Source organism: Argentina silus, assembly GCF_951799395.1.
Source record: "Argentina silus genome assembly, chromosome: 2".
Classification (NCBI taxonomy): Eukaryota; Metazoa; Chordata; class Actinopteri; order Argentiniformes; family Argentinidae; genus Argentina; species Argentina silus.
The window spans coordinates 6,985,982-7,056,517 of record NC_139656.1 but is presented as its reverse complement, the minus strand read 5'-3'; the positions used below and the strand labels follow the sequence as shown (position 1 = coordinate 7,056,517).

Genomic DNA, 70,536 nt, shown 5'->3' with positions numbered 1-70,536 from the left:
ATTCTCATTCCACAAGAGAGACACAGGCAGTCCATTGGCTGGTTGATGACTCAACAGAGGGGTAATTGCAGACAAGAAGTTAACTGTGTCGACCTTGACTGGAGAATGTGGTGCTTTGGTGTTTCTGTGCTAACATACTTCTCATGGCATTACTAACATACTGCCTGGAATGTCTACACTGGGTACGTGTCGGCATGTGAGAGGTTGCAGCCTCACGAAGCATTGGCTTGCTGGTGTGCGTGTGTGTGTGTGTGTGCATACCTGGCCAAGAGTATGCCCTGGTACTCCTCTAGCTGTCTCATGAAGGAGGGGTTGGGTTTGGTGACAGCACGTCGTTCTTTGACGTAGTCAAAGGCCCTCTCCAGATCCCAGCCGTACTCCTTCATAGCGTAGGCTATCACTGTAGACGCGGAGCGGCTAACACCCATCTTGCAGTGCACCAGACACTTAGCCCCTGCTTTCCTAGGAGGGAGAAAGAATAACATAAAAATCATACACACGTCTTTACTGAGAGAGAACTGTTATGAACTCCACTAGCCAGCCACCTGTTAATGCTATGCTCGTATAGTCTAGAGGGCTACGGCTACTTAGTGGGTTGGGTAAACTAGCCTACGTGTACGTTTTGAATTGAGTCGTAAGAATATGCGGACCGTGTTGGATGTAATGTGACCTGGGGAGGCGATCGGCTCCTACGAGACTCGTCATGGCCACTTCCGCCCTGGGTCCGAGCATCAACTGCCCACTTCCCCAGATGTGGAGTGTGAAACGTGATAAATGTACTGTCTTACCTGCACCCTATACCCATCTAACCTAGCTATTCCTAACAGAACAGAGAGCAGAGGAACACACCATGGTGCACTGTCATGTCACATGTGACTGGAAGGCCTACTGGAGGAGACACGAGAGACCAGCACAGAGAAAGAGGGAGGAAGAGAGACCGATAAGACAGACGGTGATTTGTTTGTTTGTGTGTGTGTGTGTGTGTTAGTGTGGAGAGAAAGAAGACAAAAAAGGTGGGAGAGTCTTTCACACAGAAACACAGATAGACAGCGGTCACTCACTTGGCTCTGGAGATGAATTTGTAAGTGTCGTTCCAGTAAGCCAGCAGGTCTGTGGCCTCCTCATCATACACACGGATGTTATGGTACTCAAACAGACCGGGGAAGAAATTATCTATCTCCCTCGTCACATTCAGGATGTACTGCACCCTGGGGAGGGAGGAAGAGAGAGAGAGAGAGAGAGAGAGAGAGAAGTGTGTCATTGCAGAATCCATGTCGACAGCATACAGAAATTAAATTCGATATTGCATTATTTTGAGCAGAGCCGCATGGGAGTTATCATACGGAGGGGGCCTTACCCACTGTTCTGCAGCTCTTCCAGATTGGAAGCGTTCCATTCTGAGCCCTGAAAGGAAACAACACACACCGATTAGTTCCACTCCAGCTGAGCCCCACAGCAGCCTTCTTTACAACGCTCTTCTGCAGGAGCTCGGCAAGACCGACACACTCTCTACACTCTGAGACTAACTTTGGAGATGCATTTTGCAATGAAAACTGCTGTCTAAAATTGAAGTTGTTATCAGGATCGTTATTATCCAACCAGGCACAGAGAGACGCTCTGCCACTAGCGCATCTGCTTCTAATAAAGATTCTGTGCTTCGGCGATTCAATTGAAAGTCTCCCATTCAAAAAGCCCCACTAACAGGGAGAGCGAGGTCAGAGGTGTCACTAGCCACTGTAATTCATTTCAGCCGTGTGAACTGGCTGCATACAGTAAAAACAGCCGGTGTGATACGACAGCAGGGTTGAACTCTTCACACTTCCACAACACTAGAATCAATGAGAAAGCATGGGCCTACTCGGGCAAACCTACCAGGTAGACGTGGTCAAATATCTCAGTGGGACTGTCCATCTGACCCAGGATCACGATCATCTCTTTATCAATGAACTCTTTAAACTCACGCAGGTTACACACCATGTGCTCCTCCAGCTCTGTACGGATCTAGGAATGAACACACATAAAAAGGGGGTTATTTTCTTACACACACACACACACACACACACACACAGTAGAAGAGAAAATACCCACTGAGCTTATGCCATGCATGTAAACACAAAAGTTTAGACAGACAAACACACCTCTTTGCAGGTGACATTTTCCAGGTCCTTCTGCATCATAATCTCTCTGAGACGAGTCTTGATCAGTCGCTCTGTCCTCTCTCTCTCCGTCGGCCTGCAAACAAAGACCACAAAAAGGCAGGGTGTGAGTGTGTGTTTGTTGGATCTTCAGTGGGTCTCGTACCTGTGTGTTTGGTAGAGCATGTGTGTGAGTGTGTGTGTGAGTGTGAGTGTGTGTGAGTGCGCCTGCGTGCAGAGAAAGACTGAGATGCCTCACGTCTGTGTAGAATCACCCTCCTTCCCTCCCTCATCCTTTCTTCTCCCCTGACCCGGACCCCTCTACCCTTTTTTGAGGCCATAAACCGGAATGTGAGAGTAGTTATAGAATACTGAGATGTCTACGCTACATGTAGAGAACACGCGTGTTGTAAAATGACTCAGGGAATGTGACAGCGGCGATGTGCTAGATTGTTAACTTTCTAGCACCACCGTGTGAGATTTCAAAAACTACTTCTAAACTGTGAAGTTTTGGTACACAAAAACATATGTAGCATCTGTCCAGACACTCACACGTCGGAGAAGAGCACAGGCGAGTCGGCGCGGTGTGATTGGACGTCCTGCATGGCATTCCATTCGTTGATGCGTGATTGGTCAGAGGAGACACGGCTCTGATAGTAGCTGACCCAGGTCAGGAACAGGCTACCTGGGAAGTAGTTATGGCAACGGGCCACCTCACATGCCTTGTGGAGAGACTGGAGAGCCGACCTGAGAGACAGACAGAGAAAAAGAGAGAGAGGGGGGGGGGGGGTTAAAAAAAAAAGAGAAAAAAAAGACATTATTGAAAGATATCATTTAAAAATAGAAAAAAGGATACTCACCACATGGCCTGCACTGAAACAGGTTTGAAGACATGGATCCTGCTGTCAGTGGACACACTAAAACCCCTGAGAGAGAGAAGGTAGAGGAGGGAGGGAGGGAGGGGAAAGAGGTCAAAGAAGCACTCATAGGAATTTACACTCTCTAAATCATGCACCTGCCAGATCTGCCACTCCACGTTAACCAGGTCAGGTGTATGTTGTTGAGGGTGTGTGTATGTGTGTGTCTGTCTGAGAGACTTTCTTACCCATCTCCATCCAGATGTATCAGAGTGTCACTCCATAGAGGTAGAACTAGCCCCACTGAGCAGGAGCTGTAGGACACACACAGACAATGGTGTCAGATATGGTGCACATATCATTCCATACACTTGTATTATGAGCATCGTATTACTTTATCCATATATCCACACATGATGTTCTACAATAAGAACACACAATCATATTGTGTGTACACACACACACACACACCTGTCTGTGAGGCTAAAGTCCATGCCCAGTACCACGCTCTCCTCTGTGTCCTGTCGCCCGTTGGTGGAGACCACCACCATGTAGCGTGTGCCCTGGTGGAAGGCACTCTCCAGCCGCACCGCCTGTAGGGGGCAGAGAGGAAATGAATACCAGGAGGGAGAGAGCAGGGAGAACAGGGAGAGAAGGAGAGATCAACGGGGCCATGGAGAGGGACTTGGATAGGTCACCAGTAGTGTAAAGACAAGATCATGACGGTGTTCAGGTGTCATACATTGTAACCCATTCTCACATTCTAAAGTGCTGAGTTGACTCTTGTTTTGTGTGTGTGTGTGTGTGTGTGTGTGTGTGCCAACTCACCAGTTTGATGTTGTCTTCGGGTCTGAGGAGAGTGAACATGGTTTGCAGGTGCTGCTGGAGGTCTCCTGGCCAGGTGAGAATGGGGGACAGACATGTCAACATACACAACTTCTCATAATGCCTTGTGTTCATAGCTGGAGGTAGAAGTTGCCCCAAACTAACATTACAGACCTAGGATCAGATTACTTTGCCTCCTATCCTATAATTAAGCAGAAGGTAGTTCAAAGAAAATCTGTCCCAGGACCAGTGGTTCGGGGGAAACTTCTACTGACTCAATGTCTAACATACCTGCATGCTTGCTGCGCAGCTGTGAGAAGCGAGAGGCGGTAGAAGTGGAAGAGCCATTTCCTCGAGGGAGAAAGAGTGCCGCGCCTTTAACTGTCAGGAAGCTCTCACTGATACTGAGGGAGAGAGGAGAAGTGGTGTCAAAAACACATCAAACTGAATTGATAAGTTTGCTGAGCAATGTCCGTTTCCCCGAGTGGCCTAAAAGGGCAGTGTAACTGTTGGAAGAGAGAAGAGAGTGTGAGAAAATCGGCCAGACAGACAGAGGGAACCCTCCAAGTGGAACAAAAACAAAAACAAAAACGTGCCGTGCTCCCGCCCCTCTACGTGTATGCTATTGATTTCAAAGTCTGCACGTGCAGTAAGACAGATGTGCTCCTGAATGTCAGTGTTGTGTTCTAGAATGACCATGTGAGTGTGTTTATCTTCACCTTGTCTGTCAAACTTGAGCCAAATACAAGCCTATGAAATGTAATTTCTTAGCCAACATGAAACAAGATGCAAAAAGGAGGCCTTGGCTTTTCAGTGTGCTGTTTATGCTACATCAAAACCCCCGACACTGAGCACCAGGAATGATGACATTTTCCTCTCTGTGAGTGATGACCAGCATTATTTCTACCATACTGAAAACACCTCTTTGCTGAGGTTGGTTTTAGCATGTCAGGGCAAAACTGCTGCCCTCAGAGGGAATATGGGAACAGGTAGTGTACAGAGTACAGTACTGTCATTGTGCAGTAGTACAGTGTGGGCCTAGGCTACTGTAGAAGAGGTCAACCATAACCACCGTACCATAGCCACCAATAAACACTACAAACATATGGACACACACACACACAATGCCTGCACACACACACACAGCTGGTTACAATAATGCGGTGGCTTAACTGTACTGGACACGCTAATAAAACGACAAGAGGAGGAGGAGACGGGGGCTCGGCTCAAAGCCGCAGGGTTTCAAGAAAACACGATGACCACAGACGTTTGGCCATCCCAAAACCCCCTCGCCTCCCTCCCTAAACCTTACCCTCTTCCAGGCCTGACCCAACTGTGCTTCAGTTAGGAGCTTCATTAGCTTTGGCCAAGCCTGGCAACATTACAGTGCAGTGAACTAACTCACCAACTAGTGTTGACTATACATCCTACTACACACTCATTAAACTATGAGCTAATAGAGACATAATCAAGTGAACCTGAGCAAGTACCAAAACATGCCAATTACGATATGAACAGAATATTCTTAACCTGGCGGAGGAGGGGGTGAGAACCCCGGCAAATTGTATGTAGTGTTACGTAAAGGGGAGGTGGGAACATCAAGACCACCCCTCACTCACCACTGACCCTTCACTGCCCCTGCCCATATTTGTCACACTGAGCTGGGGGAGAAGATAAATATAGGCCCAGGCTGAGGAAGGCCTTATGAAAGCACAGGGCTGGGAGAAGGGAGGGGAACACATTCTGACACCTCCACAGATATTGAAAAGAGGGTGGGGGGGAGAGAGAGAAATAGAGAGGGGCGGGCAGGAGAAGAGATGGCCAGAGCTGACAGATAAGTAGTCATGGAGTGCAAAACAGAGGGAGACAGATTCAGAGAGTGTGCCCTGATGACACCCTACACATGGAAGAGACAAGCCACCAAGTTCCAGCCAGTATGACTGTCTGTGTCGGGGGGAGGGGTGCTGTACTAACGACACACACACCTTGCTAGTATATTGATACAACAACCAGAGCCTCTATACTTCCTTGTTAAACAAAACACTGCGTGCCCTGCCCAGCCAGCCCCTGTTACCATAGTACCTTAGAGCGCTGGCAGATGACAGGGAGGGGAGGTGGTGTTAAAAGTAGACTCTGGACTCTTTCCCTGGCACAGACAGAAGGAGGTGTGTTTAAACTCAACACAGAAAGAGGGGGGGGTGGGGGGGGGTAGTGCTGAGTTGACAGGGCAGAAACAACCCCAGCTAAACACATTAGGACTGTACTGTACAAGGAGAGCAGCGGTGGGAGAGGTCGTGGGCTACAGGCTACACCAGGACTAATAAAATGTCTCCAGTAGTGCAAAGAACACTTTCACTCTTACTGGAGACACCACTTCCTCTATGACTAATATTCATTAATGTTTCAGGTACAGGATGTTGCCGTACTGCCCTCAGGTAGTCCTAAAGTAGCTCAGAGGCGAGTCATGGAGAGACAGCGGAACAGGTAGCTGAGTCATGAACCTGACAACTGCCAAGGGTATTTCACAAGCAGCAGGGGAAGGCAAAACCCCTGAAGACAAGTGGTACTGCTGCTATCCTTCCAGCTACATCATCATGGGGAACACACACAGCGCACACACTCACATATCATGCTGAAACTAAGGTAGAACAAAATGTACAATCTTCCATATCCTTCCTGATACATTGGGGACAGACATCACATCTTACAATTACTCTCAATCTCTGTAATAATGAAGATGTAATGATAACTTCAGCAAAAGGATAGTTCTTCATCATATCATTAAGTCATATCTCTAAGCATCAGACCTTGACATGATACAAGCTCAAAACTGTTGAGGCCAGGAATATTTATAGCCAAAGTAAAGCCCAACATAGACATATCTTTCGAGCAGTAACAGGTAGGCAGGTGCTCAACCGGACGGGACCCGGTATAGGTAAACTTACAGCTGATTGATCTTTCTCTGAGAGATCACGGAGTTCTCGGTAAAGTATGGTTTCATCTTCACCCCGCAGCAGACGCAGAAGCAGCTGGCTGGAGAGCCCGGCGGCGGAGCTACAACGCCCAGAGTCATCGCAACAGAGGAGGAAAATGCAGCAGGTCGAACCGGTGGCACTGAGGCGCGGCTTGATTCACTCAGCACCGGCCATGTGGTTATCTATACGGCGGTGACCGTAAACTACCGCAGTGACCAAAGCGACGTCCCGAAAAACACACTACAGACTGAACCACACCTGTTCACTTAGAATGACCACAGTCACACAAAAAATAACATTCGCAAGCAATCAAACGCGATTCCCTTCTGTTTGGTCCAAAGTCCATTTATCAAACATGTTTCATTTAAAAACATGAGACCAACATCAAAACTAACAAACTGACTAAGAAAAAACTGTCGTGGCTCCCTCTTTAGATGATAAATTAACAGTTGATTGGATCCAGTCGTGGTTCGCTTTGCTACTGATGAATTCCTAACCTGCAGTCAGACTGCTCTAAAGTCGACAACTGGAGGAGGGGGAGGAGACTGCGCACATGTGGGGTGGAGCAGCCATTAGACAGACTGATTCAAGGTCGGTTTTGCGTTTCTTCCTCTGATGGTAAGGAAGGGTAAACTGACCCAGATCGGTGCCCGAGATCAGCTTCTACCCGGAGCCAGCAACAGTCCCGACACATGACACCGGTGTGTATTAGCTTCCAGTAAAGACGCGGCGGCAGCAACAACACAAACACGGAACAAATGTTGTGAAACCAACGGGAAATGGACGACCTCTGAGAAGAAACATGATCTTAGACTGTTGATCTGGAGCAGTGGATCTCTCATTTCATGTTTTGGAAAATAGTCATGTTCACCCAACATACTTCCATATTCTCAGCTGATACTGTCATAACAACAACCACCACCCTTGACCCTCTCTCCTTGGTGATGTGCAGTGGCCAAATTGATCACAGTTGAGTGTGTGAGGGGATACTGCCTTGGTGCCCTTGATTAACCTGAGTTGACCTAGGTTTCCTTTTAGCGTCAGTAAATCTAAGGACTCCCACACAGGATTGCATGTGATCATGAAAGCATGCAATCCATTTATCTTGACGCCACTCAATCACAGAAACACATTTCCATTTTAATGTATGTAATACTGGATGAGTATAGACACAGCTAATGGGATATTTCCTGGTTTTGAGATAAAACGGTAGAGAGCACATAGATAGTGAATGAGCCCAGTAAACTATGCTTATGCCTACTGCTTTATTTGAGGAACACTCAAGACCCCATCATCACCTTCCCCTTTCATCTCCCTCCATGGGTCCCTCTCATTCCCTCTTTCACACACTCCACAGAAGGGAGAATTTCTAACAACTCTATCGATGAACACAAATCCCATCAGCCATTGAAGGTTATCTGTATCATTTACTAGCAGGAAGTCAATCTGTTTATTTACAATCCAAATCAAATCAGCCCTGTGACAGACAATCTGACGGGATTAGATTAGAGAGAGAGTGTGAGTGTGTGTGTGAGAGAGAGAGAGAGAAAACAAGAGCCGCTCTCTGCAGCACCTCTGATGACGTCACTACTCACTGCAGCTTTGCTGATGTCACTGATTTAAGCAGCTCCGCAGAGCTGCACTTGCTTACGCACCGGCGGAGCTGCTTAAATCAGTGACATCAGCAAAGCTGCAGTGTGTAGTGACATTATTATTACTGCATCACAGACAAGTAAATGACATTAGCTGCATCACTGATCTGTTTTGCTGGTGTCATTAATCTCTATGGCACTGCTACTGTTCACTGACCCTGTAAGGGTAGATTCATCTACTGCTGCTGGCTTACAGTATCTACTACTCACTCATTATTCGGATTCCTGAATGAAACTAATGTTGAAGGACATTCATTATCTCCTGGAATGAGTTTGGTCCGGGTTGGCAACCACCCTATTCACAAAAAGGAGGCTGGCACATTAAGACACTTCCTGGGAACATGAAGGTCAATTAAAAGGTAACACAGGGGGAAGTTCTTAACAGGCCCACTAATGGCTTAAGTTATCCTCTCTATCTTTTCAAGATTGTACAAATGAGAACACCCTGTCATTACAAAAACCTTATACAGCGAAGGGAGGGACTGATTGGCTGTGTCCCATCAATGTTAAAACCTTTGCTTAGTTTCCTTATTGCTTTTCTTTGTTCCTTCATGTCATGTGACCTGATCTGAGGCAGGCTATGAGCAATATAGTGAATTTGAATGTTTACTCTTCTCAAATCAGTGGTCACGTTGAATATTACTAGGGTAAAGTTACCCAGTTGTCAGTATCAAGCCATAGAGATTGTCACAGAGAAGACAAGGTGAGCACTGTAAAAGGAGTATTTGAAGGTGGCCCTGGCTGAATGTGTTGGTCAGGGAGGTAAGAGGTGTCTGTCTCCTGTGGAGGATGTGTTGTACTGTATACGAGTGATAGTCTGCTAAACTACACCCATGTGACGAGTAAACCTGTCTTATCAATCATGACATGGTCCCAGAACGCACACACATTCTTCGGTCCATTGCATATCTATAAATCAGTTCACACAGCTCCCAATTGACAAATACTTTCTGGTTGCACATACAGTACAGTAACAACAACAACAACATTATCTGCTCTGCCACACCTTACCAGTACCTGTGCTGATTATGCTTAACAGAGGGATCACAGTAGTGTGAGTAAGCCAAGCCTACCATGTGATAGTGGTGTGATTACAGTTGATATCAGTCTTTTATGACCTGACCCAAACAAACATGACTGTTCATTCAACATGACTATGAAAGGTTAGCTTTATAATGATGAGGGAACGGCCTATTGAATGACACAGCCTGTTCACTAAATATGCAACTGTTATTCACTCAAAGACATACCAATGGCCTATTCTGAAGTGACCCTAAGACCCAAACTGACCCCAACACATAATAAACTGCAATAATCCTTTCAGATCTTTAAGAAGTACAATTCATATTGATTTGAATTCCTTGTATTTGATACTGGTTCACAAAGCAGATAATTACCAATAGCTAATTGTTCACACATAGCCAATGGTGCATCAACAGTGCATACTAGTGGTCATGGTGTGTGTGTGTGTGTGTGTTAGTGATCATGGCACAGGACTAGATCATGACATGACATTTATCTGCCCCTCTCTAGGAACCCCAGGAACAGCTTCTCCAATAACTGGATGTCTGTCTGTGTTCTTCACATTCCATCCAGTCACATGTCTCTCTCTGACATATACGCCTGGTGAACCCTCCAGCTAGCCTTGCCCAATATCACTAACTACTATCACATCTGCTGATAAAATGTCTATGATCTAGACTTGTACAGGTGTTACTAGTTACTACATGAAATCAGATAATTCAATCTACTACCCAACCCATATTAAAAGATATGTATTCTGTTCTATGGAATTGCCCCCTTTTGTGTGTGTGTTCTCTGTAGTTCCTTGTTTTGCAATGTCTGTGCAGTGGCCTTGCAAAAGTCCCTATGTAAGAAGAAACAGTGGACCTGAGTGCCCCTCTCAGTACCCCCTACGGACCCCCCTCACTGTTGTGCACTCTGTAGTCAGCTGTCTCCCATGTGACTGATGTGACCATGTCCAACTGAAAGAGAGCACGGACGAATGTCACCGCTGTGTGGGTGTGTGTGTGTGTGTCGTAAATGTTATCTTGTGACAGAATAACCTGTTGGTTGGGACACACTGAGAACCAGACAAAAAACAAGACAAGCGTCAAGAAAGGGGAAACACTGAGTTCTCCTCAAAAGGTTAACGTGTGGATGTTAATGAAAACGTTCCATTGTATGATCAGCTTCCGTGTTATATACAGGTGAAAGACAAGGATAGAGTAGAAGGCAGATAGGCCTATAGCGTGGAATTGATAAGTAGAAAATAAATTACTCCTTTAAAATGCATCCCACAGAAAGATAACAATATTCAGCATGATATAAATAAGTGATCTATTTCAATATATCTATTCAATCCCCACTTAATAAAATGCATACAACTGAACACACACACAGTGAAAATAAATTTCACTCCCAGCTGCACAAATACAGACTGCTCTCTCTGTATGATAACAGAGGCCCGGTGACCATGGACAGACAGAGACATACTGAGATCAGAGACAAAACTGACCCTAGATCAGCTTCTAACTCCCCTGACCTACATTCTCTACTGACTCAGACGGCCCTACTGCTCTCTATTGGACAGCTGGTGAAATGCAGCCCTGATACACAGTGGCCAAGATTGACTTTGTCCCCAATTCAATCAATTGCTGAAAGTGAGTTTTCACAAAAAACACAAAAAACATGATTCTTCTTGCACTGCAATAATGAATGTGCAGATTCATGTATGTCTACAGTGTGAAACTGATCGCTGCATTTACAATTGAACATGCTTTCTAGCTGCAGAGGAATCATGGTTTGGGTTCATCCTTGATGCCCGCTATCTGCAATTGATTGAATTGGCGCCTCTATCAAAAAGCGCCACATAAAGCAAGGAAAAAATTATTAACTATTACTGCAGCTAGAGTTCACTAGATTCTCATGCATCTAAAACAAACAAACACAGACACGGATACATTCAGTAGTAGGAAAAACATATGTGATAGCTGTTCAGTTGGAACCTGTGGTAGACTGGGACAGAAATCAGGATAAAACCTCATTTACAACATACAGCTAGGTCTCTTGACTCCTCCAGGCCAGGAGAGCACCGCACTTTGATGTCATAATAGCACAAGAGCGCTTTGTGATGCAACAATAGCACAGGACATGACTCACACAGAGCTCTTTCTGATCTGATGTCATAATTATAGTTGTGTTTTTTTGTGTCACAATAGCACAGGAGTTCTTTGTGATGTCACAAGAGCCCAAGAAGAGCTATTTGGATGTCACAGTCACATAGGAGAGAGAGAGAGACGTTTATGACAGAAGATATTGGTGATGTCATAGAGATCTATCTTACCTCCTTGGCTGAGAACGGCGGTCATCCTCCCCACTGCCGGACTCCTGAGGAGAAAAAACACAACCATTACACACACACAACTTTTACAAATGCAGTACAAAAATGTACTGGCACGAGCACACACAAACCAAACACCTAGCCTGTGATAACTGTGGATTGCTAGTCCAGTGAACAGCCAACTCTAACAAACAGAATGATTACTGGTATGTGAACTTCAGAATCCAACCACATGAGTACAGAAAAGAAGTAAAGGGGATCAGGAGAGGGAAGAGCATAGTTAAGCCTGGATTCAATTTGCTCACTCTCTCCAGGAAAATGACATCAGTCTGTTTTAAGGCGCGGTCTGAGAGAAACACACACACAAAATATTATGAGAATACTAAAATTAGATGCATCAAGTGTGTTTATTTACTGGTTTCAACTCAACACCAAGTTACTATGAAAGGGAGGGAGAGAGAGTGACTGGTCAAGGGCACTACAAGGACAGTCAATGGAAATGGGTATGGGCAGATTCCTAGGAAGTGTCACGGTCATCATTTTTGCCAGGAAAGGAAGTGAGGTAGCACAGCCACAGACAGAGAGGCGGAGGTAGAGCAGTCAATAAATACAAAATCTTGGGCACGGATTCATCAGGTGGAACAATTTGCATAAATGCAAACGCCTGTTGGAGTGTATGGAAATGTGCCTGATGTGCCTGTGCTGTGAGGGCACAGCAGGATTGGACAGCCAGGAGAAACCTTCCTGCTTTTAATGTAGCCTAAAGCTTTTTGAGAACTTAGAAAGAGGAAAAACTAATTGTATTATCATCATCATAAGTCAAAACCAATGACACATTATGGATTGTGTGGATACTAGGTCTTAGCTAAGTTTCTCCTCTCCCCCTATGATCCATTGGCTTCTTATGACACAGAGGCCTGTGTGTGTGAGGGTGTGTGTGTGTGTGTGTGTGTGTTGCTCTAAAAGGATCCCATTGTAATCCCATTGCTGCTGACACACACCAGTGGAACTGGACAGGTTCACCACAGGGTTACAGAGAAGTTGAGGGAAAAACACCCAGCAGGCATTTCACGAGACAGCTCACACAGTACATCGCATATACTGTTTGTCACAAGACATCAAGGCCCAGGCTTCAGACGGTGTAAGTGTGTGTGTGTGTGTGTGACATCGGGGAGCACAAGGTAACCATCTGAACACAATCACAGAACCTGTTTGACTTTGGGAACGAAGAGATGTCAAAGGCAGGTCACGTACAAGACCATAACAACACCACAACAGCACTGCGGAATGTTCCATGTTCCAGAATGAACCATTCTGATTCCTGTTCATTGCAACATTCAATTGATGTATGCATCACTACCCCAGAACTGAAACTCAACATAATCTTTACTCTAAACAGGCTACACAGGCCACGAGGATGGTGTTGGTGGAGGTGTGGATGAGTGGGTAAGTGTAGGCAGTAGTACATGTTTGTGATGCCTTTGAAAGGCCACTGGCTGCAACTAAAATATTTGGCAAGACAGGAGGTTTCTTCCCTGACTGACTGACTCACCCAAGCACAAACGCTCATGGCTTCTGCCCACTTTGAAGTGTTTGTCTAGCCTGTTTAGAGTAAAAAATGGTGTTGAGTTTTAGTTCTGGGATAGTAATGCATCCAATCAATTGAACAAAAGGTGCTATTGAGAATATGGGTCTACGACATCTAAACTCTAAAGTCAGTCACACTACCTCACTAAAACAGATGGCTACAATAAAACCTCAGACAATGCTATAAAATTAGGTGAATATTACGTGATGTCTTTTGTTAAAAATCTGGAGGAAGTGTGTGTGTGTGTTTTTCTTTGCACATCTCATCCAGATGTGCAAAAACACACACACACACACACACGGCACTCACTATTACGCAAGCGGCCCTAGGTCTGAATGTAGCCTAACTAGAACACTATATGACAAAATATAAACTCTCTTCCGGATTGTCGGACGCGGGCTGCCAAGCTCTGCTACTCTACAGAGCGCGCATAGACGGTGTAAATACCACCATCAGTTCTGCTTCTTCTGCTTTGCACATATGCAAAGGACACACAACAATCCATACAATAATGCGCGAGTAAATACCCGCATTCACGTGCCACGAGCAGCACAAGGCACTCATTACAAGCTGAAGAGCAGGAAATGTTGCTTTTGTCAGATGGTCCGGAGAGAAACAGTTACAGATTAATCCGAGAGACAAAGAAAATGCTCCATGCAGGAGCTGGTTGGATGTAATTAATAATAGTATTGACTATTATGATCGAACTTGCATTTACAGTAGCTAGTACCATTGGTGATAGTCGATCTACCACATTTCCACCGGTGTAGTACAGTAAGCTACGTGTTTCTACGACCTAATGTCAAGCAAGAAGGGAAGCCTAACAAACAGAATTACAAAAATCTTCCTGATTCTCAATCTGTAAAATATGGTCAATGTAACATGTATCTTATGCACACTCCCAACTGTATGTAAAGGTCGGAACCATGGCAGTGAGTAACAATATTGTGCTACTGTATTTCAAAACGAATATGATTAGATAAAGGATGCGCATGCGCATAGTTACAAAGGCTAGGCACCACTTTATGGACAGTCGGCAAAAACAGCGGAAATAAACCCAAACCTTCGAGCTACATTATTTGGGGTTGGGGGAGAACGGCGGTTCCTTACCGAAACGCAGGGACTGGAGCTGGTGCTGGGGGTCGGCGAGCGCTGCACAGTAACAAGCGCCATTCAGCGACCGGGAAACGGATACCTGAGAGAAAGCGACAACGGCGAGACGGTCATAATTGTTTCGGGAGAAACCAGCTGTACCCGGGGTGTTCGTTCACTCGTTCGCAGGCAGGCAGCTACTCCCCGGCTGCTTCCTCTATATTGACTGTAAGCGCATGCGCTTCAACCACCAGCTGTCAATTCCGATTAACCCTTTGTGTGCAGTGAAACTAAGCAGATTTCTGCACACAACTCAGTCACCTCATTCAAATACTGTAGTTGGATGATTCTGCAGCTACGGGCACTACTAAGCTGTTAAAATGTCTAGAAACTAAACTGAACATTAAACAGCTTTTTATATATTTGAAAATTGTATTCACTCTGTCTGGAAACATTATCTGTTAGTGGCTGAGACCGTACTATTTAAGAATTCTAGATGTGTATATAGATTGGTCAAAGGGCAAATGTCATTACCATCACATCATAAAACAATACATTTTAGTTGAAAATTAAATTAGAGAAATTGTGTTTAAGTATATGAAATATCAAATTGCATATGAATTTGTTTGTGTATTTTAGACCATTCTTAAGCATATGTATTGAGCATTTTCATGCCTAAATGTGATGGGAATGACGTGATGGGAATGACATTTTCACATTTGTTGGTCACAAATGGCAGAACTTCTAGCATGCTAAGTCCAGTTGAACAGCTAGCATATAATGATATAATGTGAGACAAGTGCATTTTGTATTAAAAAAGCAACAAAACCAGCAAATTTTATTTTGTGTCAACTTAATATATGTAAAAGAAAAAAATCATAAAGATCATTTTTTTCTTTCAAATCTACCCCGGAGACACACAAAAAAGCCTGTAGTTGCAAAATCACCCACTTACGGTAGTAACAAACTGATTGAAATGGCAACCCCAGACAGGCTACACACAATGGGTCCCCAAGACTATGGATCACTGCATATCCAGTAGGATGCGTAGGCTTCCATTATCCAGTTCACCCTTTCATGCAGTAACTGGGGATAGAGGGATAACGAGAGTATGTCAGGACTGATGTGGGACAAACTGCCTGTCTGAGCCTGTGTAACCAAGTTGAGATGGTAAACTCACTCCTCAAGTTCAAATACCCACTAACTTAAAAATTGCTCTTTAAGCCTAATCATTATGGAGAAAATCAAAAATAGACAGGCAGACCAGCATCTGTAGGAGCAACTCCATCCAACTCCAAACCTCACACAACTGTTATGTCAGCAGGAAGTGTGTCATCACCTCCGCCAACCTCCATTTCCTCTTCCTGTGTGGCCTCTTACCCATAACCAAAGCCGCTTAAATATACCATCTCTGCCCGAACCCTGGATGCATCTGAATAGTGGCTCCCTCTCCTTGTCTCCTCTCCTTCACCTGCACTAATATTAGAGTTTAGGCTTAGAAGAAGGGAAAGCATAGGTTACTTACCTTTCTTTCTTTCAAATATTCAATTTTAACTTTTTTTTTTAATTGAACATTGACCTTTTTTATCTGTCATCTATGTCAGGTAAAGCAATCCCTTTTCTACTAGACACAGCCCCAGTCTTGTCCCACAGTAAACAGTACATTGTAGTGGGTCCTGTATGTCTTGCTTTATAGAAATGTGTGTTTTGTGTTTTGTGTTTTCGCTTTGAATAAAGGCGTCTGCTAAATGCCATAAATAAATGTTTTGTGTCTATTTATGATTCTGTAGCAAAATACAAACAGGTTTTCTCTTAGACATAATTAGGTTTCAGACTACTAATACAAACACTGACAGAGGCAAACACTGACAGAGGCAACCATGTAACGTTATATCAACACGCATGAACAAATATCTCAGAAACAAGAAGACAAATTATGTTTTTTCACTGTGATTGTTTTTTCTTCTTCATCTGTAATGACAGATGGAGAGTACAAATATTTGATAATTAATTCTAACACCCATACAAAACTGTTATTGTACACAGCCCCAACACAACAGCCACCCAGCGTCTTCATTTTGTTGTTGTATTGTTTCGTACAATATGTATTATGCATATTGCATTGGGTCAAAAGTATTGCTTCCTTATTGTGTCACGCACAGACTAAGACAATGTGACAACATGTAAATTAATAGTTAGACAAGCATGCACGCACGCACACACACATACACACACACACACACACACACACACACACACACACACACACACACACACACACACACACACACACACACACACACACACACACACACACACACACAATCATCTCAACCCACAGGCTCATGTTTAAGTAATGACTAGCCCCGCCCTCTTACCCTCTGTCTCTCTCTCTCTTTCTCTCATACACACACACTATTTGTTTACATGGACTCACTTTCTTGTTTCCCACGGTTACACACACACACACACACACACACACACACACACACACACACAGCACTGCCAGGAGACTAGTGCTCCAGTCGGTAGTATATACTGTATATCTGTCTGTCTGCCTATCTATAACTATGTGTCTGTCCGTCTGTCCATCCATCCATGACAGAGAGTGTGCTTGATAGACATTAGTGTTTGTTTCTGCAGTCTCTGTGTGAGGGGATTAGCAGTGAGAGCAGCGGAGATGAAATTGAGATTATGACAAGGATAATGCTGGTGCTTGGATTTAGAGTCACTCAGGGTTAACAACCGGAGAAATCCAAAGCTACAACTTTAATCATAGGTGAACTCTCTGATCCGAGACAGAGTGACACCTCAGGAGGGAGAGAGAGCCCAGGATTATTAATTAAAGATATAGAATGGTGGAAAGCCAAACATTACAATGCACAGGAGGAATATTGAGACATAAACCAAGCAACCTATTATATTTTATTATATTTTTATTTGTAAGGATGGAATATTTAGTGTGCTTTCGAAGCGTTCTTCGTTTTACTTAATTAGTGGGCTTGCTTCAGCAAAAAGATCAGTTTTTGGAACAATGCTGTTCTTACACCGTTTAAGGGACACACTCCAAACCAACTTTAAAATGTGCTGAAAGCTCCAAATGAAGTAAACAAACAAACAAAAAAATCATTCTGTTACCTATTGTACTTTTAAAAGTATTTAACTTTTTGTAACTCCAAAAAGTCCCATAAGTTAACATGGTGTTAAAAACTAAACTTAACTTAAAACCGGAACGTAGCCATTTATTGGAGGTTAATGGCGGTCATTACATAGCAACTAGTTTTAGATTAACAAGTTCGTTTCATAAGATGAATTACGCGAATGTTGTCAAAATGTTCAACACCTCATGTTGCCAATAGTCCTACAACTGCTTTGTAATGGATAAAAACATCCATTGGAAGATAGCTAATATCACTATTGCTAGTGAACAATTTGCTAATTAATTGACTAGCAAGTTTCTTATGTTCCTCTGTCTTAGAGACCACTAACCCCCAGGGTCTTTGCAATATATAGAACCCTACTGTTCATACTTTTGAAAATAGGAACACTAAACCAACTTCATAATGTTCAGAAAACTGTAAATTAAGAACCCTGAAGACATCTTTTTGATTCTGTTCATATTGTACAATTCAACATGGATTTCAATAGTCACCAAAAGCTTATTGTCCCCCATGTTGAAATCGGGGAGAGGTCTATGATTCGATCTCTGTTCGTTCGTATGTCACAAAATTCTGTCCGTACGTATGTCACACACTTTATCTCCGACAACACAAGGACAATTTTGATTAAACTGTGGTGAAATATGTGTCTTGCCATAGAGATTGTTTAGGCGTTTCGAGGTGATGCCGATTCATCATTAAAAACGTCATGATAGCATGCAAAGTGAAGAGCTAGGAGTGTAGCCTTAATGCCTATAGCCTATAGCCTAACGAATTTGAGAATAATATTTTTTGTAAGAAGCAAGACTGACAATGAATCAAATAAGCACTACATGTTCCAGTAACTTTTCAGTCTGGCTACGAATGCAGCTGTAGAAGTATAGCCTAATGCAGTAGGTCTAGCCTAACGAATTTGGGAATAATATTTAAAGTGAAGTCTGTTATTCAGCATAATTTAATACCGACACTTGGCCTATAGGGCTGTCAATATGGAAACCAGTGTTGTGTAAGTTAGGTTTATAGGTTTATAGCCAGATCATTTGTCTGTGCAAATATTTTGTCTAAGTCAGTACATTTAGGAATAATATTTTGAGAAATCAACGCAGACCTGTAAGAAGCAAGACTGATGGAAATATTGGCTGTGCAATATTTTGTCTTCGCCGATTGGTGAAATTTGTGTTTGAAGTAAGGGCGTCTTATATCAATACAGAGTTAGTGTGATAGTAGCCTAATGGCGTCCAAATTAATTTTCTCTTTGGTCACAGAAGGTGATCGCACAAAGAGAAAAGAGAAAAGCCCTCTCTGTGCACAACAGGGACACAGTACTGTAAAACACAGACAACCAGAGTGTCAAAGTAAAACGTTTATGGATAAACGTCTTGCTTCATTCACAGGTTTCTCCATCACTTTCCTTTTATAGAGGGGCGCTACATCATTCATGAAGGGCAACGCGTTTACTGTACACATGTTGATATTATAACTATAGATATTTCATAACTATCTCATTATGTAAACTTGTCCACTATCATACTTTTAGCCAGCTGAGCAAGCACAGAAAGTTCCTTTTCTAATTGTATCTAGTCTGGTGGATCATGATTCAAGGATTTAGGTCTGTGACTGCATCAGTGGTTTTTGAGTTCATGCTTTTCCCCATTTCGTTTACTTTATGACCCTGCACTAGCCAAGGTCAAAAGCATAGGAAGAGACGAGGAGATAAAACGGATTTAGATCGATTTAGATTGGAACACAGAATCTGTCATCAGTGTTGGACACTTGCTGAATTCTAAATCACCCCCTACTACACCATACTGTAAATCTGAAAGGATTGGATAGGCATAAACAATAAAGTGATAATTCCACCTGGACTATCAGAAAACAAAGTGGAGAAATTACCATATTGCTTATACCTTTCCACCTAACAGAGGAGTGGCTAGGGTAGTGATGTAATGGAAAAATATTGCAATGTCGCCATCTATTGGAAGACAGCGTAACCTGTCAATGCAATTTAGACTTCGTGAAGTTCATCTGTACTTTCGCCAAACAGCGATAGGTCTTATTCAGAATGGAAATGGCCTATGTAATCAAACAGAGGCTTCTATATGATGTAACTATGTACGCTCTGATTTTGTAAAACCATACGATAATGTGTGGGTTTTCTCAATATTACTATACCAGCGAATCTGCCGTGACTGGTAGCAGTTGGCTCACGATTGAGCAAGATGGCGGTCCCTGGTAAACAGTGAGTAGTTAGTATTTGACAGTGATATTTGTATGCAATATGCTTATCTATCGATCCAACTCATACAATTATTTACAATTAGATCCAGCTGTTGTTGTTTCTCCTCGTCATTTCCATTTCTCTGGTTTGTCTATCCTACAAACCTACCATTTGAGGCTAGTCATATCAGGGCTAGGTGACATGATGTCGCCAATGCATGTACGTTCGCTAGCCATGCAACCACTTCTGGGTCAGTGACAAAAATGTTGAGAACAGTTATACTGTCTCGGAGTCTTACAACTTTAAAGTCAACCTGTCATAGTTGAATGGATGAGTAGACCTGTCACCTGCATTCAATGTCTGTCATGCTCAGAAATCCACTTTGCATCAACCCTCCTCCGGCCACACACACGTTTGCATAGATATCTTTTTAGATACAAGCTACAATCAAGTGAACCAAAAATGAAGAGCTCTATTCTACATGGGGGGGAATTCACAACTAATGTATCTTCCAAACGTCATAAAGATGAATAATGACATTTCTGTCCCCAGGTATGGGCTGATTTTGTCCCAGAAGAGCACATCAAAGCAGCCTGCCCTGCCCAGACCCTCTATCTTTGGGGATGACTCTGATGATGAGGTAAGAACACACATCTTTTGTTAGGGAGCTTTTGCCAATTATGTAAGCTGTTGGGACATAGATCTAGTATCATATCTATTTACATTGGTGCAGCCCCTGTACGTCAGTACATTTGTCCATTGTTGCAAAGTAGATCAAAGCTCTACTGTAAGTGATGTTTTGTGATCCTGTATTTCAGACCTCGGTTGGTGAAAGTTTGCAGAAGGAGGCTATTAAGAAGAGGATGATGAAGCAGGTGAGACTGAAGAGGAAGGGTTGAAAGGAACGGCTGTGTAGAGTAGTTATCTATTGTAAAGAACAACAGTACTGTTTGGGTGCTGGATTTCTGTAGAATATCATAGGGAATAAAGTATGGACAGTATTTCAATAGAAAAGCTGTTGGTACCCAACAACAGTTCAGCTATTTTGAACAACACATTTTTCATCAGCAACATCACTACAAATTCCTGAATTTTATGACACCTACCTCTCTCTATTTTTATGTCCGTGTCTGTGTCAGACTCGTCTGGAGATGCATAAAGCCCTGGAGCAGGACAGCAGTGTATATGATTACGATGGTGTCTATGACGACATTCAGAAACAGCGGCTGGAGAACAGCAAGAAAGTGCTAGGAGGGACAGACAGGAAGGTACATTATACTGTATATCCTGTCCCAAAACAAATCCGAACCAGCCACTGCCTCAACACCTGTCTGACTTCAGCTTTACCACCCCTCATTTTGTTACCAGTGTCCTGATGGCTCGAATTAAGTCCTAATCTTTTAATCCTCAACACACCAATTATTTCTTACCCCAATATCTCTTTCCACAAATTTTTAAAACCTTTTCACAACTTTTGTGAGAACTCTTGCTTCTGTTCTCCTCTTACTCAAACTCACAGACAACCTTCTATGCTTTTTTGCTCCTTTGCCTCACTTGCTTATTTCTCTCTCTCTCTCTGTAGCCAAAGTACATTAACCAGCTGATGCGAGCGGTGGAGGAGAGAAAGAAGGAGCAGGAACGGAGAGATGAGAGGAAGATCCAAAAGGAGAGAGAGACTGAGGGACAGCAGTTTGCTGACAAAGAGGCCTATGTCACCTCTGCCTACAGGCAGAAACTGCAGGAGAGGAAGGAGGAGGAGGAGAGAGAGAAGAGAGAGGCAGCACTGGAGGGTAAGACGTGTGTGTGTGTGTGTGTGTGTGTGTGTGTGTGTGTGTGTGTGTGTGTGTGTGTGTGTGTGTGTGTGTTGTGTGTGTAACTTTATTTTCTCTTTTGCAATTTTTAGAAGTTGTTTTGGGGGGCTTTTTTTTCTTTTCTTAAATGTTTCTCTGTGGATCTGAAAGAAATATGAGTATGTGTCTGTGTGTTCAGCTGCCCTGGATGTGAAGAAGCAGAAGGACCTTAGTGGATTCTACCGACACTTGCTCAACCAGACGGTGGGAGAGGAGAAGATACCAGACCGCTCAGCACCGAGGTCTGAGTCCAGCCGCACACACACACACACACACACACAAACACACAAAGTGTCTCTTTCTCATACACTCACACACAACAGTAACAAATGTACAGTAAATTTGAATTGAAAATCCCTTTCTCCTTTTCTGTCTTTCTCTACCTCTGCAGGGATCAGAGTTCAAAGGCAGCTAAGGCCACAGAGGGGTCACCCCCCCCTCCCTCTCCTCCCTCCCGTGACCGTGTGCCTAGTTCCCATAGCGACAGCGAAGAGGGGCAGGACCAGAAGGCTGGCTTCAGCAAACCCGCCCCCGGCTCCACCACCAAACGCCAGTACAGACAGAGATCTCCATCCTCAGGAAGTGGAGAGGACAAGGAGAAAGAGAAGGAGCGAGAGAGAGAGAAGAAGGGCCACAGAGACAGAGAGAGAGACAGAGGGAGGGATAGGGAAAGGGACAGAGAAAGGGATAGAGAAAGGGACAGAGAGAGGGAGGACAGGCACGGGGGACGGAGAGACGAGAAGGATCGAAAGAGGGACAGGGAAAGAGATCGTGACAGAGAGGAGGACAGGAACAGGGGGAGGAGAGATAAGGAGAGGCATGGGAAGAGAGAAAGGAGCTCAAAAGACAGAGAGAGGGAGAAGAATGGAGAGAAAGAAAGAAAGAGGGAGCTGGATGAGGAGAAAGGGAAAGAGAAGGGCAGGGAGAAAGAGACGAGCAGGGAAGGAGAGAAGGAGAAGACTATAAAGACAGAAGAGATGGATAAAGAGAAGAGGGAGGAGGAGATGGAGGGAGAAGACAGAAAGGAGAAACAGGGAAAAGAGAAGGTGGAGAAGGAGGGAGAAGGGGAGGAGGGGGCTACGGTTAGTAAATTTGCCAAGCGCAGCAGTGAACAGACTGTGAGCTCAGCCAGAGATAGGTACCTGGCCAGGCAGATCACACGCTCTGCCAGCAAATCCTACATCGAGAAGGAGGAGGACTGACCAAAACACACACACACACATACACACACACACACATACACACACACACACACACACACACACACACACACACACACACACACACAGTATGTGTATACCACCTACTATAGTACACTGCAATGGACGGACTCTGAAGTGTGTGGTCATATCATTCTACTGCCTGGGCAGAGGGATGGAGTGATTCCCAGAGTTCAATGAGTGAATTAATTAGTTATTTTGAAAGCGGTGAGAGTGTACTTGTATGAGTGATTGAACAAGTGTGAAAGAGTATATGTGTGTTAGTGTGAATGATTGAATAAATGAACGAGTAAGTTGGTGAAAGAGAAGAAGTTACCCCACACTAGGGAAGTCTCAGAATATTTCTGTCACAGAACTTTGTTTTTGTTTTTTCTCCTGATGTACAGACACCTAAACCTACTGTGTATGTTGTGTTAATAAAAGCCTGCAGATTACTTTGTTTATGGTCAATCATTTCATTTTCTCTAATTCACAATTGGTGTGTCATATTTGAAAGTTTGTGAGTGATGCTCATATGACGTGACGTGTGTGTGCCTACGTTTATGAGTCTCACCACCTCGTCTTCACTGCCGTTTTCTCTCTAACCCTAACTCACTAACAATGGAGTTTTAGCTTGAAATTTTAACTATAAAGATGTGTTTTTGATAAATACCATTGTCCTCCAAGAGTAGATGAATTGATATGTCTATCTAGATGTAGCCATGGAGAAATGCCAGAGTAATAATGCTGTACAATTGTTATATATTGTGCTGTTACGTTTCATAGTACAACACAGCAGAACATTCCTGTAGTAGATAATACTTATTTTTTATTGCATCAAAAAATTAACCAGTCCACTCACAGAAAATAGAATCAAAGTAAGGGTCCATTGAGTAACTGTTGACAAAAAAACCAGAATTATTTCCTTACAACATATAGCCATTAATGGAGATCTGATCACTTTGCTAGGAAGGTGGGGTTAATGATTCATACGACTGAAGTGACAGCCGCAGACCTTTATTTCAAGGAAAGACATTCTACATTAAAGGGATAGTTCACATTATAGTCCACAGGCCAAGAGAAAGTAATTCATGGTTCAGAGTTGTTTAAATAGCCACTACTAACTTAAGCCACCTTTAAAAGAAAGTGATGAGTGTAAGTAGACAAAGATTGTACCTTATACAAATCTAAACTCAGACTCCCAACTCTGAATTCTCTCCCTTGCACCACTTTGACACTTCAGCTGCTGTGCCACTAGTCATGCCAACAGCTCACAGCACCACAAATGTGGCTCATACCTGGAAAAAGTAACTAGAAAACAATCAAAAAATAAATCACTTTATTTGGGGGGCCATATGTGAGTGCCTACTTAACCAATGCTTTGGGCCAACCTGATCAGAAAATGCATCAACCATATACATTTATTTTCATTGGAAGTTAGTGGCTATTTAAAACATTTCTGAACCATGTATTAGTTTCTACTGGCCCATAGTCAGATGGTTCCTTAACCTGACAGTAGTTCTACACTTTCAGTAGTAATACAAATCTACATTTATGACCACTCCATTTTGAGTGGTATGCTGACACTGCCAATTTATTTATTCATCCTGTAATCTGGAAGGAAGGAGGCCACAAAAATGCATCGCAGTTATTTATTTATTTTTAAAGTACCATCACACAACAATGCTGCAATATAGAGACTGCTGGAATGGACCACACCATGCAGACAGAGCAGAGAGCAATTTCTCAGAAGATATTGAGGTCAACAGATCATGAGGGAGCACAAGTTATACAATGAGTATATTACAAAGGATGGTCAAACATCTCCAGTTAACAGTACTGAAAAGCATTTTGTTCAAAGTGACAGTAATCATAGGGTTAGTCACAGCATTTTGACCTTAACTCAATGTTTTGAAACATGTCCTTAGTGTATTTTCCCTGTAAAGTCAGTCTTCACACCAAACTCAGCCACCGCCTTTGGACAAGCACCCCATGGAACTCCAGGCAAAATATATATTCTGAAAGTATGAGGAAAGGGATTTGTAAGTGGTCAATGCATACAACACAAGTCAAAGAATTGTGCATCCTATAGTAACCCACTCAACTCCATGATGTGTTCAGAAAACCGAATATCACCACTGTACAATCTGACGGTAATTCCAGCTATTTTCAGTTTAGGATTCATCATTACCACATCAACTACATGTCAGAGTCCCTTAAGACAAGCCTGCTCACCTGACAAGGGTAGGTGATGAGATTTGGCACATCAGCCAGTAAGCCAGACAGATAGGAAGCCCTGAAATACAACAGTAACTCATGAGAACAGAACCTGAGGTGTTTATGAAGACCAACAATAAGAATATTAAGCCTCAGAAAACCGAATGTCACCACTGTACAATCTGCCGGTAATTCCAGCTATTTTCAGTTTAGGATTCATCATAGCATTAACAAAGGTAACTGCCTCCTTAAAGGGATGTACATGTAGATTTCCTTACTTCCATTCAAACTGCAAGGGAGGTCACTTGGGGCCATATCTGACAGGGAAAAGAGATGTACATGTGATAAGTGAAAACAGACACCAAATACAAATGTAGGCTAGTGCCTTGCACTGCCTAAAATGTTCAGAAAACCGAATGTCACCACTGTACAATCTGCCGGTAATTCCAGCTATTTTCAGTTTAGGATTCATCATTACCACATCAACTACATGTCAGAGTCCCTTAAGACAAGCCTGCTCACCTGACAAGGGTAGGTGATGAGATTTGGCACATCAGCCAGTAAGCCAGACAGATGGGAAGCCCTGAAATACAACAGTAACTCATGAGAACAGAACATGAGGTGGTTATGAAGACCAATGAGAATGTTAAGGCTCAGAAAACCGAATGTCACCACTGTACAATCTGCCGGTAATTCCAGCTATTTTCAGTTTAAGATTCATCATAGCACTAATAAAAAGGTAACTGCCTCCTTAAACGGAGGTAAGTTTAGCATGTAGATTTCCTTACCTCCATCAAACTGCTGGGATACTGCAAAGGAGGCCACATCTGAGGGAAAAGGGATACATGTGAAGGTATCATGATTACAATACAGGCTACTGTACAGTGCCTGTAATGTTCAGAAAACCTAGAGTCACCACTGTACAATCTGACGGTAATTCCAGCTGTTTTCAGTTTAGATTTCATCAATACAAGATTTGACAAGATGTAGTTGTCGCATCGGACTGCACTTAATGCTATCGCTGACAAAGCTGCATTAACATGCTAATGTTTCACAAAATATTCAAGTAAGAATAACCTGTCATACAAATAGTCATTCAATAATTGACATTAGACAATTTACATTACAAGCAATAACAAATGCATTTAAGCCAGCTGGCGCAAATTCAAATTCAAAGATGGGTCATCTTACCCGCCACGTGCACCGCGGATTTGTTGAACGTGTGCATGACAGTGATATCTGCATCTCCTGGCTTCCAGTGCGTGGTCAACCAAACCTAGAACGAATTACACGACACTAGCATTAGGTCGAACACTTGAAATTAAAATTACACAATTCAACATGCTATTTTGCATTCACGTGGATCAGGCGGCTAGGTATCAAGCTAACAATTAGGAATCATCGTCAGTTATCGCATCGGACGGCACTTCCTATGTCGTTATCATCATCTCCACGAACTGCTGTCAAATTATTGGCTAGATAGCTAGCTAAATAAGCACTTCAGCTGAGGAATAGACTCACCCTTTGATACTTGCACTGTGTCCACCATGTGATTGTTCAGCGAGGCCCAAAGCCATCGACACTCCGCACAAACTCATGACAGGAGTTCAACGGGGAAACTGCGAGAGAAAGAAAAAAGGGGTGCAGTTAAGCTTTTATACTGCACCAGCACGCAGTTCACAACGTCGGTCGCCTGAATGTTACGTAAAACACAACGTCGACCAAACGTCGCCCATGGAACGTCCCAACAAAGATGTTTTAGAATTAGAAGATGGTTGAGTGGCTCGAAATCCAATGGTAGCCGTTGTCCAGCCCGGAAACGAGCAATTTAGCCACTGCAGGCATGCGCAAAGAGGTCTGTCAGTGATAGGTTTCATATAGCCTAATATACATTTGTAAAAGTAGCTGGACAACGAAATGCAAGTAAGTGTGAACGTATTTTAAATTGTGCTAGGAATGTTTTTATTCATGCGTATCCGCAAGTATTCACGAGGGCAGAGGATCTCGTCAGACTGCGCATGTGCGTAGCAGTCACTCTCCCTAAAAAAAAAAGGATTTTTTAAACATATAGATAGGCTAATATGTCTCGCCCTGTACGGCGAAGAGATCGTAAGACGTTAGACATTACAAGCGTTAAGCTAAAACCAATAAGAACAAGTTGCAAATATGAGTAAAACACGAATGTTCACAGTCTTCCTATTATTTTCCAGCATTGAAAAAACGGCCCAGTCCTAATCTTTCCTGACTACGGACGGAAATGGATGCTGAGTGAACCCTCTGGCCCCTACTATTTCTGTGACCCAACACTTTCTTGAAGTGTGTGCTCCCCCACACGGATTTAAAAATATTGTATTGGCGTAACTGTAAAAGATGAAAAACTTGTCCGAGACCATTGACCAAAAAGTCGGAGACTCCCTCAAGCCCATGCTTATACCAATATGCATTGATTTCCATGTGGGGGACTGCACAGCTGCACATTCCAAGGAAAATGGTGGAAGATTGAGTCGTAGCACTGACTGACTGACTACATAAAAAAGGGTCCTGTCAACTATGATGGGATTTATAATAATTCAAACCAAATATTTTGAAATGTAAAGCTTCTGATAGAGAGGGGGAACATTTAAACTGTTATCACATCAGCACTCTCTAATGAAGGCAATACCTATATCATTTTAGGATAAAAAGAAGACAATTGGAGCGCTTAGTGGCGTAGCACACTAATGCGTTTATCACGTAATCGCAAGGTTCCTGGTTCGATTCCGACCCTCGACCTATCTTGCATGTCATCCATCCTTCCTGTCAATCTCTACTGTCTCTATCCTAATAAAGCAGAAATGCCCTAAAAACATATTTTTTTTTAAAAAGAAGACACTTGCAAAATGTTGATAATTTAAATATTACAAAGCTTTAAAAAAGTATACAGAAAATGCGTGACCAAAAATATATTTACATGCTGTTGCGCCCAACCTCTTCACAGCGAGTGCGCACTTCAGAACAGTCATTCATTCATTAGAGGAGAGGGTTGAGCTAAAACCTCTTTCGCTCAGCAGGGTCATCTGTTCTCATCTGGTGTTTTAGGCTATTTCTGTCGGATGGGCTTGGTATTTGTGAAACAATATAGTTTCCTTTTCGTTAGAGAGTTCTCATTCTCAACCTGACTTGTTAATTGTTTCCCTCCATCATCAGTGCACACAGTGCAAGGTATAGTACCGTTTTTGATTTATTATAATTATAGCATTTTCGGCCTACTTATGTTATATGCAATACTTTTTTTTTTGCTCAACACGAATCTTTATGATAGTCATACACGATGTCTATGGCTGTAACATTAATTCTAATTGATGCTATGCATTATCCTTTAAATGTGCTGCATATATGCTTATTTAGAGATGTTTTCAAAGACAATACACATATAACAACACTACTGCATCAAAGTCTCAGTTTCTAAGAAGATTTTACATTGCTATGTTTCAACCAATAAGTTGCTGTATGAGACATGATCTCATATCAGATGTTACTCAGCCTAACAATGAAATACAGTATCATACTGTCTGTAATAGAAACATTTTCAGTCCTTTGAGATGACAGGAAACCATTAGTACTTCCACCGTCTGTGTCTCTGTGCGTTCCTTCCATTACTTGCCTTGTGCATCTATTTACACTAAGGTTGCCATAGTTGCCACAGTAGCCAGGTGAAGGGACAAGGCTTGGTTGCTAGAGAGACATTGTATACTTTTCCAACCAGACAAAGCATAGCAGATGGTAGAGCATAGTGAAGTCTCATACGGGAGACTACAGAGTGTTAAAGGGTTAGTTATCTGTCAATATTTGTTCGCTCTGTCCTGGACAGCAGGCAGAGCTCCTTTGAGGCATCACTGAGGCATCACCAGGGAGATTAATGGGGCACTTTATTTACTGTATGTTGATGATGTCAGGCCAGAAGAAATCAGATCAGACTAAACTGTCAGTTATGTATTACTTTTCAGGTGACCTTTAAACCTGCCTATGGACAATATTTTGATTGAATGTGTGTCACTGTGTGTGATTATTTGAGTCTGTGTGTATGTTACCCTATAACATTCACGTCAAGAGCATGTTGCCACCTGTGAGGAGTGACCGGATAATAGCTCAGCTTCCAAAGGTAACACACACATGCACACGCACACACACACACACACACACACACACACGATTCTTTGACATTTGTCCATGTTCAGTCATTCTAGACTAGAGAAGCAAACCCCTCATATACCAACAGTGCTGTCTAGACATGTTCTGCTGTCTGCTGTCTGTCTCTCTCTTTCTGTCTGTCAGTCTGTCTATCTTTGAGTCCATTGTGCCACACCGCCAACCAAGTTGAATCTAATCATGTGTCTCTGTAACACAATGACTAACTGTGTTAGAATTCTGGCGCTAAGAATTAGGCAGATGATTAAGTTGGACGATGTGATCATTTAGTGTTCATTACACAGAGCTAATGCTCTTAGTTCTGCCCGTGGCACAAGGTCTCATGGAGGGCTGTGGTGACAAAGCAGTTTAAAATGAAGAACCCGAACTGAAGTCACTGATACCCACAAGGCAGTTATTATTCTAGCTTTCCACAGCTTTCCACAGCTTTCCACAGATTTCTACCCAATCCAGTCCAATCCAATGAATGCTAGCAGACTTTCCTACTGATGTGGGTATTGTACTGTGTGTTCTGTCTCTCGTTTCTCTTACCATCTCTGTAAGCTCTCTATGTCCTACTTCTCTCCTCTCTTTTGCCTCTCTTCCTCTCTCTGTCTCTCTCTGTCTTCCTCCCCTATCCTTCCGTGTACACTCCCTATCTCAGTCCCTCTCTCTCTCTCTGCAGTGTTTCACTCCAGAGGCGGCACTGCACACTAAAGATGGCTTCCACTCGCAGGTGAAGTCTGCCTGTCAAGGACAGAAGACTGGTGCAGTAGGGTGAGATGCCAGGGAATCCCCCCCCCACCACACACACACACACACACACACACACACACACACACACACACACACACACACACACACACACACACACACACACACACACACACACACACACACACAAATTCATGTCATGTTTATAGTTTTACTAAATGTTTTGCTTGTGTCTGCAGCTTTAACATCGCCAAAGTGATTGTTGTAGGCGACGTGGCAGTTGGAAAGACATGTCTAATAAGCAGGTAAGGAAACGGTATAAACATTGACTCTACCAGAGATAGAAAGAGGCTTTGATCTACTACTCTAACTTCAGAACAGATACTGTTTATATGCAACAAGCATTTTGGGTGCGCAAGCTTAATTGGTGTTCGCTGAAGTCTCAAGAGAGCCAGACCCTACAATGATCATGTATCACTCAGTGGCACACTAATCATCTTTAGGAGTTGTTCTCAGCAATAGAAGTATTGCTGACCATGTTGTTGCCATTACACCCAGATGAATCCACACTGACTCCCGGCCTCAGCACAGAGCAGATGCTACTCAGAACCACTGATCTCCATACAACTTGGATTGCCTGACTGTACAATCAGTGACACATCCATGTCCTATTAGAGCTGTGTTGTGGCTGTCATTGTTACCCCTGCTTACAAACCACATTTCCAAACCACTTGGTCTATAAAAACGGATTGATGATTGATTTATTGACTTATCTACTTCTTGCTGACTTACTTGCTAACAGATATATTAGGCATCTGTTAGGGGTCTAGATGAGGACATTTAAGTCCGTTTATTGAAGTCATTGAATCTCCTGAATGGTTCCCTAATTTAGCAGATGATGTTGTAGCCCTCCGCACAGGAAGGGGACAGTAGCAGTAGTATGGCAGTGAAATCTGTGATGTCATTACTGTATAATATTAGTGAAGTATGGTATTAAGTAATAGTATTAAAGCCTCTATTTTGTGACTGTTCTAATCAGGTTCTGCAAGAACAGATCTAAAGATTAAACTGTCAAAAACAGTTACATTGTCATTGATTATATTCTAGCACTTCTGGCACTAAGATGACATGATCATGATGCTCTTGTAGGGGCATGCTACCATATATTAGGACTACATCCCCGAATGAAATACCCACAGTCTCCTGCTTCCCACATTCCCTCTGTTTAGACATTTTAGATCAGAACAGTAATCAAAGTTATGCCAGGGACAGTCATGCCATAATTTACAAAATCTAATATCTCTTTCTCTCCTCAATTCCCCTCAGGTTCTGTAAGGACACGTTTGATAAAAACTATAAGGCTACCATTGGGGTCGATTTTGGGATGGAACGCTTTGAGGTGCTGGGGGTACCCTTCAGTTTACAGCTGTGAGTATACTGTTCACTGTCATACCAACCCTCAAGACGCACACACACACACACACACACACACACACACACACACACACACACACACACACACACACACACACACACACACACACACACACACCTATATAATGTGATGGAATTAGGAATTGAATGACACTCGTTCTCTCTGTATTTAAGATGGGACACTGCAGGTCAGGAGCGATTCAAGTGTATTGCTTCCACATATTACAGAGGAGCACAGGGTAGGAAAACACATACACCCACATGCATTCACGTACCTGTGCGTGTGCATGTACACACACACACACACACACACACACACACACACACACACACACACACACACACACACACACACACACACACACACCTCTAATGCTGCTGTATGTCTCTCTTGGTATCCCTCCAGCCATCATAGTGGTATTTGACTTGAGCAGGTTTGACTCTCTGATCCATGCCAGGTAAGAGATGCCATTAAATTATAATAATACTACCTTTAGGAACTTAGGTTTAAGTTGTTATCTAGGTGGGTCTTCAGATAGGTCTGAAGCAAGCCTTACATTTTAATATGCCCAAAGTCATTGGAGTTATACTAAGGCTTTATTGTATGTACTTGACTGAATCCTGAGTGTGTGTGTATGTGTGTGTGTGTGTGTGTGTGTGTGTGTGTGCGTGTGCGCGTGCGCATGTGTGTGGTGCGTATTTATGTACTGTATTTGTTTTTGCATGTGTGCTTGTACGCAGGCAGTGGCTTGAGGATGCTATGAAGGAGAACGATCCCTCTAGTGTGCTGCTGTTCCTGGTGGGCACCAAGAAGGACCTCAGTGTGAGTGCCTGCCTGATCTCAAACTACAGACATAACTGAAAGGATCTGCACTTTCATGATACTGTAACTCCCCAAACACACTCCCCCTCTGTCTCCCTCCCTCTCTCCCTCTCCCCCTGTCTCTCTCTCTCTCTCTCTCTCTCTCTCTCTCTCTCTCTCTCTCTCTCTCTCTCTCTCTCTCAGACTCCTGATCGGTTAGCTTATATGGAGCAAGAAGCTATCAGACTGTCAGAGGAAATTAGAGCAGAATTCTGGGCCGTGTCTGCAAAGTCAGGTAGGGCTCACACACACACACACACACACACACACACACACACACACACACACACACACACACACACACACACACACACACACACACACACACACACACACACACACACTGTGTCCCTCTTGTTCTCCTTATTGTCTCCCCGCTCTCTCAGGGGAGAGTATCAGGGAGTTGTTCTTCCGGGTGGCATCCCTCACCTTCGAGGCCAACGTGCTGGCAGAGCTCGAGAAGAGTGGATCCAGGCGTGTCGGTGACATCATCAGTAAGTCAACAAACAAAATATTCTCTTGATTTAGTTATTGTCAAACATGAAAGATAGCAGGAAATAAAAGATACATGTCGCATATATCCATGTAAAATACAAAATTATACCTGTGTAACATAAGCACAAGACATCATGAATAAAGAACATTCAGTGCCTTTGGAAAGTATTCAGACCCCTTCACTTTTTCCACATTTTGTTGTGAACCTTGAACCTTGCGATTACGTGGTAAGTGCATTAGTGTGCTACGCCACTAAGCGCCCCTGCTATGACACTCTTAAAATTAGCTCAAATGTAAAAATGTCACCAACAAATGACTCAATAAGTTGAATTGACAATCTTAATGCAAGGACTGGGGAGTTTGTCAGGATCAAGAGAAAATTATGAAATTTGCTGAGTTGGTAGTGACATTCTAATCTACACAGAGTGTAATTGATTCCTATGCAAATCAGAGACCCTTTAAAACCAAAGATATTCATTCCAAAATTACATGAACTATTATCCTTGCGTTACGATGAACTCAATTCAACTTATTGAGTGATTTGTTGATAACATTTTTGCATTTTAGCTAATTTTATCATAGCAAAGGGTCTGAATATTTATGTACATGAGGTATTTCTGTATTTCAATTTTAATAAATGTACTGAAATTTCTAAAAACCTGTTTTCGGTTTTGTCATTCTGAGGTATTTTGTATGGATTGATGGCAAATTCTTTTAATTTAATCCATTTTAAATTGAGTCTATAACACCACAAAATGTGGAAAAAGTGAAGGGGTCTGAATACTTTCCGAAGGCACTGTATCAACTCTAATTGTGTTTCGAAATGGCAATGCAAGGTTTCAAAGGAAAATATTCGTACATATACACTCGTATTTCTTCATTTACCCCCATTTGTTTTACCATAGGAATTACTGAAAGCACAGAGGAGAAGTACAAACCAACCAAGTTAAAAAATATCTGCTGCTGAATGGAGAGAATACACAGTATAGAGCTGTGGACAATCATACAGGATAATGATAAGAATAGAACTACAACAAAACAGCAGGAGAGGCTGAATGGCAAAACTAGACATATCTCTGGAAAGGATAGAATCCAAAGGCCACTGACTTTCAATTGAGAGAGATGGAACTAGAGACAGTTGTTCTATCTCTGTGGATGGACCCAAGAGCAACAATGGAGTGTCATGATAATGTGTTTGGGATTTTTTAAAATTTATTTTCTTAAATTGAAATGGGCCAGGCAAACCAAGGGCTTCACTTGGACCAAAAGAAGATAGCTTCAACAATCACAAGACCAGGGTTAGGAGTCAATGCTGTCAAAAGCCTCTTTCACTCCGAATCCCCTCCAAACAACAACGATAGATGTTAACTAAGCTAATGGCTACTCTTGAGTTGACACGGTCCTCTCTGGTGGGGGTCGTTTAGGTATTAACCAAAGGAATACAATATTCCCTGTCACTATCAGTGACATGTGGCTCCTCTCTGAAGTTATATTTTCCAGGGAATGAGAGCCGTCAGCCCCCCCCCCCCCCCCCATCTCCTGTCATGTGGCTTTGCTGCTGCTAATGTAACACATACGCTAGTTCCCATGACCGCTCTCATACCCACAGCCATCTCCACCAGCATTAGATTCACATGCTCCCAAAATGGAGAGATTGTTTTGCAGAGAGGGAAAAGAATGTTTCATTTACATCTCACACCAATCGAATTATGGTCACAGTGAGGAGGCGAACAGATATTCATTTGTGTGCACTTATAGGATGTCCTAATATGCACTGCAGATATTTTTATTACATTTTTATTTTATTTAATGTAGATGAACAATGAACATTCAGTCATAACTTCATTTTAGCCTGAAGTGGAGAAATGGCTAATTTGTATGTGTGTAATACATGTAATACAAAGAAGCAAAGGCTAATATGAAAATACTGACAATAAATGTATGAAGCCAGACACTGATCTTGTAATTCAGAAGGCCTTAACAATGTGTATAGTTGAACAAAAATACTATGAATAAAGGAGTGTTTATGTGAGTGTGGATATGGCCTCTGCCTGACTTGGCTACAGTCTGTGCAATACTGTATGTGCACACAGGGCATGCGCGCGCGCACACACACACACACACACACACACACACACACACACACACACAGTTTGCTCCTCTGTAACATACTGTGCTATTCTCCCTGGTGAGGTGTGTGCATGTCTTTGTGCTAAAGGTCAGTGGCACACTTCAATAAAACACAGGACTTTCAATATGAACACTTTTATTAAAGGGATCAAAGGTAGAAAAGGTTATTAGCAGTGTTATACAACAAGATACATAATCCCTCCTCATCCACTGCCTACAACCTGGGGCATATTGTGGAAGGGAGCAATGTTAGGATGTTGCAGATAGAGGTACAATGCAAGTTATTTAGCATGACAAAGAGCCATGACTGTTCTACACAATGCATTTCAGTTGGAACTTTCTGTAACTTTGTACCCTCCTAAAGCCCAAGACTGTCCATCAGTGACTCTGGGGACTACAGACAAGCAAATAGTCATAACTGAAAACCACAATTCCCAGAATACATCAGTGATGTGTTTGAGTCATGCATAGGTCACCACCAAATAAATAGACCCGATGCCTTTTCACCAAAAATATTAATAGTTCTATTATGGTAAGAATGTATGGCAGATGTCATCACCTGAGTCATTCCTGCAGAGCTGAGATCATACCCACTGCAGTTTGCACCTGCAATCATCAAATGGGTCCACCTTCAGTGTTCACAGACTTGTAAGGGTTGGATACATCAAAGCAATTAGGTGAAAGCTCAGGTTAGAGCCATCACTATATTGCCTAACCCTATCCACCAAAGAGGCAGAAGCTACGGGATGTGGCCAAGCACCAAAATGGAGCAGTACACATACAGTATAATGCCTGACACCCTAGTGGTGTGGTTTAAATGTTCACACAATGATTGTAAATCAAGGATGATGGATTGAAAGAAATGCAAACTTCATAGACAAGAGAAAAACTGTTAAACATGAGCAAATTCACAACAATTATGCTTTGATAAACTACCAAGGATGTTGGACACAGCAAAAATACATTCACATGGACAATAGGCAAACTAGAGATTAAGCAACCATTGTAAGGAAAAGATTGTAATATCCTACCAATTCCTTGATCTCAATCATCAAATGGGTTCACTTGTGTTGTGGTTCCGAGGTGATAATTTGGAACACTGGAGCAAACCTCTCTCGCTCCCCTACCAAAAATACAGCTCAAGAACACATGCTATTCACATAAAAGCCCTATACAAATTAATAGAAGGCTCTGATCCACATATTCCCATCACTGGATTCAAATCGGGGCTGGTACACTGACTAGCATTGATTTCTCTGTGGGCTTTGAACAAAAGTGAATGAGTGGGAAACTGGCAAGGTTTCAGACATTTCAACCGTCTGTTTCAACAAATCCCTTCAACATTTCCCAAGTTTCATTCACCACATCTTTGAGTATAAGAATATCAAACATTTTACTAAATACAAGAGACTCGTAAGCTTGTGCCTGTGTACGAAGGGGTGTGTGTTGGTTGGACAGACATGTGAGGAGTACAGGCTTAGGGTTCATACTGAAAACAGTGTCTTTATTCGTTTTAATGCATCACTACAAAAACGCAGACAGCTTCCTGATTGGCTCGGTAAAGCGCTTGTTGGCGACCTTTCGCCACAATCCACCAATTACCATGAGGCAAGGGGTGGGGGGGGGGGGTCTACATGGCAAAAGGACAATACATGCGCCGAACCAAACTTGGCAAAAACACTTGTCAACCAATCAGACGCTTTCATTTGCATCTCCTAATCTTTTTATATTTTTCTTTAAAAATCAAAGAGAAAAGAGAAAGTATAGCATACCCCATTGTATGTTTCTAAAATAAATCAAAAAGGAGAAAGTTGTCTGACAAACAAGCGTTCTCCATAGGTCCATGTCCTATTCGTTTGTCAGCAGTTTCAAGTGTTTGTCTTTGTGTCGATGTTCTGTGTGAAATACAGTTATCCCCACTAAATAATAAAATACTATGTGGCTGGCAAATAGAGGGGAAAGAGGGATAGAAACCAGAAAGAAAGAGGGGAAGGTAGATAGAAAGAGGGGAAGGTAGATAGAAAGAGTGGGGGAGAGAAGAGATGAGCCCCAGAGAAAGAAACATTCTAGATACACAGTAGCTAGGAACAGAGAAAGGGAGCAAGTTGGACAGGGAGAGAGAGACGGATTTGATATGGGACTCCAGCCGGTGAAGAGGATAGTGGGGTGAGACAGTTGGGATGAATGGTATGGGTCCAGTCTGATGGAGAAGGTAAGGAGGGGGTATTCTGATGAGGATGGGGGGTTTGGGTATTTCCTTGAGGATGGGGGGGGGGGGGGGGTATTTATATGAGGATGGGGTAAAAGGGGAATGGTGGGGTTTGGGGGGGGGGCGTGAAGAGACACCCCCCTCTCTGTCCTATCGGTCCATCTCGTCCAGCAGGGGTGTGGCGTCTCCAGCGATGGACATTGGCGTGCTCTCGATCATGGGGCTGGGGGAGGGGCGCGGGGTCATGCGGGTCTTCTTCTTACGCTCAGCCTCCTTCTCCTGAAGCCACTGTTCTGCCATCTTGCCCCAGTCCACTGCAGTGCTGCCGCTTGACCTGCAGGGGGAGACAGAGGGGAGGTTTAGTTTAGACAACTTGAATGTTTTGTAGATATATTTAGTTTATACGGTTGCTTACTGCTTGTAAGCAAGGAGGGTATTTCTCAAAGCAAGGTAGCTTTCTTAAACAGTTCTATACCTACTTCCAAAAAAAACTTAAATTGTAAAATGTACCAGCACACACACTCTGACTGCATTCCAGTTCTCTACCGGTCACCCAGAAGTGAGCACTCGTGCACTTCCCCATTGGATTGGTCCACTCCTTCTACCTTCATGGGGCCAAGTGTACAAGTGCGAATCGGAGCGCAACCTTAGTCTCTCCGTCTCTACTTACTTAGGCTGCTGCTGTGGCGTGCGTCCTCTAGACGAGGTGGAGGAGGAAGAAGGCGTGTTGGACGAGTGTCCGTGATGACTGCTGCTGCTGCTGCCGCCGCCGCCGCTGTGGTGGCCGTGGTGGCTGTGGCCGTGTGTTTGTCCTTGCGAGTGTGTCGAGTGCCCGTGTCCTTGCGAGTGTGAGGACTGCGGGGTGGTGCCGGGGTACTGGGGCGTGCCCATGTTCTGCTGGCTGGGCGTGGTGTAGGAGTAGTTGGGTGTCATCATGGGCGTCGCAATCGGCTGCTGGGGCGTGGCAAACACCTGGAAGGGGAAGAGAGATATATTCTAGAGATTAGATACAAAGACTGAGATTCTGAGGGTGTGATGACTGCATAGAGTAGTAGACAATACACACTTACTTGCCCGAAGAGGCATTTGTCATATGATCTTTACAGTAGAGGTATATCCTTAATGATCAGAAATGTTTTAAAGAATTCTAAATACAATCCTAAGGGGTTAGGCCCTGCCCTTCCCTGAAGAAGCACTCACATGATAACCTGAGGAGCTGCCTCCACCTCCCCCGGTGCTGCCGCTGTAACCGTATTGGCTGGAGCCCCACTGGGCCGGCGTGGTATTGGGGTTGGCGCCCTGGCCTGTTACCGCAGCGATGGCGTTGAACATCTGTGAGGTCATGTTGCGCGGGAGAGCGTTGACCGCTCGCGTCAGGTCTGAGAGGGAGAGAGGTTATCAAACATGAATAAGGAGGTTCTTTGATTGCGCATGTGTGTGTATGTGTGTGTATGTATGTGTGTGTATGTATGTGTGTGTATGTGCGTGACTAACCTGCGATGTTGATGTTAGCTGGTGTAGCGTTGACAGATGCAGGTGTCCGTGTTCGGCTGCTACTGCTGGGGGTGATGCCTTTAAGAGAAGAGGGAAAGAAAAGAGTTTAGAGAAATATACCTACACTATAATGCCTGTGACATTTCACAAAATTAGGCCACTGACCAAAATTTTTTTTTTTTTAAAAATCACTACAACAGTGACATTTAACAAAAAAACTAAACCCAACACTTTCTGTAGAAAATGAGTGGTTCATGCATGGTGTGATAAACATTTAGATAAACATTTCAGTGGAAGCGGGTCAAGTAAGATTGTCAGGGAGGGGGTTCTAGCCAATGGGCAGGCATCACACACCTGGTACAGGCTCCTGGAAGTGGTCTTTGAACCATCTGAAGAGTCCATTAACGGTTCCGAACATCTGAGAGCGGTAGCGGAAGCCGTCAGGCGTGATGGTCACAAACTCAACACTACAGGGACAACAGGACATGTTTATCAACACAACCGACATCACAATGATGCATCATATCTTCATGCATCACATTTGGTAATCATACTTGATTATATGAGTTGGTGGCCCAGTATGAACAGACAGACAGGTCATTACAGGGTTATGGTTGGGGTAAAAGGATCATGGTTAGGGGTTGGGGTTGGGGTTACTCACCGTGGTTTGCCTCGAGGCTGATAGCCCAGTATGAACTTCCCTGGTAAATCTTTACAGGCCGATACAAAGTAGGGGATAAACGTAGGCTTCTCCTTCTTAGACCTGACCAACAACTCCTCCATTTTCTATCAGAGGGAGAGAGAGAGATGAAAGATGAGGGGATGAATGAAAGAGAGATACAGAGATGTACAGTATGTCACCATGGTAGCAGCACTTTCTAGTTATCTAGTATTCCTGGAATATCCTGCCACACTTTTTCAGGTTAATATGGAACATAATCGTCTCCCTATACCTTCCTGTCTCCTCCATTGCAGTCCTGAAAGTACTTGTGTGTGAGGAGATCGCGAGCGAACGCCGCCATTGGCTGAATATACCGAGCTGTGATCTCATCCAGATCTTCAAACTCCTACAGAAAGAGAGGCAGAGATGGATGAGAGAGAGAGAGAGAGAGAGATAGAGACATGGGTTTGAGTAATCATAAAGGGCCATCTTGCCCTCTCACACAGATGCGTACAAAAACCGCTCACTCGCGCATCCAGAGAGCCTAGGCTAACATGACACATTCGCACAGCCCTCACCTCAGTGTTGATCCAGAGTGTGTGTCCCAGACTGAAGGCGTTCTCCTTGCCCTCCTCTCTAACATCCACATGCTGGTATATGCCATCAGCCACCTACAACACACACAAACAAAATAAGTAATCTAGAACTCATCCCAACATGTCACAAATCACACTACAAAAAACTGCGTTCACTCTTTCCACTTATGGACAGATCCATCCACCCATCCCTCCATCCATCCCTCCATCCATCCCTCCCAGCCACCCACCGCTCCCTCCCTCCCTCCCTCCCTCCCTCTATTCTTACCTTCCAGGTGACAGTGAGGTGGTTCTCTCCTTTGCTGCTGGGTCTAATCACTACATCACCCTGGTCCATAGACTCCATCATCTTCTCTGCCTGCTTGAAGTTGATGTTGTGGAAGGAGGGGTGGGCGATCACGCGTTTTATATAGGCTGGAGAAGGAGAGGGAGGGAGACAGAGAGAGAGAGAGACAGATAAAGAAGGGAGAGAAAAAAGCGAGTGAAGAATGATATTAGGGAATACAATGAATAAGAAGATTATTTCTTTCAGGGTGTTAAATATAATGTTTGGCCACCATAACCTTGGTAGAAGGGCTTACTGGTTCTCTGCTGTTTCTTCTTAAGCTCCTCCTCCTGTTTGGTGTCCTCCGTCTCTGCGTCAAAGTCGTAGTAAGTGTCCTTGGGCAGCTTCCACTCGTTGTTCTTGTCCATCAGGTCAGAGGTACGACAAGTCAGGTCCACGTTGAATTTCTCGATGTCGATCTTCATGATGCGGCAGTGCACCGTCATGCCCACCTGAGAGGTTTAGAGAGGGGGGGGGGGTCAATAATACAGCTTAGTGCTAACTGATCAGTTAAGTATGTGATGGTTAGCCTGACTGACTACCTACCTACCTGTCAGCCAAACTAACTACCTAACAAACCACCTCCAGGCTCACCTTGACCCTCTCCTCAGGGTGTTTGACCACCTTGTCACTGAGGAATTTGGTGGGGATGAAGCCCTGCACCCCGTTGTCCATCCGTGCCCGCACTCCGATGGCCTGACCTGGACACGAACCGCTGTCAAAGTGGTTCCACACCTGGGAGAGGGACGGGTGGAGAGGAGAGGAAGAAAGGAGGAATAAAAAAGAAGAGAGTTTTGTTTTTTGTCTGAATCAACTTAGCATCATTTAGAGGTCATAGTGTGAGGGTTAAAGGTGAAAGGCACCTCGCTGAGTTCAGGGAAGTTGTCCTGTTGGCAGAAGGGGCACTGCCAGAGTCCAGTGGCATCGTTACGGATGGCCTGGTCATAACTCTCCCCTTGGGGGCGCCGGTGAGCGATACCAGTCACTACACTGGTGATCAGCTTACCTGGGAACAGACAGAGAGGAGGGAAGAAGAGGGAGAGTGTGTGAGCACTAATTGAGAATGAGAGCAGATGTGGAGGGTCATGTGTATGTTGTGTGTATTTGAGTGTCTGCAATATTGAGTGTGTGGAGTATTTTAGTGTGTCGGGGTAGTGTGTGAGTGTGTTATGACCTATGTAGAAGGTGGGTGGAAGTGTGTGTCACCTAACATGGAAAGAAGCTCTGTGTGAGTGTGTTACGTAAGTAGAAGGTGTGTATGAACCTACATAAAAGGTGTGTGAGTCGGTTACCTACTGTACGTGTTTAGGTGGTGTGTGTGTGTGTGCGCGTGAGAGAGTATTACCTATGTAGAAAGTCTCAGGGGTCTCCTTGGTGAGCAGGTTGAAGACCTCCTCAGTGTTGGGGGCTCTGTAGGGGACTCTCAGGTCCTTGTACCTGCAGCTCAGCTCAGCGCGGATGTCATACAGTGTAATACCCTTGTTACCATAACCCTACAGGGGATGGATAACACATTACAGCTGAGTATACACAAGTTAACATCATACAGTCTGATACTCCAATACCCTTTTTTACCATATCCTTGTGGGAAAGGCAAGGGGAGAAACACTGGTGAGTATCTGCTACCGCCAAAAGCTGTGCACGCACACGCACACACACACACACACACACACGCATCCACACACACACACACACACACACACAACTGACCTGTCTCTCCAGCTCCTCAGCGAAGGCGTCCAGGTCCAGGTCCTTGAGACGTTCCGGGTTTTCAAGGATCTCTTCCAGTGCTCCGGCCGGGTTGGCATCTTCTGCTGACTCATCGTACTCCAGAGCGTCGACGGCCATCTTACGGGCCCACTCATATGTCTCAGGATGGACACGAGACCCGTCCAAAACCTCAATGTATGAGTCCGTACTGCAGAGAGAGAGAGATAAAGTCAGAACCCACACCTACATACAGAATACAATGGACCAAAAGAAAAACAATACCATGAACGAATGTAGAGAGATGGAGAAACTACATGTAACACAAGCACACATAATACGCCCACCTGTCTCCGAGCGAGGCAGTGTCTATTTTTATGAAGCCAGCACAGTTGATGAAGACCTTGGGGCCCATGTGACACATGGTGACCAGCTGGGTCCTATTCTCCAGACGAGTGTTGTTCTGCTTCAGGATCTGGAGGGGAAGAAACATACACAAAATGAAGAAAGAAAAAACCCATTTCATTCACTTTATTCATAAACAGGTCATTTAGTTTAAGTTCAACATACAGGGCAGGCACAATGTGCCTTAGGTGGAGAAAGCCTTGACATACTGAACACAGCTTTGAGTCAAAGTAACACACACACACACACACACACACACACACACACACCTTGAGCAGGTGGGATCCCTTCCTGATTCCGAGGCCACAGACGAACTGGACCAGGCTCTGAGTGTAGGGATGGGAGATGGCTCTGTTCACATCCACTCCCACCTCATTAACCCGGTTAATGAACTCACAGTACAGAGCACTCAGTAGGTCCTCCTTCACTACTTGCTCCTGGGAGGGGGAGGGGGAGGGGGGGATAGAGAGATTATCATAGAATCCATGTCCTTGTCAGTAGATATACTGCATGCAGCAAGTAGCACGCACACACGCACACGCACACACACACACACACACACCTGTAGAGGATGTAGTTTCAGGCAGAGAATGTCCTCATCGGTACTGCAGACTTGAGCATACTCCACTAGAGGGTCCTGGATCTTCCTCGCCACGGAAACCGCCTGTCGTAGCAGAGGGGGGTAGTCTCTGTAATCGGTCTAGAAAGGGGGAGAGAGGGAAGGACCACGGTTAGATGGTAGATGCTCTAACTAGGAATGTAACTGTGTTAACACAGTCCCAAGTATCAAATTGTATAGCCCAGTGTTCATATGGGTTGTGTGTGTGTGTGTGTGAGTGTACTTCCTATGGTTTTTGCAGAGTACAGAGTGTGTCTGTGTGAGCTTACCTCTGACTTCTTGCTATTCATGTACAGCATGGCCAGCTCGTTGTCGACCAGCTCCACTCCTACAGCGGGCAGAGAGGACTCCTGCTCCAGCTCACTGATGGTCCTCTTGATGTCCTCCATCACCATGTGGGCATCCCTGCAGAAACCCCCCCCAAAAAACAACCATATTGGTCCCAAAGTGCTTAACAGTCTAGGGCCTAATCCCCCACAGAGCAAACATAGGCCACCATGGCAAAAAGAAGCCCATAGGGGGACATACTGTGAGGTGGAAGTGGAAACAGTTCTGGAGGCATACGAGGTATGAATGAAGAAAGATTAAAACTGGGGCTCACCTATTCTCCCCAGCAACAGCTACCACGTGAGGCTTCTTACTAATCAGAAACTTTTTCAGGGTCTCAATGTCATGGAGCTGAGGATGAGACCAAACAAACTCATTATTTATGAGGTGAACGACAATACAGTCAAATATATACTGTGAGATCAACAAGGACTTCTCCTAATGACATGAAACATGTAAATGACAACATGCCATGTAAGGTAGGTAATAGGGTATTCTTGTCCTCAGTCTGTACCTTTTTCTCCCTCTCATCCTCCTTCCAGGCTGTCCTTCTCTTCAGGAAGTAGGGAAGACGCAGGAAGTCCACCACCTCTCCCTCTCCGTTGATCAGAGAGCAGAACACTGGCGTGTCTCTATGGCAACATTCAGGTTGTGATTTAGACAAACATTACCCTATCCAAGTTCTAAGCGACATGTTAACTTATGGTTGAAAGAAGATTGGTTCGGTCTTTTGAAATGTGTTTATTATGGAATTATAAAAAAATAACCCATATACAGTACCAGTCAAAAGTTTGGACACACCTTCTCATTCAATGGTTTTTCTTTATTTTTTATTATTTTCTATGTTGTAGATTAATATTGAAGACATCAAAACTATGAAGGAACACATATGGAATTATGTAGTAAACTAAAAAGTGTTAAACAAACCTGAATATGTTTTATATTTTAGATTCTTCAAAGTAGCCACCTTTTGCTTTGATGACAGCTTTGCACACTCTTGGCAAGGTGTGTCCAAACTTTTGACTGGTACTGGTGCCAATCTGGTGCCTTTAACCTGACGCTCGCCCATCACATACACTCACCTGCTGTCGGAGAAGGCCACTCCCAGCACCTTGATGCCTTTGCCCTGACCCTCATCCATCAGATCATCATCCTCCTCCTCCACCTGCTGGTCTGGTCTGTATGGAGACACCTTCAGCCAGTTGTATAGCCTCCGGCAACACGACTATTGAGATAAATAAATTGAAAAATTAGAGTAAAGCAGATTAGGCTGCAGTTAAGGATGACGTTAGCCAAGGCAGTTTGTATTTTGGTGTTTTCTGTCACCCAGGGTAATTTTTCAAAACCTTACATGTCGTCTGCCCAATTACCTTAACAATGTTCTCCTTGGCCTCGGCGATGAGCTTGTTCTTGAGCTCTTTGGCCATCTGTGGGTAGAGGAACTGGGTCAGGGATCTCTCTATGGCCATGGTTCTCTGTCTGTTCCACTCCTGCACCTGGTGACTGAACTCATCCCTGTAGTAGAACTGCTTGATCTCATCAAAGTAGGTCTGATCAGCAGCAAACCTGAGAGAGAGGGCAGGAATGAGAGAGAAATGGAGATGGGGACACAGAGAGAGAGGGAGGGAGGAAGAAATAAAAGGACATATGGATTACAACCCAGTCTTTAGCCATGACTCAAGTGAAACTGGCTCACTAACCACGTGGGAATACACTGGTGTACAGAAAAGGCCTGTGTTTCCTCTTACCCTTTGACCCCTATGAGGTCGATACAGATGTCTATGGTGAGCAGCCCCTCCTCCTCCGCCAAGCACATCTTTAAGAACTGATCTCCGTTCAGCTCCTTCACTGCCTTGTTCTTCAGGTACTTGAAGGAGTAGCCAGAGTGAGCCTCGTCCACTTCCTACAGTAACAAGACGGTGATAGAGGGAAGTTAACATGGTGTTCAAAGGAAAGCTGCCTCGCATAAAGCCCTTCCTATGACTGTGAATTACTGAGAACAGAGACTGGGCTCAACTCTGGAAGTGAATTGAAATTTAATAAATCAATTGAAAAGTCCACATAGAAGATAATGGGCAGCTTTGTAGTGGTACACCTCTTGCCCTTTTTGGTTTGTTTAACGTTAGTAAAACATTGTTGTGAGGTTTGTACATTCTTGCAATTGGTTTGACAAATATCAGAAAAGCATTGCACTGCCTACCTTCTTGCCCTTCTTGGTGGGCTTGATGTTGATCTTGGCCCTCTCCTGGAAGGTCTGTCTGAGGACGTGCCTGACCAGAGGCTCACGGGCAAGCTGCATGGCCACCATGTACCTGGTCCCCTCCAGCACCGCCTCCGGACTGTTAAACTGACTAGAGAGAGAGGGAGGAGGGGGTGGGTGTGTGCATGGAACAGAGGGAGAGACATGGCAAGTGTGTGAGCAACATCTGCTCCTAATATGGCACATACAAAGATAATGGCCATGATGCATGCACAGCCACATGCAATATGATAAAAGGCAAAGGAAGAAAGAAAACAACTATAAAGTCAAGAAAATTTGGAGCGACGTCATCATTGTCAACAGAAGCTGGAGATTTTACCTGCAGACGTAGTCTTTGGCCAGCTCTACGGGCTCAGCAGGGAACTGCTCTGTCTCGTGACGCTGGTAACTGTCTCTCAGATTCTCCCCAAACTGTTCGGGAGTCAGTCCAAACTTCTTAGCCAGGCCGTCTGCACAGAGAGAGCAGGATAAAGATCACACTAACAGGGTCTGGTCCACGTAAAAACTGTCTAACAAATTAACCAGTTGTCTGGCACTGATCTTGTTTTTTACTGCCTATGTAAAGAAATGACCACCAATGATTTGATGTTGAGATCAGGTCACTCACCGAGCCCTGCACTCTGACAGATGCTGTACATGTCCCTACGAGATGCCAGCTTCAGGTCAGGCCCCTTCTGCTCTGGCTCTTCCTCCTCCTCCTCCTCTTCCTCCACCTCCGCCTCTTCACCTACAGCAGTGGAAGGGGAACAGAAAAGCAATGAGAATGGATTAGATATGACTCCAACTCCAAAACATCCCGTCGAATCGCTAAATCTTCAATCTGAATTCAATAAGTTAAAAGTAGTTCAAACGTCAGGTGATTATTTTCCATTATGTGAAATAATACAGCCACTCTATAATAATGTTATTTCAAAGCTGACGTGAGAGAAAGAGACATATCCATCCATCCATCATTTCTCCATACCATCTTCCTCTGACACCTCCTTGATCTTCTTGAGCCTCTTCTTCTTCTTGCTGGCCTTGACAGCGTTCTGCATCTTGGGGATGTCTCTGCCATAGTACAACAGGAAGTGGTTGTAGACGTCACCTAGCTCATCGATGGACTGGACATCTTTCAGTCTACAACAGGAAGGGGGGGAAGGAGAGGAGAGGGCAATACTGTTAGTCTGTCATCTCAATGTTGTTTACCTCAATTATGTCTTAGGTGTCTTGATCAACTGTATTGTCACACTTTATGAACGGTCCTATATGTATACCAGGGGAGGCTGGTGGAGGAAGAAATTCGGAGGGCGGGCTCATTGTAACGCATGAAATGGAATTAGGAATAGTGTTTGATACCATTCCTCATTCCATGCATTACAACAAGCCCGTCCTCCGATTTCTACCTCCACCAGCCTCCACTGATGTATACCCTATTGTGTATACTGTAATGTCTCATCATTTTGCACCCATTGCTTCGCTCCATTTGGAAAGTATACACAGTGTATGGGTGACCAGTACTAGACAACACAGGTTACATTGACCCTTCATATGACCGTGTCCTCTATGACCCCAGTGTTGGGTAAACATACCGCTCCAGATCAGCCGTGTCGAGTGGGCGGATGCCGTCAGACAGCGGTTTGTCAGGGTCAGCAGAGATCTGTTCAAACTGGTAGCCCTGCATCCTCTGGAAAAGACGCCTCAGGTTCTGCTTCCGGGTCTTCAGCTGGGTCCACTGGGGTCAGGACACAGGAAGTGCTTAGGATCAGTGTCTGTCATGTGTCATAAGGTGTCATCTTGATGTGGATGTTGCATCAGACAGCGTATTTGCAGTCAAAACCATTGGAGGTCACTCGTACTGTACCTTCTCGTCCCACTGCCACACCTTCCACAGGTCGTTGATGTTCAGCTCCGGTTCAACATACTCTTTCCTGTAGAACGCTATGAAGGGAACCTGAGGGGCACGTAGAGCAGAGTAAGCACAGAAGAAAACGAGATGCCAAAATTGACACAGTTTAAATGCAAGTGCTTGGTAAGGGGTCAACCTGACACACTAATAATGTTGCCTCAGAACAACACAAGAAATTAGAAGTGAACAGAGAAGACTGAGGATGAGGACTGAGAACTAACAGGACCAGGACTTGGACAACCCAAGTCAAAAGGGTTACATTTGAAAAGTACGGCTGTGTACCTCAAAGTGCTGGTTCCTCATGAAGTTGAGAGCCTCTTTGATCTTGGCGATGGTGCTGGGACCTTTCCTGCTGAAGTTGGTGGTTGTCCCCCGGTCCAGGTAGTCTGTGCTCTCCTGATAATGAGGTAGGTATATATAGCGTTATAGTGGGGGTGGAATGAGGAACCATGTAGGTAATGTAAGGACTGGTCATAGGCCGTAGATCATACCTGCATGGAGATGGTGGGGGTAGAGAAGGCATGTCTGTAGATCCACTCTGCTTCCTCCTCCAACTCATTATCCTCGGCAGGCTTCACTTTGAGGGAGCGCAGCTATCAGACAGAACACAAAGGGTGAGAAACACACACAGGCACACACGCAGAGCAGCGATGATGCACTACACTTAGGACACAGGATGGTGACCCAGACAGATAGACATACACCAGATAGACATACACAAGTTAGGATCCGAAATTAACACCTGTCACTCTGGCAGGTGCTTGTGAATGGCAGCGCTTTATTCTGTATCATCATAGAGTTTTTAAATATCTACTTAATATCATAATTTAGGCCGTATGACTTTAGTTCTTTGGTTTTCAAAAATTGGACAGATGTCGTACTTTGACACTGTCCGCAGTTCGAGGCGGATAGCCTAACTTGCGCACACACACCTGGAACCTCTCGGGCATGTCAGTGGAGCGGATCTCGTTGTCCTGGTCAGTCATGTGACTGCTCTCCAGCTCGCTGGGCTCGTAGATCTCAAAGATGCTCTTCCTCCCCACCCTCCTCTTTGTCTGCTTCTTGGGACGATCCCAGCCCTCTTCATCTTGGTCTTCCTCCTCTTCCTCACCCTGGTCATATGCGTCTGCGTCAAAGTCTGCAAAGTCAAAGTCCCCCCCGAAAATCTCCTGGGCCTCCTGGAGGGCTCTGTATGAGAGAGAATGAGAGATGAAGAAGAAGAGAAAAGGGAAAGGGTAAGAGGGTGATTATACAACCGTCTGGCCTTCAATAGTGCAAGAAATGTTTGTACCCTTCAATAGTGCTAGAAATGAATGTCTGATCTCCTATATTTCCATGTCAGAGGTGAACATGGAACACTTACGCATCTGTGTATCCTGAGAACTTCTTCCCCCTCTTCTTGGTGATAGGCTGGCCATCATCGTCAACGATAAAATCATCAATATCTGAGGGGAAAATGCTTTATTCAGGGGTTGAGCCAAAATATAGTGCGACACTTTTGTGCTCCAAAGAATAACAATTCCATTCAATTTGACATTCTGAAGAATCCTCATTAAAGTGATAACCACATATGTGTAACAGCTGAATGTTGTAGTGGGAGGGTAACTTCATTGTTGTTGTACCTGACTCCTCATCTCCTTCCCCCTCTTCTTCATCATCACCATGGCGATGAAGCAGCACATCGACAGCCTCACCCTCCTCCAGTTCATCGTCATCATCCCCATTTCCAGTAAAGATCTCGTCTGCGATCTGGTCTTTCTCATCATCCTCCTCTTCATCATCGTCCATAGTCTTCACACGGTCATACTTCTTCTTCTGTCAGAGGAAGAGAGGGAAATGATCTTAACACTGTGATCTGCAGCCACACACATTCATAGATATGATGATACTTAAATCTTGTCAGTCATACTAATCTGTATGTCATTATTTGCATCAGACTCACCACAGACAGCAGTCCACACAGACTTAAATTCTACAGCTAACAGCTACATCTTATCACTTGAACACTTGAGTAGGCAATTGGAATTAGTCCAGTCCATAGGTACAGGAGAAGTGGGAGAAGAACTTACCCTCCTCTTCACTTTGACCCCCAAGTTCTCTTCAATGAGATCAAGATCATCATCGTCCAGGTAATCATCATAATCTATGAGGGATGGAGAGAGAGAAATGTAACATCAGACCAGATACTGTAACAAGTTATCAGTGGCAGTGAGGGTAAAAGAAGAGGTTAGTTGTAGAAATGGTGTGACACCTCAGACAAAGGAACCCTCCAAAACAAATTACAAGCACAAAGGGAAACCTCAAGTCTTTTCTTAATGTTGCAAACACCCATGATCCTCAAACTCACTGCGCTTCTTGCGTCGATGTCTGACTTCCTCCTCAGAATCACTGCCACTTCCCCCATTCTTGTTTCCTCCTCCTCCTCCTCCCTCCTCCTCCTCATCCACATCATCATCATCAATAAGACCTTTCAGGTTCCCAAACTCATCCTGGTCCTCTTTGTTTTCCTCCTCTTCCTCTTCTGTTAGGGAAGGACAGGGAGATATAAGCAGTCAGGACACTACACAGACACAAGCTCAAAATGAATGACATTAGAGTATTATTACCATCATCCTCCAAAAATGCCTGAGGCTTTGTGGGCTTCATGACTTTCTCATCAAAGTCCTCCTCTGACTCCTCAGCCTCACTCTCGATGAAGTCAGACATGTCTGCAAGGTCTGAGAAATACACACATACATTGAATACAGGATAATACCAGGCATGAGAAAAGAAAGTGAGAAAATCACATTCGCATATTCTTCAGGCTTTAAAACGTATCCAGGTCTCTGAAACCTAAACTCAATTATATAAAGAAACATTCAGTGTGCTCATAGAACATTTGGTTGGGATTGAGGGCATACACTGAGGACTTTCAAATATGCTCCAACAACAAGTCAGACTAGAGGATACAGAATCAGCGGGGATGTCAAGATATCATGTAGCTAGCTAGCTAGCATGGTATTCAATCCCGCGCAACAACGTCCACCTGAAGACGGAATCGCGGATATCTAGATTCCAGTTAATAACAAGTAGCTGGATTCTAGAACATAATGTACACGGATGATTGACACCTCGTTTCGGACACAAAGGCAAACGTAAAGCACCAGTTAGCTAGCAAAACTAACGGTAGCTGCTCAAATTACGTGAGTTGATGCCTTGACCAGAACCGTCGCCCTATTGCAGAAACTGTTGACAGATGAATACAGTGGAAAGATCAGTCAGTTGCCTGTATGTATTCTAAAATCCAACAGCTAGCTAGCTAACTGCACTCCACTTGCTGGCTAATTTCGCACCAAGACAGAGCTAACCTTGATTAACATTAAACAGTAACAACAACCAAGCTTGCCTTGGTTTTAGTCTAGCCATGTGGTGTGTTTTGACACGTATCAATCAATACCACTGTTGTATCGCTAGTTAATTAACTCAACGTAAAACAAACATTGCAATCGTTGCAAACTAGCAATCTGATTTATTTGCTATGCTAGCGATATCAGACTATACTGGGAGACAACAACAAGGCCTCGCTCTGTTGTACTTCGCAGGTAGTTAGCATAGCGGCATGTTAGCCAACTACCCAGTGTGGGCCTTAGGGGGACAACAATCACTCAAGCCAAGGCCAGCATTGTTTACTTGTTTTTGGCGCGGTATCGTTTCATAGACCGTGAAATTCCTTTGTGAAAATAACTTACTTCGCGTCGGTATTTTACTTAAATCCTTGAAATGTAGAGGGGTGTTGGTATGCAATGTACCAGGCAGCTTTTAATAATAAAAATGGCTGATTTTGTGGCTTGATGACAATTCCGGAATGCGTTGAGGAAACTTCCGTCGATGCACCGTTGCTGCGTCTTTGGGGGTCTTTGCAAGTATCGACTCCTCCTTGTGGACAATAAGTGCACATCACGTCATCTCATTCTTGTCACTGGGAGGTTGATAGCGCAAGGAAATGAACAAGTCATGAACCATTGAATCCCATGCGAATAAACAAATCGAACTCATATATATTTCATTTCAATTTACCATAAAAAAATACATATACGTTATTTAATCTACAAGGACCTCTCCGAGCCGGCAGTTGGCGCTGTCGCAACGTTTCATTCCTTTTCTACTGTACCTCTTCGATGACGTAGCATAAGCTAATGTAAATCGCGGAGTTGAGTGGCAAAAGCGGCCAGCGGTAATGGATCATTGTACTGGTCCCTCGCACTTTTTATTGAGGTCCATCTTATTATCATGTGTATGTGGACTCTCGTTCGGTACAGAACTGAGTTTTGTGACCTGCGGCTCGGTCGTGAAGCTGTTAAATATAAAGCACAATGTCAGACTGCACTCGCACGACGTGCGCTACGGTTCTGGTGAGTGCAATGCTTTCTCCTTGCTTGTGTTACTAGCTAGACTCAGTACTAGCAGCTGTCACAGTCAACTCCTTTCTCTTTCTCTCTGTCTCTCTTCATTTTTAGTTGACTGAATTCTGTGAATGAATTAAGTCGCTGATAGCTGTGTGATCCTCGTCACCCTCCAGCCCTCACCAACTATGACTGATTGTGTCATATCTAACTATCTATCAATGTGTATGTATAATCAGGTAGTGGACAGCAGTCTGTGACAGGAGTCACCACAGTTGAGGACAGCAACAGTTATTGGAGCATACGGGGCACAAGAGACACCGTGTGCCACCGTGGGACCCCTATTAAGTGTGGCCAGACCATCCGCCTGACACACGTCAACACTGGGCGCAACCTGCACAGCCACTACTTTGCCTCGCCACTCTCCTCCAACCAGGTGAGCTTGCCTTTATAACCCAGTTGAACCAAGTTTAAATACCCCCACCACTCAGCAGAGGACGCAGGTTCGAGACTCGTGGAGCTTGGAGCGTGAGGAAGCAATACTGTTTGCAGCAACTTGTCTGTTTCATTGGTGCCGTGACCCGGATCCGCAGTCGCGCTCAGCTCAACGGCGTGAAGGGATAGACATAAATTGTGCCCCCTTCTTGAGATCAAACTGGCTGATCTCTCTGTGATGTTTACAAGCCCTTGGAATGTGTGATGTCAGATTGGTTCTCCCTTACAAACAGCTCTTGATTTAAATACTATGGCTGGAAGTGTGGTATAAAACAGAATGTTGAGGAACAGATTCTCTCTCATTGTCTTGGTCTGTGGTCCTACCTGTTGATTTGTGAGTACAGTATCAGACCATGTGGTCTGTCGTTTGTTTCTGTCTCTACCTCTCTCTATCTATTGCTCATTTACTATGAGGGTAGAATGTAACATTTCTCTGTAATGTATTTGCCTTGTAATAATTGTATAAGTTTACAGTATTATTAAAGCCAACCTATAAAGCCCTACAGTGTCGTGAGTTTAGAGGGGTGAGTGTAACTGAGTTGCTCACTCCTCACAAGTTTAAATATCCCCTTGGTGGCGTAGCTGATTTCCATCGGGTATTTAGGAGACGGTGTGTTGGCCAACATATGTTGGCAATACAGAGGACGCAGGTTCGAAACTCGTGTGAGGAAGCAATAGAGTGGCAAAGTCGTTTAGACAAATTGTAGTCCATAAACTTCATGTTCAAGCTGAAAAATCCTTTGGGATTATTTCAAATAGCTAATATACTGTAAGTGTTATGTTACACATAGGCATACAGTTTCTTGTACGTTTTCTTTTCTAATTCACTAGCGTTTGGTTCTGATAACCGTTTCTAAATTATTTTGTCTAAGTCAAAACCTAAAAGAATAAAATAAAATCAATCAGCTAACTTAGGGACTTTAGATAGCCAACAGATGACACAGGTTTGAGACTTGTGTAAGCATGGAGTGTGAGGAAGCAGTAACTTGACGTTAACGTCTGTTTCACCTTGAAAACTGGGGGTTGTGTTACCATCCTTATCATCTCTCTCTCCCTCTCTCCCTCTCTCTCTCTCTCTCTCTCTCTCTCTCTCTCTCTCCTTCTTCCACAGGAGGTGAGTGCATTTGGCGAAGAGGGGGAGGGGGACCACCTGGATGAGTGGACGGTGCAGTGTGGGGGCGTGGTTTGGGAACGAGATGAAGCTGTTCGCTTCCAGCATGCTTCCACTGACGCATTGCTGTCGGTCACGGGGGAGCAGTATGGGCGGCCTATCCACGGGCAGAGGGAGGTGCATGCCATGTCGGGCACCAGCCAGCACAGCCTGTGGAAGGCCATGGAGGGTGTTTATATGAAGCCCAGCGAGAGCCCTCTAGGCAGCAGGGACTATAGCCATCCCCTACACACTGAGTTCTGAACCTGACCCTTCGCCTTGCCATCTCTCTCTCTCTCTCTCTCTCTCCCTCCCCCCTCATACTTTCTCTTCACTATTCTATTACCTCCTTCTCTCTACTTTCACTCCTTTTATTTCTTGGTCTTATTTTCTCTCCTCTGTCATCTCTTTTTTTCTTCTTTTTTTGGCAATCAATATCTCTCAGACATACAACCTCTCTTTGGACCCACATCTGGAAACAGAGACTGTTTTGATACTCTAAAGACTAAACAACCAATCCAGAGGACTACAGGCTATCAGCAGTGCCCTTTACCCTCACCCACCCCCTCCCATATGTTACTTTATTCAAGACAGCAAATGTTTGTCAGACACCAGATCGATTTTCCAGAGCCACAAAAACAAATGTATCCACATGATACGTATGAATGATGTAAAAGGTGCTATATTACCATGTCTTGTTGTGGCAACATTTGAAGTGTCTATTACTGTATGCTGGTGATAGGCTATTTCTCAGTTGTTTTAGGCTAGAAAAGCACAAAATAGAATAGAATCTACTTTATTGACTAGATGGAAATTCATATTATCACCAACAGACATGCAGTACAAATACAGTACATATCATACTGCAGGTTTGTTTGTTTTGACTACAGTGATTGTTTTCAGATACTGAACATTTAGAGCCTCAACTCTGTAATTTAGAGCATCAACTCTGTAATTTAGAGTATCAACTCTGTAACTCAAAATGTATTTAAACAAGTTCCCATTGTTTGAACATAAAAGCCTTGTTTTAAGTATGACAGGAAGTCCAGATAAAAATGGTTACACTGGTGCCTTTCTCATATTGTATGGTATTAATTGTATCAATATATTTTGCTGAAGAGCACTTTTTATCTCTCATGAAACCATAATTAATCCTAGAAGGCTCACTGCCATTCCCCAAAGCAGAAAAAAACATAATCTTTGTACAATGAATAAGCAGTGTTTCCTTGTTTGACTTTTGATTTAAGTCTGATTCAGTATTACATATCCATAGAATAAGCTGAAACATGAAGCATACCAGCTTTCTTTGTCCAGTTAAATATTATCTCTTGCAGTATCCCAGGTCAACAACTGCAACCTGCCTGACATGGCTTCCTCATAGCCATAAATACGTATACAGGGTTCTGCAAATGTGGTTTGATGTTTAGAATTTTAATGGACGCGATGTTTGATGATCTATACTTCTGGGTTAAGGTTAGTGAAGAAGTGCGGTGTTTTATATAAGCTGTCTGAGTGTACATAAGAACACCTTTGTTTTCAGGAGATTTATATACTAGTAACAAAGACACTTGTCATAGATACCTCAGATTAAATGGATGTTTTGTGCATACAGTGTGTTCTTCTTATGTGTCTGTGTGTTGGATGGACATTCTTGATACTAGGTTGCCAAACCAATGGAACAAAATGTTATGATTGTACCTCACAGTTGTCTGTCTCCATTTGATGATGTCACTTGTTTGATGGCCAGATTTTTACAAACGTCATTAATGGTTCAGTTGTTTAAATTACTATTTATTTTATTTTTTATTTAACCTTTATTTCACCAGGGGGACCCATTGAGACCAAATTCTCATTTTCAATGGTGCCCTGGTTAACCCTAAACATTATGGCAACATCCTTTAAAAACATGGACAGACCTCAACCTCACCTTCACTTATCATATTTTTTAACTTGCCCAAAGAGACTAAGGCATCCAATTTGATGGTCTCTTTACACTCATTCCAAGCTCTAGGGGCACAGTAACTAAAAACAGTTTTTCCCAGCTCAGTGATGAGGGATGTCAGGTAGCTAGGTAGCTTTTATAAACATACAGGAGCCAATGCTGCGTTCTCCTAGCAGCCAGGGATGGCCAGCCCACTGCCTGATATAGATTACAATGATGCATTCTAAAATGATCACCAGTAATAAAACAAAGTGCTGAATGATAAACAGTGTCAAGCTGTTTCAAGGTGGTAGAGGCAGCGTGCATATAGATAATGTCGCCATAGTCAAGTACTGACAGGAAAGTAGACTGTACTAAGAACTTCCTGTCATCACACGGAAAACAAGATTTATTTCTATAAAAGAACCCAAGTTTCACCATTAGCTTTTTAGTCAGCTCTACAACATGCAATTTGAAGGACAGCTTTTCATCAATAAAAATCCCAAGGTACTTGTAAGAGGGTACTCTCTCAATTACAGAACTATCCATGCAAATATTGAAATCAGTTTCCTTCAAAGAGCGGGATCTAGAGAATTGCATATATTTTGTTTTTGCTCCATTTAAAACAAGTTTAAGCTCTAGAAGTGAGCACTGGATTGAGTCAAAGGCTGTCTGCAAAATAGATAATGCTCCTCCCAATGTAGGAGCAGATGAATAAATGACTGTATCATCAGCATAAAAGTGCACCTTACATCCATTTTTAAGAGACAATATTATTAATATACAAGGTGAAGAGTAAAGGACCTAGAATTGAACCCTGCGGTACACCTTTAGTGACCATAAAAGTGGATTGAATAGAGTTAGCAACAATACATTGGGTTCTATTCGTGAGATAGCTTGTAAACCATTGGCAGGTGTTCTGATCTAGGGCGACAGAGACTAGTCTATCAAAAGTGAATGGTCAACTGTATCAAATGCTTTGGACAGGTCAATGAACAGAGCAGCACAGTGCTGTCCATTGTCAAGAGCACATACAATATAATTTAGAACAAGAGATGCAGCTGATACAGTACTGTGACCAGATCTAAAATCAGACTGAAAAGTATTTAACTTTTTTTTTTTTAAAAGTAGATGTACCAACAAAAACACAATTGCTTTTTGTTTCTATAGAAAATTGTTTTTTATTGCGTAAACACAGTATGATTATTTTCTATACAGATAACAGATTTTTATTTGCATTTTAACATCCAATTATATCAATAATATTGCTATTTTCTTTCTTCCTCTCTTCATCTAAGCATGCCAAGGTTATATATGTCTTTGTGTTTAGATTTCTCTCTGTACAATCAATGAACAAGTTTATAATTTCAAAACGATAGGTGATTGACTGTCCTAATAGGGAAATTATATATATCTAAGCTAGAAACTTGAAACCTTCTCGAACCTCTTTCCTTAGATCTCCTTTACAAGGTTTTAAAAATACAACACAAATATTGTAAAACCATTACTAATGGAGATACACACCACAGTAACTGAGATGCTGGTTTCATAGGACAACATGGCTTATAGACAAAGGTTAAAAATGCCCCCTTGCAAACAAATATACATGTTTTTAAAATGTAAAACAATGGGTGATTTTTGATAGAAACTAACTTCAATATAAATACGTTATATAGCCTTTATATGAGGCAGTGAGTAAGTCATTCAAACTACATTTGAATGACTTACAACCTCTGTTACTGTGACTAAAACACACAATTCAGTTAATGTTGTATTTCAACCCACCAAAGTGAATGCTAGTGTATAGTGCACACAACATGAAACAGAGATGATGTGACCTTGTTGCATATTTATGAAAATATTCCCTTCTGCGTTCTGAATTGATTAATAGCTGGTATAAACTGATATACGTAGCGACTGCCATAGAAATCTGAAAGTCAAATTTCACAGTAGTTCATACATACATACATACATAAATAAATAAATCTAAAATCAAGGCCATGTCTCTGGGAAAGGTTGAATCCACGGGCAGATGGAGGTGAATTCCTTGCCCTTCAAATTAATTAAATGATAAAGTACTACATGCATAAAGTATGCAGTGATATAATACAAATACTATTTGATCTGGCCAGACTTAGAGCTCTGAGGCTGTGTTTGATTTCAGCAAAGTTGTTCCCTCCTCCTCATTCACTTCCACAGATCTGAAACATCTGGAAAGGTTGATGACATAACTAGCTAGGTGGAGATTCCACCATATTGCCTTTATCCATCCAGTCCTATATGAGATCAAAGAAGGGGGGTGAATGGGATGGGAGGGATGGGAGGGAACCACTTTCTGGTCAAACAACTTGGTGAAAAAAACATTCAGACCACTCTATCCATGGTCCAAGCATTTTGGGTGTAGTCCTCTCTTGAGCCACTAGATCCCCACCTTGTACAACTACAGACAGCTACACTTATCTTACAGCTACATATTTCCCTGATTTATCTCATCTCATTCTACACTCCATACAGGCATCGCTATGAGAGTGCTATTACATTATTCACTGTACACAACTAGTTCAATACGTTTAGATCAGAACGTGATTGGGATACTGTTTGATATGGCAGTGTACAGTAAATATCAGAATACGGTAAAAATACTGACATAGTTTCTTGAGGTCAGTTTGTCTGTTGGTCTGTTGCCACTGAATGGAGGGGTATTGACATGGGCCATGATTCAAACCCCCTCCTAACTAACTAATCTGAAACCCTGGGAACCGTAACCTAGAGCTTTCTCCCCCCAAACCCTAACCTTGACTTTAACTACAATCCTAATCCTGGCATTGGTTGTATTTGATAATTAATCTAGTTAAAATCCTCCATACTTTACACTCCTTGGAGAATGCCTGAGCTTACATAGCAGAAACATGCAGAAAACACTGCGCCATAGACACACAGTTGACACGAGTACGAGTGCATACGTACATACATACATACAGTGCCTTTGGACAGTATTCATTTTTCATTTTTTCCACATTTTGTTGTGTTACAAAATGTGGAAAAGGTGAAGGGGTCTGAATACTTTCCGAAGGCACTGTACATAGAGTGAAATGAAACACATACATACAGACATAACTAGAAACATATTTAAAGGTAGGTATTTAAATGTCTCTATACATCACCAACACATTGAGTGAATGGGTGTACAGAGATACAGTGGGAAGCATGTCTACAGGAGTGGAGAGGTGAAAATACAGGACTGAAAGAGAGTGTTATTATAAAAATAAGATATACAGCAGATACAGCACACAACATAAAGTGCCCTCAGTCAGTCCTGTGTGTAGTCCATAACCTTAGTTCTCATGTTAAAAAATAGGAATGGCTCAAAGGACCTGATGCATGTTAGAAATTGCTGTTTGCTGTTAATTAGAAAATCAATCTTAAAGGGTGGTCTTTAATACAGGAATGAAAGGACCCCCTCCCCATCCCAATATAATTTTAAAAAGAATGAATTGCATCACGTCCAGTCTGTGTTTATCAAGTCCCAGTACCACAACTGAAAATGAGATCTTCTGTATGTGTCTCATATCCACTTGCATTGTCTGTTCATGTAAAAAATCTGAACCAACTTTACATGAAAAGAACAGACAAGTTCACAGAAAAGTTGGGGTTCTGGCTGGTATGTGTTCCTGTTTTGGCTGAGAAGCCAAGAAGTGAGGTCATAGCTCCCCTACCCACTTCCCAGGCTCACAGTGTGATTGGCTACTTCATGCCATTCCGCAGCATTTGATTGGCTGCGATGAGCATGACACTGATGATGAAGGCCATGGCGAAGGCGCAGATCAGACTCTTCCTCACGCACGTCTGCCGGTTCTTCTTCTTGGGATGGACTGGGAGAGGAGAGGAGAGGAGAGGAGAGGAGAGGAGAGGAGAGGAAAACATAGGAGAAGAGAAAATGATGGTAAATACAAGAGAACTCTCCCTCCTGAGACTATACTATTGAAAAACAAGGACTGCAAGGTGATTTGCACTGCACTGCTGATATTTGGGCTACAAAGCCTTTTTGTAATACAGTTTCCAGAGAGTGAAAAATGAGAGAGAGGAGAGGAGACTCAACTTGACAAAGGCCTTGCAACAAAAATGTCGACAATAGAAAGTTTCCACTCAGTCTGCTTGTCTTTGTCAAAAGTCTGTGTTTGTCTGTGTTTGTCAAAATCACAAACACCATCCACAAGTCAGCTCTGCAGGTGAGTCATCACACACACAGATGTTATTGTGATGGATTATGACAGACTCAGATCCCACAGGTCCAGAAGAGGAGGCAGGAGCGAAGGATGTAGGAGGACAGATACAGACAGGGGAGGAAGGGTTGAGGGGGAGGTCAGGGGGGACATGGAGGACGTTCAGGAATGCACCTGTTCTCTCGGATGACCACTGGCGAAAACACTGAAAATACCTCTCAGCTATTCTCTCTCCCTACCTCTCTCCTTTCTTTACTCCTGTTTCTGTTCTCTCCACTTATCTTGCTTTCTCAAGCTTCTCACTTTTCTTGCTTTCTTTCCTCTTTTCCCATAGTGGCTAGCTTCATTTAATCCCCTATCACCTTATTAAAACTTGATGTGGCAGTAGGCGAATCACAGTTCTCTAATGTCTTGTGGGGGTTCTCTTCTGTTTCCTTCTCTACAGCTCCCTCTCATTATCTCTCACATCCACACTCTTTCCTCCCTAAAAGTCTGTCCGGCTGGTCTCTGAGGTGTCTCTCTCTCTCTCTCTCTCTCTCTCTCTCTCTCTCTCTCTCTCTCTCTCTCTCTCACACCCCACAGCCTCTCTCTCTGCCCCCTCCCCCCTCTCTCTATCCATCTCCCGCTACTCCTTTCTCACCCCCCCCCCCCTCTCTCTCACCTCCCTCGTACTCAGGGCAGTTCCCTGAGGTTTCGTTGAGGCTCTCCTCTTCCGTGATGATGATGTTGTCAATGTCCTTCATCGTCAGGTGGTCGTGGAAGGCATGGAACAGAACCTGCTTCAGCTCATCCAGAGACAGCTGCTGCATGTCAAACTGCAAGGGGCACAGAAATAAACACACACACACACACACACACACACACACACACACACACACTCACACACACACACACACACACACACTTACATATAGTATGCACGATATTGTATGCATCAAGGTCACAGAACTGTTTCTACATGCTCTGTCACCATTGTGTAGGGTGTGTGTGCATGTATCTGTGTGTGTGTATGTGTGCGTGTGAGAGAGAGAGAGGAGAGTGAGTGAGTGAATAATGAAGCCTTGAGTGGAGCAGGTCTTTTTCCAATCAATAGAGTCTGAGTCTGTGGCGTTTTCATTCATTTCACTTTTGGGACTGGATTTCACTTCCCATCTGCCCTTCCCAAAACTCCTCCTGTCCTTCACTGGTAATAGCATCAGTCTTTCTAAACGCCAAAACCAACATGCACTGTAATGTCAAGGATCACTGAACAGGTGTCAAAAGCTTACAACTGGAGGATGGAGGATTTGAGTGCTTTGCAGGTACAGAGGATAGGATGGTATTTAGGTTTGGTAGTGAAACTCACCAAGTCAATTTCCTGTAAGTGCAAATATAGTTGGCCAAATAAAAGAATTCTGATTCTGAGTCTGATTCCGATTCTGAAAGAGTATCTGTCACCACAGTGTGGTTGCCAAGGGAGATAGGGAGAGAGGATACATTCCCACAGGAGGAAAGAAATGAAAACAAAAAGTGTTTTTCTGACCTTCAGGCATCCTGCACATGTGCGCACAAACATGCACACATGCACGTGCACGTGCACACACACACACACACACACACACACACACACACACACAGAGTTAACATCTAGGGAGAGTCTGTACGGGAACACTTTTCTTTTCATTTCTGTTTGTTTAAACTGTGACAGAATGGAGATGTCAGGCAGGCCCAAGCCATTCATGTCTCCTCACAGACAAACTGATCACATCATTACACTTCTTTTATTCTCCCTTCTTTTTTCCACCTCTCTTTCTCTCGCTCCATCTCCCACCCTCACTCTCTACCTTTTACTTTCTTTCTCCTTAAAGCTCACACTTTGTCCCTCTAACTCTTTCTCTCCGTCTTGGTCTCTCCTTCTTTCCCATTATCTCCTAGTCTCTTTATTCCCTTAAAAGCACTGTGCAAGCTCTGTTGATTACAGTCATTGATTGTGGGATTGTATCTGTTCTATTCTATTCGATGCCGACCCATTCAGAGGAGATGGTGACTTTGTTTAGAATCATTACAGTGTCAGCGACGATGAAAGCCAGTAATAACATCCTAATCTACTCAATCCAATATCCTGTCTGTCTCGCCACTAGGACCGCAGTCAAAAGACAACCGCAATCAATAACATCCCAAGGATATACTGTATCTCTATCATCCCTACCTCGGTGATATTGAAGTTTATGTACATTCAGGCACTTTAAGTAGAAGGGTAGCTGGCAGTCAGGTGACGGACAGCTGAACCCACGTATGAAAGAAAGCAAAGACATCACATGTTCATGGGACTAGGCTTAAAAGAGCTGAGTTATGCAACACTCCTGCATGGTTAAACAATGTTTTCGCCACTGGCAAAACAGCTTCCACCTGCAGGTTCGCTCTGTGTTTTACCTACATACGGGGGGTTTGAAAGGTTTATGGGCTCCCCACCTTATAATATTGTATTAAATCTTGTTTAACTTCAGCCAGGGTGCTATATCAGAGCGGAGCCATCCAATTATGCCAAACTTAATGTATTACTATTTTCATAAACTTATTAAAACAATGTAAGTGTCCTGACTGAATTGTAGTTGGATGGCTATGCCATTGCCACTCTTCTTGCAATAACGTATGAATTTGATCTTCTCTATCACATACACATACACTGTAATGGCTGTAGTACGCAGGCAGAGGACTCAAATACACAACTCGGGGACAACAACTAAAATCCAAAAGAATAGTCTTTAATTCTAAAAAGTCAGTACACAGATAGGCAGTCAATGGCTAGGCAGATAGTCCAATAAGGAGTAGGCAAAGCAGAGTACGGTACACAGGTTGGCAGTTCAAAAAGGCAGGCAAATAATCTGATAAGGAGTAGGCAAAAAGCCAGAATAAACTATCAGGGATCGTAAACCAGGAAAGCGAAACACTAGGAATAAACGCTGGAACGTATTGACAAGTACAAAGACAAACTGGCACAGAGACAGGGGAACACACAGACCAAATACACAGGGAAGGATGATGAGGAACAGATGAAGCCATTCAGGGTGGGGTAGACAATCACACAGGCAGGAAACACACAAGGGCAGGTGGTGAAGTGTCTGAAATGAGAGACAAGGTGAGGAACACATAAATAAACAGGAAACAATAAATGAATAACATGAAACAAAGACAAACATAAACTACAGGACGAGATGTTAGACACAGACTTATGAAGTTAAGTTAAGTGTGTCTTGTTAACCCCGCCTACTTACATATCTCAGTCCAATAAAAAACTATATTGGGTAAATCAGGAAGGAACTATTTGAAGCCTGTTGATTGACAGTTCATTGGTGCCACTGGTATACCACTGGTGAACTTGAGAGGGCAGGACCAAGGATTGTAGAGAATTTGAAAAGTAATTAAAACGATTTTCATGGCATGATTTTCGGTGTGTTGTGGTTAAACCGGCCTAGATTCTCCCTTGTTTTATGATGCGCCCTTGATACAAAAGCAGTAGCGCCCCCCCCCCCCCCCCCTATTCATTTTACAGATGAAAGCTAACATTTCAATGCTGTCATAGTGCGTCTTATATTCAGGTTCAATTTATGAATTAAGCTGCTGCAGCACGCAATCTGCACATGTTATGAGAGGAGCAAAACAAAAGTTTTGACAGTACAGTAAAACCCACCCACCCACCCACCCACCCACCCACCCACACACACACACACACACACACACACACACACACACACACACACACACACACACACACACACACACACACACACACACACACACACACACACACACACACACACACAGACATACATTTCTGATCTTAAAAGCTTGTCTCATTGTGGCAGATTTACCGTTATTGCCGGTTGTTGTGTGTGTTGATGTGGAGGCATAGCAGAAAAGCTCTATTGATTCCAATCTCACCATGCTTGTCACCTTTTCAGGTGATTTACACCTCAGTTATCTAAAGCACACACCACCGTCACAGCCAGATTAATACAGAAACAGAGACATAACAATGAGGGGGAGGATGATTATGAAAACACACACACACACACACACACACACACACACACACACACACATACACACACACAAACACACACACATACACACACACACACACACACACACCTTGAGACATATTACAATGGCATGCATGCATACACAAACTTAAAGAGAGGTCGATGAGGTAAAACCATAGCAACAGTATATAAGTAGAGATAATCAATAGTAACCAATCGATAGATAAATCTGGAACAAACCCAAGCCTACAGACACAGACTATTTTTCAACCTCTGTGATACACAATACCTTACTGTCTCTCTGTCAGGCATTTTAGTACAGACAGTGTGAGTGACAGCTAAGGGCAGAGATACAAAGCTACTGTCTGTTCTCTGTTTCCAAGGCTTTCTCTTGTCTGTGATATCCCAACAGAGGGTACAATGCTGTTACCGGGCAAACAACATGACAGCGAAGGGCAGAATGAATGCGCAAAGTCCTGTCTGCCTGGAAAGAGAAATCTAGTGATCCTGTTACCACAGCCTTGTCTTTCCTACAACGTCTTAAAACACATGCATGCACACACGCACACGCACGCACGCACGCACGCACACACACGCACGCACGCACGCACGCACGCACGCACACACACACACGCACACACCCACACACACGCACACACAGTCGTGTGGAGACCTGTCAGAGTTGTTTTTGGTTGGCTATGCTGTGTGTGTGTGTGTGTGTGTGTGTGTGTGTGTGTGTGTGTGTGTGTGTGTGTGTGTGTGTGTGTGTGTGTGTGTGCAGGGAGCAGTGACATATTGAAGGTGTCCAGACACATCAATCAGACACATATGCACTCGGCTCGCTGTCCTTCTTCTCCACTCCTGCCTGCCCCTTCTTATAACTCATGTTTGCTTTCTTAGTCTGTCCGCTCTGACGGGCAAATAAGAGACAGTGGGGGGCATTTGAGGTGCTTTTTAAAGTGTCTACCAGACTGTCTTATGCCTTAGTTTACTGTTAAGCACCTGATCAGCCAGAGGAGGATGGGTCCCGCTTGAAGCCTGGTTCCTCTCAAGGTTTCTTCTCAGGGAGGTTTTCCTCTATATTTTTCTCTCCATTGGGACGTTTTTCCTTGCCTTACCTTTTGGGGCTCTATGGTTCAATGTTAGTTAATATAGTTTGTATTGTATTTATTGTTTATATAGTTGGTATTCTTCTTGTTGTAAAGTATGTTAAGACAATTGTCTTTGTGAAAAGCACTATAGAAATAAATGTGATTGATTGATTGGCTATATGTGTCAGTCTTGTGCATGTGTGATGATGTATGCTGTTCTTGTTCTTGAAATGTCTGAAAACAAATGGCTATATCGTAATGGGAGGTAGTACTTCTTTCCAGATATAATCTGCAGACTCTCAGCAGAAATCTGGCAACCTTTGGTGAAATCTGGCAACCTGAGGCAAGGATTTAAAAAGCAGCTTTCTGAAAGACCTGGGCTTCGATTCAGTTTTCAAAGGCATTCATGGAGCAAAAACATATTTGGGACATTGTGGGAGATGTAGCAACTTACAGTAATCTATCCAAGACACAGCAAGGCACACTGATACAAATATACAAGGATGCACATATGAACACACACACACACACACACACACACACACACACACACACACACACACACATAGACTCATCATCTCGTTGCCAACCAGAGAACGTGTGTCTCAGTGTGTCTGATGATGTTGTTTGGGTTTAGGGTCCAGATATGAGTAATTATTACAGCCCACCAAAGTTCCTCAGCTCCATCTTCTTCTTCCCTCCCTCTCTCTCTAAATTGTCTCATTATGTCCCACCAAGGAATGCTTCCTTCCATCCATTCTACCTCCCTCTCTCTCTCTCTTTCTCTCTCGTTCTAAACCACCCCTGAGACACAGACTGTCTGCGACCTTCATGAATCACTATCTATCATTCCCTTTCTTTCTCTTTACCTTTCTCTCCCACACCCCCTCTCACTCTTCTTCCATTCTCTTTGTACTATGTCTCTCTATCTCTGGGTGTCTGGGTGCCTCTTTATGGCCCTCTCTATCTGCTCTCCCCAATTCCCCACTCCCTCCCTCTCTAAAACATCCTGGTATCTGTAACCCTCTGATGTAATGTTTAAACGCTCCTCATTTTGTGAATCATGGCACTTTCTGACCAACACTTCACACCTAATATGAAGCATGCTCCTTTTTAACAAACAAAAGCACACTGAAATAGCACTGCTCATTAGAAGCACCCTCAAAAGTAGTGCACCCAAATACCTTTCAACCCCTAAACAGAAGCACTTTCCTGAAAACTGTCTTTCCTCCCGCTCCAAGTCTGGTGACCAGTGTACACCTCCCAAACACACACACACACACACACACACACACACACACACACACACACACACACACACACACACACACACACACACACACACACACACACACACACACACACACACACTCAATCCCCAGCCTGTCTCCCTCCTTTAAAGGCCTGGACCCAAAAAATCCCTTTCCCTATCGTCATGGGACGAACAGTGCAGATAGGGGGTCTGTGTATGTGTGCCAATATCTGGAGAAAACAGGCTTTTGAGTGAGCATCTCAACGTGCCCTGACTGCAGAATACACTCAGAGGGGAGAAGAAGGAGAGGAATGGAGGGGAAAGGAGTAGCTTTTACCTGCCAGAAGATGTTGTCAATAGTGTTTCCCAGAAATCCTTCTCTGGTTTCAGATGACAGTAGTTTGGGCCCCAGTATCGTCATGAACTCCTCAAAGTCTACCTGGCCATCACCTACATGGAACGACAGAGGATACACACATATAGACATATAGACAGATATATAGACATATAGACATACAGATGATTTGGTTATCTGGTTTAGGATGATAAAGGAATATTGTTGTATATTTGGTAGGGTGTATGTGCTAAACAAAGAAATCTGGCTCATATTCATTGCCAAACTGATGTGTATATAGCCTTACAAGTGTTTTGTCAAAGTTCACCTTGTATAGTGCTGACTGGTTTACACAAAGAGCATGACATAGATTGAATATATAAGCACAGGTGTGTACTGTACATATTGTATGAACCCTTTCAACATTCCCTCACACTGTATGTGTGAATGTGTGTGTGTGTGTGTGTGTGTGTGTGTGTGTGTGTGTGTGTGTGTGTGTGTGCCTCACCGTCCATGTCCAGTCTCTGCATGATGATGGCCAGCTCCACCTCACTGGGCATGTATCCCAGAGAACGCATGGCCATTCCTAACTCCTGCTTGGAGATGAAACCATTCCCATCCCGATCCAACACCCGAAATGCCTCACGGATCTCTGCAAAGTCACACACACACACACACACACACACACACACACACACACACACACACACACACACACACACACACACACACACACACACACACACACACACACAGACGTCTTTTGGTCTATTTTCTATTTCTAAACCATTGTAAGGTTCACTCCCATGTGGAGATGCTCTCTCTCTCTCTCTCTCTCTCTCTCTCTCTCTCTCTTCCTGTATTTAACCAAACCCAGGGGGGATTATCACAATCCTTTCTGAAAGAACACTTTTAGCTACAACACCTAAAGCCTTTCCGACAGACTCCTGTCGGATAAAAGACTCCCAGATAAAAGACTTCTTGCCTCCCTGTAATTATTGCTAGCAGTATGGAGGGTGTTAAAGTGACTCAAACCTCTGTAGACAAGCCCAGCCTCCCTTAGAAAGCATCCGGTCAATCCGGAGTCTTAATTACCTGTCAATCATTTGACACTAAGAGGGCATTCTAATACATCAGTGAGACGAATGTCTCTGTAATGAAGACCAATGTATTTTTTAGTCAATCCTTTAGTACATCACTGACCATCTGTCACATTTAACCTGTTTACTGAGAGAGGCAACATGCTGTGCTGTTAAACTCTTTGATATGGTGTAATCCAAGATTGTCATTTTAGATGATTTTTAGGCTCTGCATGTTGACAATGGAGTGTTCAGTGTAATTTTGATTTATGTCAAGCGACTGATAACTTAGGCAACAGACCAAGTGTATATTGCTGAGTGCTGCTGGAGGTCCCTTCCTTTCAATGACAAATTGGCATAGAATAGAATAGAATAGAATGATTGTTGTTTGTTGTCGTCCCCCCCTCCCCCCTCCCCCCTCTCTCTCTCTCACCCTTTTTTGTCTCCTGAGCCAGTTAGTTTGGATGCAAAACCCCTGCTCTGTGTTTCTAATGTTTGACATTCTCAGACTGACACCCTGCTCCCTCCTCTGTGTCTGTATAATTAAACTGTCTCAGATCTGTCTCTGCCGTCTGTCTTTGCTCTGTCAGCTCTCAGAGAGTGTCAGCTAAGTCACAACATCCATATAAGCCTGTAGAACTCCCCCTTCAACAGATAACAACACCAGAGCGTGCCTCACTCCCTCACTAAACAAAGTGAGAATCAGAAGAGAGGGATTGAAAGAGCGCCTGTCTCCCCCAAAACAAAGTGAGATTTTTTTTGGTATGCAGCTCGACACTGCACACATTCTCAGCTGGGTCTGAATGAGCTGACTTCAGATGGATTACTGCAGTGTGAACTGTGTGTACATGTGTACGTGTGTGTGTGTGTGTGTGTGTGTGTGTGTGTGTGTGTGTGTGCATATGGGTGTGTGCTATGATACACGCTTCCATCTTCATACCCAGAGGAGCATATTCATCATCCTTCACTGAGAAACATCAATTGGTTGATGTTAACAAATCCAAAGACTGTTATACCAGCAATCCTATGCTGAGAAAATAAACGACCCTTCCATCGACTCCTCACAAATAGCCTTCTGAGTCCCTCTGTGCACGGGATTATCAAAAGCTTAATCACAGACACCCAATGGGAGCTCTTTGTTCTCCACATCAAAGGGTCCCATTGGGCTGGATGTGTGATTGACAGAACATGATGACCCGACCCATTTTTAGGTCAGAATTCTGATAATTACTTCCAACTGCTTTACGCTTTTCACTGCCGTTAACTGTCCAAATGAAATGCTTTGGCCAATCAGAATGCTGAGTGCAGGAAAGGTTGGTCTTGACTGCTAAAGATAATCAGGCATTGTCTTATTGAGTCAAGTCAGGAGTTTTTTTTTTTTCATTGAATTGATCAATGAGTTTTTCATTGGGGACATGGAATTAAGAGATTTGCACACACACACACACACACACACACACACACACACACACACACACACACACACACACACACACACACTCACCTCCGAGCTCCTCTGTGGAGATGCTGGTGAGTTGGAAGGCTTCGCTCCCCTCAGATAGAGAGCGGCTCAGGTAGTTCCCAGTGTAGAGCAGACCTGCCCTTACGTGGTGGAACGGCATCTTCACCCTACACAATAAACACACACACACACACACACACACACACACACACACACACACACACACACACACACACACACACAGTCTAAATACACATAATGTGAGTGTACGAGTTATACAGTTCATCCTCCCTCCCCTCTTATTTCCCTCTCTCCTTCGCTTCCTCTTTCCCTCCCTCCCTCCCTCCATGTCTTTCTCCCTTCTTACCTCCATCTTTCTCTCCCCAGTCTCACTCCACAACAGTCTTTTTGTCCTTCTCTCTCTCCCTCCCTTCTACCCTCCATCCCATCCTCCTGGTCTCCTCCCAGGCACCCAGGCCACAGAGATAAAAACATAACGAAAGTCCTGTCACTCCCCATCATTTCCTCTAACCTTCCTGTCAATGCCTGTAACTTCCTGTCCCTCCAGGCTATCCCCAAGGTGACAGGGTGGTTCACTCAGGGACCCCACGCCCCGACAGAACATCAATATTCACTTCAGCAGCAGAGAGAGAGAGAGAGAGAGAGAGAGAGAGAGAGAGAGAAAGAGAGATTGAAACAGAGTGAGACTGAGATATATGGAGAGAAGAGAGACTATGAGACTGATGTCAACTATGGGAGGCTACAGTATGTAAGATATCTGCAGAATAATTAGAAGAGAGGTTGTATGAGATACTGTATCTCAGAGCCGGCCCCTCCTATACACCGACTAAGCACTGCACGTAGGGCCATGAGACCCCGAGTGCAAAACTACAATCATTTGAGCAATTCCCCTATTAAAAAAACATGTTTCTCTAAAAAGCAATTGAAGACTTTTCTTTAGCCTTGATTTTAATAAGCCAGCCGTTTATATTATTTTATGCTATTTCATGTATTATTCCATTTATTTTCTAGAATGTAGGCATGCACAGTTTCCTATTATTCCTATGATGTCTTGTTTTTAATATTGTCTTTTGATAACTATTATTATTTATTTTGTCATAGACCGGTTCCGGTGGTGGAGATATAGCTTTCTGTGGACAGGCTCCTTTCAGACAGAGAGAGAGACAGATGTGGATGTCTCTATACTGCAGACAGAGAGGGCATGAGAGAGGAAGGTCAACGTCTACACATACGCAGAGCGACTGTTCTCCCTGTCTCTCCTCTCCTACCCTCTCCTCTCTTCTCCTTTCTTCTTCCATTACCTCGCTTCTCCACTCCTCACCTCTCCTCCCCCTAAGGGCTCCTCTCCTCTGCTCTGCTCTCCTTTCCTTCTCTCTCCTCTCCTTCTTTCTCTCTTATACAAAAAAACATGTTTACTGTAGATTCCTATATGGATATCTTGTATGAAAGGCAGAGGATGGAAAGGAAAAAGACAGAGTGGATGGAGTGATAGAGAGATTGTAATGGTTGAGGGTACTGGAACAAGTACAGGTATGCTCTGATGATCTACACAGGACAAAATATAAAGATGTATCTGTGAATGTTCCTCAGCAAGAGATGCAAATTCTGGTGTGTGTGCGTGCGTGCGTATGTATGTGTGTGATCAGCTCTGATAGGAGGTATGCTACAGCCCATCTGCTACTCGTTCTTATCCTGTCCTACC

The 70,536-nt window shown here is 43.6% G+C and overlaps 6 protein-coding genes and 1 long non-coding RNA gene across 8 annotated transcripts in view; 3 read left to right on the top strand and 4 right to left on the bottom strand.

Annotated features, from left to right (window-relative positions):
• ssh2b (slingshot protein phosphatase 2b) overlaps positions 1–14,654 on the bottom strand; it is an 18,503-nt gene extending 3,849 nt beyond the window's left edge. Inside the window, exons 1-13 of one of the 2 annotated variants that reach the window (XM_083695310.1) lie at positions 14,486–14,654; positions 11,791–11,834; positions 4,109–4,221; positions 3,821–3,885; positions 3,464–3,585; positions 3,241–3,306; positions 2,996–3,061; positions 2,688–2,882; positions 2,139–2,232; positions 1,873–2,001; positions 1,358–1,404; positions 1,062–1,208; positions 262–462 (exon numbers count right to left, since the gene is read on the bottom strand). In XM_083695310.1, the coding sequence (XP_083551436.1) occupies positions 262–462; positions 1,062–1,208; positions 1,358–1,404; positions 1,873–2,001; positions 2,139–2,232; positions 2,688–2,882; positions 2,996–3,061; positions 3,241–3,306; positions 3,464–3,585; positions 3,821–3,885; positions 4,109–4,221; positions 11,791–11,834; positions 14,486–14,548 (1,352 nt within the window). In that variant the 5' untranslated portion in view covers positions 14,549–14,654. Of the gene's footprint in view, positions 1–261; positions 463–1,061; positions 1,209–1,357; positions 1,405–1,872; positions 2,002–2,138; positions 2,233–2,687; positions 2,883–2,995; positions 3,062–3,240; positions 3,307–3,463; positions 3,586–3,820; positions 3,886–4,108; positions 4,222–6,762; positions 7,112–11,790; positions 11,835–14,485 lie in introns of those variants that run through there. The other variant, XM_083695309.1, reaches the window with a different exon arrangement.
• Positions 14,655–19,836: 5,182 nt separating this feature from the next.
• nsrp1 (nuclear speckle splicing regulatory protein 1) lies at positions 19,837–23,347 on the top strand. The gene is made up of 7 exons (XM_083695391.1): positions 19,837–19,864; positions 20,396–20,483; positions 20,662–20,718; positions 20,983–21,111; positions 21,426–21,633; positions 21,833–21,935; positions 22,085–23,347. The coding sequence occupies exons 1-7, from the start codon at positions 19,845–19,847 to the stop codon at positions 22,893–22,895; spliced, it is 1,416 nt and encodes a 471-aa protein (XP_083551517.1). The 5' UTR covers positions 19,837–19,844; the 3' UTR covers positions 22,896–23,347.
• Positions 23,348–24,536: 1,189 nt separating this feature from the next.
• Positions 24,537–26,729, bottom strand: LOC310823016. Its single transcript, XR_014554910.1, has 7 exons — positions 26,631–26,729; positions 26,301–26,385; positions 25,898–25,936; positions 25,632–25,692; positions 25,388–25,426; positions 25,128–25,188; positions 24,537–24,910 (listed from the first exon to the last, which is right to left on the bottom strand). It is a non-coding gene; the product is annotated as an uncharacterized lncRNA (long non-coding RNA).
• A 2,473-nt stretch (positions 26,730–29,202) lies between these two features.
• rab34b (RAB34, member RAS oncogene family b) lies at positions 29,203–34,025 on the top strand (the record flags this gene model as incomplete). Its single annotated transcript, XM_083695529.1, has 10 exons — positions 29,203–29,250; positions 29,962–30,053; positions 30,230–30,295; positions 31,317–31,418; positions 31,599–31,663; positions 31,831–31,882; positions 32,166–32,247; positions 32,431–32,521; positions 32,673–32,780; positions 33,687–34,025. 10 exons carry the CDS (start codon positions 29,203–29,205, stop codon positions 33,746–33,748), a joined length of 768 nt encoding a protein of 255 aa, XP_083551655.1. The 3' UTR covers positions 33,749–34,025.
• A 1,035-nt stretch (positions 34,026–35,060) lies between these two features.
• On the bottom strand, positions 35,061–51,189 carry supt6h (SPT6 homolog, histone chaperone and transcription elongation factor). Its single transcript, XM_083695283.1, has 38 exons — positions 51,131–51,189; positions 50,009–50,119; positions 49,750–49,923; positions 49,472–49,545; positions 49,025–49,217; positions 48,766–48,847; positions 48,335–48,590; positions 47,894–47,995; positions 47,685–47,798; positions 47,358–47,447; positions 47,086–47,228; positions 46,479–46,633; positions 46,122–46,241; positions 45,834–45,963; positions 45,455–45,605; positions 45,003–45,157; positions 44,625–44,820; positions 44,337–44,479; positions 43,769–43,886; positions 43,529–43,605; positions 43,197–43,332; positions 42,871–43,008; positions 42,578–42,745; positions 42,251–42,378; positions 41,907–42,114; positions 41,542–41,689; positions 41,060–41,202; positions 40,791–40,931; positions 40,453–40,648; positions 40,140–40,285; positions 39,854–39,946; positions 39,568–39,681; positions 39,276–39,400; positions 38,969–39,081; positions 38,615–38,692; positions 38,321–38,499; positions 37,791–38,092; positions 35,061–37,454 (listed from the first exon to the last, which is right to left on the bottom strand). Exons 2-38 carry the CDS (start codon positions 50,106–50,108, stop codon positions 37,271–37,273), a joined length of 5,313 nt encoding a protein of 1,770 aa, XP_083551409.1. The 5' UTR covers positions 50,109–50,119; positions 51,131–51,189; the 3' UTR covers positions 35,061–37,270.
• A 415-nt stretch (positions 51,190–51,604) lies between these two features.
• Positions 51,605–55,034, top strand: sdf2 (stromal cell-derived factor 2). Its single transcript, XM_083695505.1, has 3 exons — positions 51,605–51,793; positions 52,024–52,220; positions 53,391–55,034. The coding sequence occupies exons 1-3, from the start codon at positions 51,619–51,621 to the stop codon at positions 53,691–53,693; spliced, it is 675 nt and encodes a 224-aa protein (XP_083551631.1). The 5' UTR covers positions 51,605–51,618; the 3' UTR covers positions 53,694–55,034.
• Positions 55,035–59,094: 4,060 nt separating this feature from the next.
• caln2 (calneuron 2) lies at positions 59,095–69,000 on the bottom strand (the record flags this gene model as incomplete). Its single annotated transcript, XM_083695655.1, has 5 exons — positions 68,856–69,000; positions 66,781–66,924; positions 66,276–66,388; positions 60,235–60,388; positions 59,095–59,222 (listed from the first exon to the last, which is right to left on the bottom strand). The coding sequence occupies exons 1-5, from the start codon at positions 68,971–68,973 to the stop codon at positions 59,095–59,097; spliced, it is 657 nt and encodes a 218-aa protein (XP_083551781.1). The 5' UTR covers positions 68,974–69,000.
• Between the last annotated feature and the right edge of the window lie 1,536 nt (positions 69,001–70,536).

Excerpts from the sequence above, each read along its gene's own strand:
- nsrp1 (XM_083695391.1), top strand. The coding sequence starts at position 19,845 with ATGGCGGTCCCTGGTAAACA. Across the intron at positions 19,865-20,395 it reads ATGGCGGTCCCTGGTAAACA|GTATGGGCTGATTTTGTCCC; the intron begins GTGAGTAGTTAG and ends TTCTGTCCCCAG. Across the intron at positions 20,719-20,982 it reads AGAAGAGGATGATGAAGCAG|ACTCGTCTGGAGATGCATAA; the intron begins GTGAGACTGAAG and ends TGTCTGTGTCAG.
- supt6h (XM_083695283.1), bottom strand. The coding sequence starts at position 50,108 with ATGTCTGACTTCATCGAGAGTGAGGCTGAGGAGTCAGAGGAGGACTTT. Across the intron at positions 41,690-41,906 it reads CTGAGGAGCTGGAGAGACAG|GGTTATGGTAACAAGGGTAT; the intron begins GTCAGTTGTGTG and ends CATCCCCTGTAG. Across the intron at positions 39,947-40,139 it reads ACCTCACTGTCACCTGGAAG|GTGGCTGATGGCATATACCA; the intron begins GTAAGAATAGAG and ends TGTGTGTTGTAG.
- sdf2 (XM_083695505.1), top strand. The coding sequence starts at position 51,619 with ATGGATCATTGTACTGGTCCCTCGCACTTTTTATTGAGGTCCATCTTA. Across the intron at positions 51,794-52,023 it reads CGACGTGCGCTACGGTTCTG|GTAGTGGACAGCAGTCTGTG; the intron begins GTGAGTGCAATG and ends ATGTATAATCAG. Across the intron at positions 52,221-53,390 it reads CGCCACTCTCCTCCAACCAG|GAGGTGAGTGCATTTGGCGA; the intron begins GTGAGCTTGCCT and ends CTTCTTCCACAG.